Raw genomic sequence first — 64,276 nt, forward strand, 5'->3', positions numbered from 1 at the left:
GTTAGCATATAATTTTATATGTATTAAATATATTTTCAGAAGATTTATAAAATTTTATGAATGTTGTAATTTCAGAAAATAAGTATTTTAAGGGTTTTAAATGATTTTTAATCACTAGAATAGTTGTACTATACTAGAGATTAAAAATAACGAAAGTTTGATACGTAAAAACGATTTTAAAACACATTTAAGGGGTTTGGGTCGTTTTTAAAGTTGCTGTAAATTTTTGGTTCAAGGTATTTATTTCATTATTTTATTTTCTAGGCGGAGAATTTGTTTATACAAGGTACGTACATTGTCTATTTGCTATATGATTTAGAAACATGCTTTAAGTATGTTTTATTTATTAGTATCATGTATAGGACTCTGTTGTTCATATATATGATTTACTGGAATTGTTTTACATGTTATTTGCCTGTGTGCCACATGTAAACTAGAAGTATTTATGAGTATGAATGTTTGTATGGAAGTTTGATGCAAGCAGATAAGTCAAGTTTATTTATTAATTCGTGAGTGAATTAATGTAAGTTAGAGTGAATCATGTTTTGCATGAATTCTTAAGTATTGTTATTATCTTATAAGAACCGTGGATCTTATTTGGTAAGTTACAAGTTCTACCTATATAAAGGTAAAGTTTATTGTTGGCTAGGTTCAACAAGTAAGTTGGTAAAGGTTAAAAAGGAAGTAAAGGAGTCTTGGTTGATAAGTTGTGATCACTTGTTAATCCAAAGATAAAAAGGAATTCTGTTATGATTGTGTGATTATGAATTGTGTGTTATTTGCTTGTTGTGGTGTCAACACAAGTAATAAAATATATTCAACGTAAAGTGAAACGAGAATAGGTTATAGACTTTAGATTGGTGCACGTCTAGAGTTGGACATAAGGGTTGGGGTTATGGTGAGCGTGCCATAGCTTTTCTAGGAATGGGTTGATCACCATCCCTCTTTTATTTCAAAGGTTCCTCGATATCGTAGGTCACTCTGAAATGCGGAGTCGCGCCCCCATTTCATCTTAGTAGGCAAGACAACTCGTCCTAATAACTATTCCATTTAAGTGTTAAAAAGTTAGTTTATGTTTAGTTCAGTAAAAATTGTCTGCAGATTATTATTTACTTATATAATTATTTATTCCTGCAAGTTATTTTTGTAGTATCATGTTTAGGATTATTTATGTCTGATATGTAGTACTTAGCTTTGCTGATTACGTGCTTGTCTGTGTTTGTGATCATGACTTTGCCTATTGATCCTGTGGTGATCCTTCGGGGGAGCAGAGTTGAGACGACATTGACATTACAGGTTCGAAGATGCATATCATTGGGATCTGGAATGGAGAGACTCTTGTATTATTAGTTCCGTTTAAGTTGTTTTCATAGGAGTTATGTTTTCATAAAATAGTTTTAAGTTGGTGTGTTTAGTTCTGACAATTGTTTTTGGTCTCATAAGTTTTAATAAAGTTGATTTTTAATAAGTTATTTTCCGCTGCAAAATTCTGAGTAAGCCGAAACGTTATCACACGGGCGATAATGCCTGGGTAATTCGCTAAGGTTTATTATAAAAGTATTTTTTAGAAAAAGAGAATTATCGGGGTGTTACAAAGTGGTATCAGAGCTTTAGGTTAGTTTAAGACTTATAGGCGCATAACTAATTAGCTTATTATGTGACTTTAGCTTTTTAAGTTACCTAGCTTATTGGTTATTTGAAGGAAACCTTAGTATTGCTCCTACGTTTTCATTTCGAAAAGTTAGACATAAAATATTTTTGAGAACCAAAATTTTTTTATGAACCGAAAATTTTTTCGGAGATTGAGGTTCGAAATTTTTTCCGGAATATTTGAAAAGTTCGAAATTTTTTTTTTTCATTCGAAAATTTGAGGTGTCCGAAAAAAAAAAATTCCAAGTGAAATTTTTTTTTCGAGTGACCTTGGAGTCTGAAATTTTTATTCGAAAATTTATTTTTGGGCACTTAAGTAATATTATTTATAAAAGTGTCTGCATTATTTTTCATGCCTTTGAGGTTTATAGTATTGTATTGTGAGAATGGGTAGTATACGAAGGACATATAAGATAGAAACATTATATGTTTGCATTAGAAAGTTAGTTCAACATCATTATTATTTTCTTCCCTGCAAATAGGTGCATTATTATTATACTTCCCTGCTATTGAGGCATAAATATTTTTTTCTTCCCTGCTAACTATTTTTAATTCTTGCCTGCAAAGTATATATTTACATGCCTTTGTTTTTGTTTACCTCTTGTTATTTGTGGGAACACGTCAGGAAGAGTGCTAAACCTTCTGGTTTATTGTGTGTAGCTCTACGAATATGGCTGCTAATCTAGGAAACTATTTTAACCCCATCGTTCTGACTGACGTTGAAGCCGACGACCGTCATCCACCCATTGACCATAGGGAGTATGAAGAACTGCATTGGATAATGCGTTGTATTTTGAGGAAAGAATTTGCTAGGGATGATGAAGTCATCATAGAGATGGACCGTGCTAGAGGTACTACTAGGGAGGATATTTATGATGCATGTATGAGGATTGAATCCGACCCTGAAGAGGACGAAGACACCATACCCAGTGGCGGATCTTGGCCAATTACTTTACAGGGGCCGAATAGATAAATTAAAAGTTAAACTACAAAATTTTAAATAATGAACAAAAACACTAGTACCTGTAAAAAAAAAAAAAAAACACTAGTAGAAGCGCATCAAAATTTAAATATACTATTATCAATGGCTACAAATAAGTAGTAGCTAACATTGTTCTAAATCTAAATCCTTAAATTTAAAGCAGTTTTGTCAATTTATATGTTTGAACATTATCAAATCTTCAAAAAATTGAAAAAATAGCTTATATCAAGAACCAAATTGATTTTTAAAAAATTGAAGGAAGGGTTCATTAGTGACTAAATCAAGAACCAAATTGATTTATCAAAACACACAAATAGAAAATGTAAGGTATATATACTTTTTTATGATTATTAGGAATAATTCGTGAAAAAAGAGTACTTATTATAGTGGGAGAAAAAAGGAAAAAAAAGATAATAACAAAAAATGGTCAAAGATAATAGGGAGAAAAAAAAAGGTTTACCTCAAAAAAAAGAGAAAAGGTCTTCAAAATAAAGGAAGAAGAGGATTTGAGAACTACAAAACAATACTGCCAGGGAGGATCGAACACGCATGATGTTGTGCATCTACATCCAGTTGCCACCACCATGCCAAACTTAGATATCATGTGTGAATTGAGTAATATTATCTGATATAGCTAAGGGGGGCCAGGCCCCCACCGACCCTAACCATAATCCGCCACTGACCATACCTATTACAAGATCTAAACTTCAGAGGAAGTTCATCGATTACTATGAGGATGAAGAAGAGGATGAAGCTAGTGATGACACCTTCATACCTGAGCAATATAAGAAAGACAAGGATAAGGATGGCAATGAAGTGCCATAGGTTATATATATACTTATATACTTTTTTTTTACATATAGATATACATAGGGTTTTAGTTATAAGAATAATGTTGGATATGTGCCAACAAGACAAAGGTGTTTTATAGAGTTACCATTTTAGGAAAAATATAGATACTAGTGTGTTATTTTATTTCACATTTTTTTCCCTTCTATGGAAGAATAAAAATATAGTTTATTTTATTAGAGGAGTAAGAATTTATTTTTGGGCATGTAATGGGAAATATTTTTTATTATTTATTTTCATTATGTGATTATATTTTCTTGCTCAATTCATTTCATGTTGATACGAATTGATTTACGTGAATAATTATGTGTATATTAGAGAACATTTCATATTGAAACTTAGTGAAATTGTATGTTGATGCGATCTTTAATGATCAAATCAAGTATTGCCTTGCTTAGATGACTATATAAGTTTTCTGGAACCTGAGTAGAATTATATTACTTTCAGGTCCCGAAGTAGAATGGCTAACAATACTGAACTAGTTGATGCTCTTCGCCTCTTGGCGGAAAAACTGAACCAGGATAAGGTCGAACGTCCAGAGACTGCTGGAGAGATGTTCGAAAGACTGGCCAAAGTGAAACCACCTTATTTTAAGGGACAAGCTGACCCTACCTTCCTAGAAAACTGGATTAGGGAATTTGAGAAGTTATTTGAGGTAGTGAATTGCCCTGCTAATATGAGAGTAGGCCAGGCTGTTTTATACCTAAAGGATGAGGCCGATTTGTGGTGGAGAGAAAACGGGGCTAGATTGAGTGCTGCTGAGGGATTTAATTGGGAAGCCTTTGTGGTTGTGCTGAGAGGAAAGTTTTACCCCGCCTTCATGAGAAAACAGAAAGCTCAAGAGTTTATCAACCTTAGGATGGATAGTATGACCATCTCTGAATATTACAGTAAATTCATAACCTTGTCTAGGTTTGCACCTGAGGTGGTAGCTACTGAGGAACTTAAGGCTCAGAGGTTCGAGCAAGGATTGACTGATGAAATGCAGTTGGGTTTAGGGGGTGAAACCTTTACATCTTTAGATGTGGTGTATGGAAGAGCTTCTCATATCTATGGGTTGCAATTGATAAGGGATAAGAAGGCTGGAATAGTTGGTGAAAAGAGAAAAGAGGTTAGTACTGGGGGAAACCAAAGTAATTATAGGAAAAACCGGAATGGAAATGGGAATTTCCAAGGAAGAACCAACCAGGACAACCGTTAGAGGTGTAAGTGGATTGGACTGGATTGGACTTTGCCAAATCCAAATCCAGTCCAAAGTTTTTTGGACTCGAGAAATTGAGTCCAAGTCCGATCCAAATATTTTTTGAGTCCAGTCCGATAATTTTTTTTTAAGTCCGAATCCAATCCAGTCCAGTCCGATTATTATATCTTTTTTTTCCGATTTAGATTCAATGATTCACAACGTTTTTTTGAGATGCTTGAGCATTTGACATCTGATTCAATTATCAATATCCACAAATTAGATTGAAAGCTTAAATTAAAGTAAAATACTATGAATAAAAAGTTGAATTAGATGCTTACCTTGATCTAAGTTGAGAGGAAGCAAATAGAATGACAATTAATCTGAGGGAAAAATACAAAATGCAAGAGTCGAGATAGCGAGGTAGAAAGAAAATGAACAGTAAGAGGAAGTGAGTAGTAAGGACTGAGGAGTGAAGTGAGATAGAATCAGTCGGCTACTAGCCTACTACTGCAGACCTGCAGTACTGCTAGTATAATTTACTTATTTAACAAATGGAGCTAAGTGCAATAGTCTGGCGCCAAGTAAAATTGTCTGGCGCCAGTTGAAATATTTAGAGAGGGAAGGTTGAAAACTCCAAAATTTTGAAAATAAAATCAATTTTTTTTTAATATATACATTTTATATGTATTAAATACATATTATATATAAAAATATTTTTGGACTGGACTGGACTTATTGGACTCCAAAAGGATGAGTCCAAATCCAGTCCAAAAATATTTGGACTCGAAAATTTGAATCCGAGTCCAGTCCGAAAAATTTTCAGTCCAGTCCAATCCGACAAGTTTGGACTGGACTGGATTGGACTCTGGACTTTTCGTAGTCCGCTTACACCCCTAACAACCGTAGTCAGGGTAGACCTGATAGGGTTTACCATTGCAAGAAATGCAACAAAAATCATCCTGGGAGGGATTGCAAGGGAGACTTAGTGACCTGTAACTATAGCCAGAAGAAGGGACATAGCGAGTATGAGTGCTTCTCCAAGCACGGGAAAGATTTGAAGACACAGGGGAATGGTAATCAGGCTAGATCAGGGTCCAATCAGATAGGAAACCAGGGTCCTAAGCCTGTAGGTCAGAATAACCAAGGAAACCACAGTAGGCCTGCTAATGAAAATCCTACCCAGAACAAGCCTGCGGGAAAAGTGTTCGTGATGAGTCATAGCGAAGCAGAGAGATCCGCTGATGTGGTCACTGGTAATTTCTCTATTAATTCAGTTTTCGTTAAAACGTTATTTGATTCGGGGGCGACCTATTCTTTTATTTCGTCTTCTGTTCTAAAGAGTCTGGGGTTAGTAGAATATGAATCAATTGACTTGTCTATCAGTATTCCTACTGGGGAAGTCGTAAAGTGTACTAAGTTGTTCAAGAACCTGCCTTTGAAGATAGGAGGGAGTGTCTTTCCATCCGATCTAATTAAGTTTAACTTAGGAGACTTAGATGTGATTCTTAGGATGAATTGGTTGAGTCATTATAAGGCCAGGATTGATTGTGAAGTTCAAAAGATAGTATTGAGAAACCCTTCGGGAAAATTGACCTCATATAGACGATTTGGGAAACCCAAAAAGTTTGGAGTGATCTCTGCCATGCAAGTGCAAAAGTTGATGAGAAAGGGGTGTGAGCTATTTTGTAGCGTGCAAGATGTGAGTAAGGAAGCTGAATTAAAACTTGAGGATGTTCCAATAGTGAATGAGTTTATGGACGTATTTCCGAGTGAAATTTCAGGTATGCCGCCTGCAAGAGCCGTTGAGTTGACCATAGACTTAGTTCCTGGAACTGCACCTACATCTAAGGCACCTTATAGAATGGCACCTCCTGAGATGAGTGAGTTAAAGACGCAATTGCAAGAACTTTTGGATAAAGGTTATATAAGACCTAGTGCATCGCCTTGGGGAGCTCCTGTATTAGTAATTGCTTGTTGAAGCGGGTGTTAGTCGATGGGGGCAGCTCGACCAACATTATATTTAAAAGTTCCCTCGAAGGTATGGGTTTGTGTGATAAAGATATTACTAAAAAGTCTACTATTTTGGTAGGATTCGGTGGAGAGGCCCAACATACTATCGGAGAGGTCACATTACCAACGCTAGCCAAAGGCGTCAACCCAGATTCAACGTTGTGGATTGCCCGTCCGCGTAAAACATCATTCTCGGCACTCCATGGATACACAAGAAGAAGGCTGTCCCTTCAACTTACCATCAGTCGTTGAAGTTTTCGACCAAGTGGGGCGTCCAGGAAAAAAGGGCGATCAGAAATCTGCAAGAGAATGCTATAGTTCGTCGCTCAAACCCCCAAAAGCATCCATCTAGCAATTAAAGGATGTATCAGCGCCCGACGCGCCCAGCGAGAAGGACGTGGATGAAGTGATGCTCGATCCATCCGTCCCCGATCGTGTCGTTCGAATCGGAGCGACGTTGTCGCAAGAAATACGAGGTAAGTTAGTTGATTTTTTAAAAGCTAACCAAGATTGTTTTACTTGGTCCCATGAGGATATGACAGGAATCAGTCCTGACGTCATCACGCATAAGCTCAACGTCGACCCCGGTCACCAGCCCGTAAAACAGAAAAGACGCAAATTCACACCCGAAAGGAATCAAGTCATCAACAATGAGGTTCAAACGTTGATTGACACCGGAAAGATTCGTGAGGTAAAGTATCCAGATTGGTTAGCCAATGTCGTGGTGGTCAGCAAAAAGAACGGGAAGTGGAGAGTCTGCATCGACTTCACAGATTTAAACAAAGCGTGTCCCAAGGATCCATTCCCTCTCCCTCATATAGATGCAATGGTCGACGCGACGGCAGGTCACGAGCTTTTAACATTCATGGATGCATACTCCGGGTACAACCAAATATTGATGCATCCGGATGATCAGGAAAAGACCGCGTTTGTCACTGATAAAGGTATATATTGTTATAAGGTTATGCCTTTTGGTTTGAAAAATGCAGGTGCCACCTATCAGCGATTGGTCAACCAAATGTTAGAAGACCAACTGGGCGACACCATGGAAGTATATATAGACGATATGCTCGTCAAATCCAAGCGAGCAGACGATCACATCCAGCATCTGTCGGAGGCTTTTGATGTCCTGCGAAGGTATGGCATGAAATTAAATCCCACTAAGTGCACATTTGGAGTGTCTGCAGGAAAGTTCTTAGGGTACGTCATTACGCAACGAGGAATTGAAGCCAGCCCGGATCAAATAAAAGCCATCATTAACATTCAATCTCCACGAAGCGTCAAGGAGGTGCAAAAGTTGACCGGTCGTGTAGCCGCGCTGAATCGTTTCATATCCCGGTCGTCTGAAAAATGCCATCGATTTTATGACGTCCTAAGAAAGAATAAGGGCTTCGACTGGTCGCAACAACACGAAGACGCTGCAGAAACTTAAAAGCTACTTAGCGTCACCGCCATTGTTGTCGAAGCCAAATATCGGAGAGACGTTGCAGCTCTATCTCGCGGTAAGCAATGTGTCCGTCATTGTTGTCCTGACGCGGGAAGCGGAAAGCTAAGAACTACCAATCTACTATGTCAGTAAGTCTCTGCTAGACGCGGAGACCAGGTATTCTTCATTAGAGAAGCTCATTTTAGCCATAGTCGTAGCTGTTAAAAAGCTTAGGCACTATTTTGAAACACATATTGTTATCGTTATGACTAACTATCCTATCAAGTCTGTCTTGCGACACCCAGAACTGACAGGACGCATGAGAAAGTGGGCAATAGCACTCAGTGCGTACGACATCCAGTTTCATCCAAGAACAGCTATCAAGTCACAAGATTTGGCAGATCTTGTGGCAGACTTTAGCCCCGAGCTAGAAAATCTTGCGGACGACGAAGCCGCAAAGATTAATCAAGTAAACGACAACTCTTGGATACTGTTTGTTGATGGATCTTCTAACATTCGTGGTGCAGGTCTGGGCATCGTGCTAAAGTCGCCACAAGGGGGAAAGATAGTACGGGCCATTTGCTGTGAATTTACAGCGACGAATAACGAAGCCGAGTACGAGGCGCTCATAGCAGGAATGACGTTAGCAGAAGACATGGGAGCAAAAGCATTGAAAGTCTTTAGCGATTCACTGCTGATAGTCAGCCAAGTCAAGGGCGAATTCGCGGCAAAGGACTCTAAAATGGCCATGTATTTAGAAATAGATCAGCGTAAAAGTAAAGTGTTTAATTCATTTGACATTTTGCAGATACCTAGGGACCAGAATACGCAAGCGGATGCATTGGCCAATCTCAAATCTTCTTTAAGGGACGTTTCATTTACGTCCGTCCATATAGTTCATTTGACAAATCCTGCTATCGTTAGGAGCGTTGGGGACGCTGTCACGACGACGTTTGAACAGCTTCAAGACAACCATGAGGTCGTCAGTAACATCGGTAATCTCGCATCTGAGAGCGACCCTGACGCCGAGGAGGTAAGTATCAGTTGGACAAAACTGCTTTATGATTTCCTTGCTAACGAAGTACTTCCAACAGATAAGGCAGAGGCACGCAGACTTCGGTTTAAAGCGTCGCGATACATACTCATTCAAGGAGTACTGTTCAAAAAAATCCGTCGTAGGCCCCTACTTACGTTGTTTGGAAAAGGATCAGTGGGAGCAAGTCCTGAAGGACATGCATGAAGGCACTTGTGGAAATCATTCAGGAGGACGCAGCTTATCCAACAGAGTGTTGCGCATGGGATACTATTGGCCAACGATGAATAAAGACGCAATAAGGTATGTCGCCAAATGCGATAGTTGTCAACGACACGCAGGTATGACGCATAAACCTTGTGAAGTTTTGCATCCTACTCTAACACCTTGGCCTTTCATGAAATGGGGCATGGACATAGTTGGCAAATTACCTCCAGCCCCAGGCAAAAAGGTCTTTATGTTGGCACTAACTGACTACTTTTCTAAGTGGATTGAAGCAGAATCTTTTCAACAGGTACGCGATAAGGAGGTGATTTCTTTTATATATACTAACATTATTTGCAGGTTTGGTGTTCCGTCTGAGATAGTATGCGACAATGGGTCGCAGTTCATTAGCAACGAGACAAGACGTTTCTGCGACGAGTGGAGCATAACGTTGTTAACGTCAACGCCCAGGTATCCGCAAGTCAATGGACAGGCTGAGTCCAGTAATACGACGATCATTGACTCTTTGAAAAAACGACTCACAGCCTTGAAGGGTAAATGGGAGGAGGCGTTGCCTTCCATCTTATGGGATAATCGCACGACACCGCGCACTGCGACTGGACAAACACCGTTCTCACTAGTATATGGTTGCGAGGCTGTCCTGCCTTCAAAAGTGAGCGTCCCGATTGCGAGGTGTAGTTTAGTGACGGAGCAACAAAACTGTGATGAACTTCTGAACGACTGATACCATTAAAGAATTGCGCGAGACAGTGTTGGTTCGCATGGCGGCGCAGCAGCAAATAGTCGCAAGGAGTTTCAATAAAAACGTCCAAGCCAAATCCTTCGTTGAAGGTGATTGGGTCCTAAGGAAAGTATTTCAGAACACACAAGAGGCTAACGCTGGTAAGCTAGGACAGAAGTGGGAGGGACCATACCAAATTAGTAAGGTGGTAGGCAACGGAGCCTACCAATTGGTCCGACGTGATGGAAGCTCCGTGCCACGTAGCTGGAATGCCACACACCTCAAACGATACTTCTTTTAAGCTAAGTAATAAGCTTTGTTTTCCCATCGTTGCAAAAGAAAAAAAAAACAAAAAAAAGAGAGATATAGATAGATGATAATGCCATTATATCTGTGTCGCTAGCTTCTAGCGACCATAGTGTTCTCTCACTGGGTATTGTTGAATTTCAGGGAAGTTGTTCCCGTCCATCTCGTTAACGTTCCGACGATTTTTCACAAGACATCAGGCAGATTTACATTTTACTATCATATAAAATCTTTTGGTCCACTATTGCCTCAGCTGACACTATGACAGGGGGTGATGACATTTCATCTATCTCTCTGACAAACATTTGAGAATAATGAATTGGAAGATATTTGCAAAAAAACAAAAATCACTGCAGTTCATCAGAACACTTTTAACCCATTTGAGAATATTAAGTAAATTCTCACAGAACCTAGCGGTGGTGGGTCACTATTTGGAATTCGACGGGGGTGGTGGAGGTGGGGAGGGGGAATTCGACGGGGGTGGTGGGGGAAGGGTAGGGGGAGGAGGGGTGGGGGCTGCGTGGGTGGGGGAGGGGTGGTTGGATGGTTAAGGTAGGGGTGAGGTGTTAGGAGGTTAGGATTAGGGTTCAAGGGTTAGGGTTAGATGGTTAATTAGGATTAAAGGGTTAATTAGGGTTAATGACTAACGGAAACTTAACACCGTTAGTCATTAAGGGCATTTTGTGAATTTTATTGAAATCTTAGGGGTACCTGGTGCATTTTTTTAAAATTAGGGGTACCCCATGAATTTTGAAAAACCACAGGGGTACCTGGTGAAAAAACCCTTTCCTATATGTATTCTAAAGTCATTTAGTCCAAACGTTACGTCTGAACGACCCAAGATGGCTTTTACTTAGTCCAAACGTTACGTCTGAACGACCAAAGATGGCTTTTACTAAGTCCAAACATTACGTCTGAACGACCAAAGATGGCTTACTGAGCGCCTGACCATCCTCTAGAAATGTCAGAATAACGACTGAGACACATACATGAGACATAAAGCAAGGACATAAGATCAACTTTGTTAAAATCCAAAAGCATCAACGTAATGGTCACCCCTGTAGGTGACCCAGAAAGTTCAAACGATAAAAAGTTATGGTCACCCCCATGGGTGACCCAAAAGTACAGTACAAACAGCCACTCCTTCGAGTGACCTATAAAAAACAGTTTGATTAAAGTTTAAGTAAAAGGGGCATGATATAAAGTGCCTAAAAATTAAACGACAGGGGCCTCCTCAGCTTCCTTCTCCTCGGACGCTTCAGCTGGTAAGACAGTGGCTGGAGCCTCCTTCTCAGTTTTGGGGTCAGGGGGCACATCTGACGCTCTCAACCCGGCACAGGACGGGGGGTTTTCATCAACTTTTGATGAAGAGTCCGCCGTCGCAGCCAAGTCCTCTTCGTCCATCAGATCGTTCATTGATCCCATGTACCGGAGGTACAGGTCAATATCCTTTGGCGGCGTCCACGACGCCGTCTTCTTCATCAGGAACTGATACATTAATTTAGCCTGACCCTGGTTGTCACCTCAGCCTCAAGAAGGTCCAGCTCATTCTTCTGTGCGTCAATACTTGCTTGGAGATTCTTGATCTCCTGACGCGAAGAGTCTTCCAGGTTAGTCGCCCTCTGCCTAGTCTCTTCCAGCTCCTCTCCGTTTTTCTTCAAAGTCTCCCCCATGTCCTCCATAGTCTTCTTGCAAGACTCCAATTCAGCGCCTTTGGACTTCGCGTCCAATTCAGCCTTCTCCATTCTCTGCTTCATGGACAGGTGACCCTTCAGCAGAGACGAGATCTCCCTCTTAGCCATTAGGAGATGTTGAGAAGACTGCACAAGAAAATATAGGATATCTGTTATTCAAAAGTCGTAAGTCATTATAGCATAGTGTTTCAAAGGGGAGAGCAAGTGTCTATACCTGGAATATGAGCTCTAGCCCATCTGACATCATGCGGGGGAGAGTATGGTCCTTGATCCTTTCCATTGCGCTAGGAAAGAGGAACCTGTCAGCTTCAGGCCATATGGACCTCTCCAACGACATGAAGTCGTTAGGGACGGTCACAGTATAAGAAGGCCCACTCTTGTCCGGAGGGGCCAGGAAGTCAGTTTTGCGCGTCTTAGACGCAACGTCATGCTCGTCGTCCAAGTGGACGACAACTGCTGTGTCTTTCTTCGTTGACGCTGACGACAGAGACGCAGCGTCGTTAGAGGACTCCCTCTTGCGTTTGCGCAGCATCTCAGCTAACGCTTTCCCGTCCAAACTCCCCCTAGGACCCGACTGCGATGAACCTATCCAAGAGTGTCTGAGTCAATAACACGAAACCCTTCCTTGGAAAGTCCTACTCAAAAATAAAAATAAGAGAGAATAGTTTGACTAACCAGATGCCATAGATGAACAACTGTCTTGAGAAGTAAATAAAATCCTTCTGAATTTCCTGTCTTCCTCTGGCACTTTCAAGAATTTGTCACAGAGACTCTGAGATTCGTCGCGATGCGACAGTAGTTTTGGGTTGAGACCTGCAGAAGAAACGATGTAAGAGTAGTGTTAACAACATGACGCAAACGTAAAAAGTCTGAAAATAAAACACACCTTCGGTGTTCCAGCCGCTAACCAAGGACGTCCCAGCTTCCCCTAGCGACGACCTCTTCACAAACACAAACCTGTTTTTCCAACCTCTGTCATTCGACTGTATTCCCCCGACCAGAGGCTCTAACCTCGCCTTTGCATGTAAGGCTATCCTATTTTTTGCTTTGACCCTAATCTCATAGTGTAACAGTAAGTCGTGGAGGATGAAGGCTTCTTCCCACGACGCCGTCACCCTGTCGATGACACTCAGAATCCTCCAGACTTGGGGCATAATTTGCGCAGGGCTGATTTGGTAAATTTGCATCAGATCCCTTGCCAGGGGGGTGAAGGGAAGTCTAAGACCTATTTTGAAAGGATATTCGTAGAGCACCACCCATTTTTAGGGACACGACTCTGGTGGTTCGTCAGACTCAACGTTCCTAATGACAGTACACTCGGGTAAACCCCCTAAATCTAAAAATCTTACCATGTCTTCTTCCGACATCGTTGACAGTTCATCTTCGTTCTCACTCCTCTGTTCCATAACCTTGTCTTTCCCTTTCGATTTTTCTTGGTTTTTTACAAAAGTCCTAATGCTACGTCTGCTAGGTGTCATGAGAACAGTAGAAGAAGAGAAAGTAGAACGAATTAAAGGAAAAAACGAGCAAAAAAGTGCGAAATTACCTGGTGTCAACGATCGATTTTCCGGCGGAGAGAATAATGGAAGTTAAGGAAATTGCCTTACTTGAAGAGAGAGAAAGATTTAATGAAGTTGGAATAATAGTTGGGATCTTTAAACCGCCCAAGTTATTTATGCTAACAAAGAGTAATCATGACAGTCGTGCCAACGGTTATAATTAAAACGGCTATTTAAAAACATGAAACTACCTTTTGTGTTTTGAGACCATTGGGTTACCAAGTATAACTGCCTAAACGGATTTTTACCCCTAATGTTTCTTTGGGAAATTTTTCTATAAATGACACGAGCGAGATTATTCTTGTGATTTTTGATATCATGGTGATTTAGAAAGAATTTCGTTTGATTTATTGGTTTCTCTTAACAATTGTCTCATGGATTTTATGTTACCCCGATTCAACAATTGGGGGCAAACTGTTATGGCTGAATTTTTTGACAGGATGACATTGACGTAGTGACATGATGACATTGACGTAGTGACATGATGACGCGATGACGTGATGCCGTCTGACGAGATGACGAAGCAGTTATGACTTAAAGACACTGCAGAAAACGCAAGGATGGAGCTGAGCATTAAACAAGTAACGGTTTCCTAAATAAGGAAAGAGCGTAATGAGGCAATAAGATCAGCCATTAAAGAGCGTGGATTGAGACGTTGGAACATAAATGGAGAAGATCTCCCATGATAGAAGCGCCAAAGTTAATGTAATAATTAGTGAATTCATTTTTGTATTCATTGAGAAAAGGCCAAGGGAAAAAAGAAGGCATATAAAAGGGAGAGAGAGGTTATTGACAAGTTTTTTACGCAACATAATTGGAAGAGCACTAGAGGGAAAATAACATTCTTGTAACGACAGCCAGTCACTAAGAAAGATAGTGAACCATATTAGTTTGGTGGACCTCCATCCACCCGCGGTTTTTACCCACCTTCATTGGGGTTTTCCGCGTCACCATTTTTGCGTGTTCATCTCCTTTGATACCCTTTGCATTCTTTTGTCGCATTGTCTTAAACATAATCTGGTTAAATCGTCCCAAAATTTAATTTCGTCATAAGTGATAAATTTTAGCATAAATAGTCACTAAGACCTCTTCGTCCAAGAAGGGGGCATATAGGGACCTAATTTATTGCAAAATAACTAAGTCTTTGTCCAATGACGAATGATAGCCAAAATACAGGCCGAATAAGTTATTAACTTAACAGTTCTTAAACTCACAAAGTTACAACTTAGGCATCTGATAAACGTCTTGAAATATTCGGCCAATGACAACCATTGGATCAGATAAAATGTGTTAGGACGAGTTGTTTTCGTACTTGGCATAAATAATTGATCAAAAACAAGGCGTCCATTGCATAAAAGTATGAAGCATTGAAAATAGAAAAAGAGAAGTCTTTTATAGATAATTAAAAAAGAGACTTTACAAACTAGTCTAAAAAGTACAAAAAAACTACAAGTACAAGTGGCCTGCGGCCAAGATAAAGAATAGGAGAAGTTAAGCTTCTGGAGGAGTGTTGTTCTCTTCGTCCTGGGCCTCGACTTCTTCTTCCTCTTCATCTTCTGAAGACTCCTAGAAGACGGGGGGTTCCTACCCTTTGATGCCAGCTCTATGAAGGCTCTCCTGAAATTCTAGCCAGCGAGCATATCTGGGGATGTCCTCTTCTTCGACTAGCATTTCAAAGGCCTTCACGGCCCAGGATTTCGAAGTGTCAATCACTTCGTTCAGAGCTCCTTTGGCCGACTCCTCAATAGCCGTCACCTCCGCCTTCAATGCTTGGTTCTTCCCTCGGAGAAATAAATTCTCTCTGAAAAGCTCAGAGCCACCAGCATGCCCAAGTTCCTCTCGTCCTTGAGAGAGCGCTCCAGAGCAGCTCTCTCGTCCAAAAGCTCGGTCAGCCGGAGGAGGTAGGCCTTGTTCTAAGACTCCATCTCGGCCGACCGTTTTTCCCAAGCTGTCTTGGACTGCTGGTGTAACAGCTCTTGCTCGGCCATAGAAAACTGAGCGTGGCTGGCCGCTTTGGTAACGTCAGTGATGAGCTTTTTGTTCTCTTTCCTAAGCACCCTCGCCCAGTCTTCAGTAATAATGCTGCGAGTAAAGAGCTGTCAAAGGGAAGACGGAAAGTGTTAGGACGGTTGCAAAAATTGAAAAAATATATCTAAGTATAGAATTCAGGCGTTCAAGAAAAAGAAAAAGTTTACCTCAGCAGCCAGTTGAGACATGTAGCCAACATGTCCTGATGAGGCTCCCCTCAAGCCCTTGATGTAAGGTTCAGGGAAGCATTTGAAAAGCTCCAGCTTGAGCTTCTCTCTGTCAGCCGAGCTCATCCTCGAGAAAGCGGCCGAGGATTCATCATCCAAAAGAGTGGGAGAGCCGGCTGGAGCTTCTTCAGCTATTCCCTTTCCCTTATCTGAAAGAGGTGACTCGTCAGTATTTCGGACGGGTATAACGACAGTCTGACGGTTGGAGGGACTCATTGGCCGCCCGCCAACGCGCAATGTTCTAACTACATTTGAGTAATAAGACTCACCAGAAGAATGGGAGGTCGTTCTACATGCCTCCGGCATCTAGCCTACCAGCTTGGCGACTGGTCCAGTATAAGCAGACCCGTCTAAAGCCGCATCCGGTTGAGCAGGCTTAGCTTCTGACCCGTCCAATTAAGCAACCGCTTCTGGCTGCTCAGATTTAAGAGGAGGAGTCTGGTCGACGGGGCCGGCATAAGGAATCATGGCCCTCTCCTCGGTAGCCGGAGAGGCATCCTCAGCCGGGATAGAAATCATCACCTTGGGTGCAGGCCGGGAGGGCTTCTTCTTCTTGGCCGTGAAGCCATTGGATTTTTTGGGTGGTGGTGCATCATTGGTAGTGGCCGGTCTTTTCTTGGAAGCCGCCTTCTCTGCCAACGCCTTGGACGTTGGGGAATTTTTCTGAAAAAATCAAGTAAAAATGTTAGTCAAAAAAGAAGATCAGAAGAGAAAGGAAGACGTCCAAAGCTAACCCTGGACGTTTTGCTCCACAAAGAAGGAGCTCGTCCAAAGCTTCCCACGACGTTCTGTCCTTCGAAGAAGAAGGCCGTCCAAAATCAACCCTGGACGTTTTGCTCCACCAAGAAGGAGCTCGTCCAAAGCATCCCAGGACGTTCTGCTCCACAAAGACGGAGCTCGTCCAGAAGTCATTTCAGGATGTTCTGTCCTTCATAGGCGAAAGCCGTCTAGAATCAGCTTTGGAAGTTCTGCCCCATATGGAGATAACTCGTCCAGAGGCACTTCAGGACGTTTTGCAGATATAGAAGGACCCTGTCCACGCATAGATCTGGACGAGCTGCCATTCAAAGAAGGAGCTCGTCCAGCAGCAAAAAAAAAAAAAAAAAAAAAAAAAAAAAAAAAAAAGAGAAATTTCACTAAGTATACCAGTGTATCCGTCCTCTTCTCAGCGCCGGATTTGCTGTACTCCTTCCAGAGGGAGTCTGTGAATCTGGCCGAACTCATATCTCCTTTCCAAGATTTTCTGAGTTTTGCTTTGGCCGAGTCTGCATAAGAAAAAGAAAAATAATTAAAATCATGAATATGGGACGAGGGAATTTACTTAGAAAGTATTGCGAAGTATACCTCTCTCCTCGTCCCGCCGCAAGCCGGCCGCGACCAGGAAATCGTCATTGTAAAACATCTCCTTGAAAGGGATCTAAGTGGACGGACCCTTGAAGGAGACGTCGTCGATGGAATACTCCGAGATTCTGAAGTATTCCACCAACTCCTCAGCTGAAGTACTTTCCAGCTCTAGGAAGGACGCTGTTCGTCCAGCATTGGTAGCAGCCCGGCTAGAGTAGCGGTACCGTCTGGCCACCACTTCGTTAGGTGCTTGGACGAACAGAAACTCAGCTTTCCAGGCATGCATCTTGGACGTCTTGTCCCAAGACGACATGAAGTCTTGACGGTTACATACGCTGAACCAGACCCCATCTACGGATTTGGGAACCTTAGAGACATAGTGAATTTGGAAAAAGGCGGCCATGGACGAATCAACGCCCTTAAATTCGCAGACAGCTATGAAGGTTAAAATATTTTGCCATGAATTTGGGGCGAGTTGGTTAAGGCCTATGTTATAATAATAAAGGATTTGGGTTTGCAGGACGAGCGCTCTGGACTTCTCGCTCTCCATCAGCGGGAATCTGCCCAGTTGATGCCTCCATTTCTGAGCTGGAGGCCGGCAGGTTAACTCCTCGTCTGATACGAGCCGTTTGCTTGACGCGCGCCAGATTACCCTGCACACAGATAAAGACTGGGTCGTCTGACTTTGCCGTCCATGACTAAAGAAAAAGAATGCATGTTCGACCGAGATAGGTCCAACTCTAGAATATGCCGAGGAAGACAGTCCCTCTGTTCTAGGGTCAGTACCAACCCTTGAGCAGCCGGGATTGTTTGATGAAGAGGACGAATCCATTTTCTTAAAATATGCGTGAAAATACAAGGAAAATAAATGAGGAAATACCTGTAAAGAAAGTTCGGACGAATGTCAAGGGCGAATTGAAACTTCGGATGAATGGAAGAGCAGTTTGCAAGAGCTTGGACGGGAGTAATTTCTCTCTCTAAAAAAGCTCAGTAAAAATTGCGGAGTCTCTCTCTCTAGAAAATTTCTCAAGGATGTTAAAATGATTTCAGAAACGACAAAGAGGCATATTTATAGAGAAGTAAAAATGACCCTCATATCCGGTAAAAGTAACTGTTGCATCCAAATTATCTCTGATAGTTGACCTGGTATGACCGGCTAAATGGCGCCTCCTTTTTTGAAATAGAAGGGCAGTTCAGGGCGGTTAAAAGAGGAAACCAACCGTCTTGGCGCCTAAATGGTAACTTCCTCTTTTAAGGGGCAAATGTTGTAGCCTAAAAATCAAGGGCTACCAAGATGACACGTGGCTTCATCCTAGCCTTACATGTGGCGTGTGCTTATGAAGGTAAAGTACCTGGGTCAGAAGATTATGTGGGCTAAAGTACACTTTTCTAAGGAAAAAGATGTACTAGAACCACTCTTATGGCCCAAATTTGTACTTAGGCCCAGCAGAAGCAACTTATATCACTGCATAAAGGTGAGGTGTACTGACCAATCAGCCCCTTCCACGTGTCACCATTTTATTGCTTAGCCAATCAGATGCTCTCAAATTAGGGTGACATCAAGGTACATCAGTCATTTCAAACAGTATAAATAATCCTTGAAATCAGGGTATAGGTACGTTTTTCAGGGCATAGTACTATTATTCTGCCATAAATTCTCTCCCTCTCTCTCTACTTTCTCTCTCTAAAAAGTTCCTTCATATCCCTGATATCTGACTTAAGCATCGGAGGGGGAAATACCACCCAAACCTCCAGGGTGGGTCCCTTTTTTGCAGGTTGCTAGTCGGAGCTCAGTATCGGGATTCGAGTCCAATCATTGTTGCACGAGTCTCCAAATTACGAACCTGTTGTTGGGAGTTATTGTATTAAATTACTAGTTTCATACTATGTAACAACAAGTTTACGACAGCCTATCAGCAAGTGAATATTTGCATTTTTAATTAAGTTGAATAGATACAACTGAACATTTTCATATACAAAGTGAATATTTTGTTTGTTAAGTCGAATATTTGCTGAGCAAATAAAGTGTGCAACTGAATATTTGCATTTAACGTTGAACCAATATAGCTAAACATTTTCATATACAAAGTGAATATTTTGTTTGTTAAGTTGAATATTTTCATATACAATCAAATAGATGCAATTGAACATTTTCATATACAATTAAATTTAAAAATTTGTTGAAGAAGATAAAAAGAATCTCCCACATCAATACTCACTAAGAAACTAAACGAAGATTAATGCTACTGTAGGTAAGTAAAGTAGTAAGTAAACCCTAGCCTCCTTCTCTCCCCACTCTCTTCTTCCTCCTCAAAAAAAACCCTAATCTTTTTCTTCTAGTTTAGGCTGCCATCATCCTTTTGATAGTGGTAAGCTCCAATTCTTCTTTTTTCTTCTAGTTTTTGTTGTTTTTTTATTAATAATCATCCATTCTCTCTCTTTTTTAGAGTTTTCTACCCAATTTATGGGTTCTTTCTCACCTTAATTTCATGGGAGTTTGGAGTTTGGAAGTTTAAAAATTATAATGAGAAATTGTTCCTATTGGTTGAAGTTTAATACCATCAACATCGAAGTATTGGATGCGGTGCGATCGACAAAGGGTTGCTTATCAGTCAACCGAGCCTAAACTGTGATATGCTCGGCTTGTTTTCGTTTAAGTTTATTCGAGATCGAGCCGAGCTTGAAGCTTGATGAGCCAAACTTTGTTCCAACCGAGCTTTGACCAAATTTAAACGAGTCGAGCTCGAACTGTTCACAAACAAGCTTAACACTTAGCTTTTTCCCCCCTGTTTTTTACATGTTTTCTTTATTTTTCCTTTTTTAATATTTGAGATTTATAGGTATGAATTGAGTTCAGGTGAGAATGAGGTTTTACATGAGAAATGAGAAGAAATAACAACCCTTTGATCATGCTACATTTAACGGTCTTGATTAAAAATAAAAAAGGGATTACACTAAAATCCCACGCATAACTCGCTTCTCTCTCTCCTATCTCTCTTCTCTCTCCTCTTTCATCCTCTCTCTCTCCTCTCTCCCAAATCTCAAGTTTGGTTCTTTTGCAAATACTCCTCTCTGCTCAACTTCGACGGTTTCAAGTTTTTTCTGCAATTTGTTCATCGATTTTCTTCTACAATTCACCAAAATCAACTAGTTCAGCGATTTAGTTTAATTGTTGCAGACAGTATGAGAGAGAAAGGTAAGTTTTTTTTCGTTCTAGTTTACTTCTTGAATTTTTTTTCAGAATTGTGATTATGATTTTTTGACATTAATTATGCGAAAATTTTCGAGAACTTGATTTCTTCATGATTAATTTTCGAGAACTTCACATTTAGTTTAATTATGATTTCTTTGTCTAATTTTTTTCAAGAACTTGATTTTGGTGGGTTTAGTTATATAGTTTGAATTTAATTTCGTTGAATTGGATAGTGCAGTAGGAAAGTTATAATCTTGTTTAAAATCTGTTTACGTTTTTTTTTCGTTCTAGTTTACTTCTTGAATTTTTTTCAGAATTGTGATTATGATTTCTTGACATTAATTATGCGAAAATTTTCGAGCTTATAAAAATTTAATTTCGTTGATTTGGTCATTAGATCTTGGATAGTGTAGTAGGAAAGTTATTATCTTGTTTAAAATCTGTTTAAGTTTACCAATTCTAGTTTACATGCATGCTCTGATTTGGGAGAATGATTGAACTCCTCTAAAAACCATGATTGATGGGTATGTCCAAAGTGGGAATCCTCAAGAAGCAATGACACTTTTCGAGAAAATGTTGGACGAAGGAATTGAACCAAGTGATGTGTCGATCATGGAAGCTTTACATGCATGCTCTGATTTGGGAGATATTGAGGAGGGTATGGTTGTTCATAAAATGTTTGATCAACTGGGGTTTGGCTCTAATGTTTTCTATTACAAATTCCTTGATATCCATGTATTCAAAATGTAACAAAGTTGACAATGCAGTGGAATTGTTTGCCAACTTAAAAAATAAGACTAGGGTATCTTGGAATGCCATGATCATTGGTTTCGCTCAAAATGGTTGTGTGAATGAGGCTTTGAATTATTTTAGTGAGATGCAATTAAGAGGTATTAAACTGGACTCATTCACCTTGGTGAGTGTGATTCCTGCTTTAGCTGAGTTCTCCATTTTACGCCAAGCAAAATGGATCCACGGACTTGCAATTAGAACTTGCTTGGACACAAATGTATTTGTAAAGACTGCTCTTGTTGACATGTATGCAAAGTGTGGAGCAATTTCATATTTTGCAAACTAATGTTCACATACTAATTAGAGTTGTAGTAGTATTTGATAAGAGTTATATGAATTACTAATTAGAGTTGTAGGGGTATTTTGAGTAGTCATAATAGTCATAATTATAGTTATAGCATTATTTGGTATGTACGTCTTATTTAGAGTTATAGATCATAGTTAATGTTCACCTTGTTGATGTGTGCATTTTCAGGGGTTTGTGTTATGTGTTCGATGTAGAGAGAGGATGAAAGAGGTGCTCTTGTTGATGGGTGGTAGCGATAACTTTGACATAGACGTTGAATTTGTGTTTTACGCTATCTATCTAACCGGTCTACATGTAACATGGTGTTGTATTCAATATTGACATTTTTAGCATTAATTACTTCACCATTGTTTGTATAATTTTTTACCAGTTTGGTTATTTAGGATATTTTATGTTTTGAATATTCAATTCTGGTTGTATGAATTTGTAATTATTTTATGTATGTGTATGTAGATATGAACATTGTTGAGGTTGGTAATGTGAACGGTAAGCGTAGGGCAAGTCAAAGTATGGATTTGGTTGAAAAGAAAGGAGCCAAATTACTTAGAAAGAATAGTACGTCAGTTGTCTACTCAATGTAGACCGAATGAACTGGTAAAGCTTATAAAGGACTTATCTTCGCAAGATGTGAATGACATTGGTTTTGGAGGTCTTTGCAATTTACATTTGACTCAAAGTCCTACTACCATGATCCCTTTTTTAATTAAGTCTTTTAATCCTGGCAGTTGGGTGTTTAGCATCGATGCGGTGAATAAATTTGTGGTAAGTAAGTTTGATGTGCATGAGGTTTTTTTGCTTCCCATGGGCGATTATGAGGTGGAGGAGATTTCCACTGGTAGAGGATCTAAGGAATCTGATAATATCTTGAAAAGAGAGTTTCGATTTAAGTTTGATATTGTTGATGACAGACAAGGAATTTCTTTGAAGGATATAGCTGCTAAGATTCGATCGAATGAGATGCAGGCGGGTGGAGATGAATTTAAAAGTTTGTTTGTCCTTTATGCTATGGGTAGGTTTCTTGCTCCTACGTCAAACAATAAAGTGGATTTGAAACTTTTAAAATCTGTTTCTCAAGTATGTAAAATTAAAGAATTTGATTGGTGCTCATATGTGCTGGAGAAGCTTTCTAATGGATTTGTAAAATATCATGTAGATAATTTGGCTAATCTTGGAGGTTGTGTTATCATGTTAGAAACTATATACTTCCATAGGTTAGTTTTCAAATCTCAAGCGTTACCTAGAGATCCTCCCCTTGTTCAATTTTGGACGGATGAAAAATTCCAAAAACGTATTCATGATGAGTTAGGTTCTGGGAGTTTTGGGAATGGGATTTTGGATTTGGAGAGTCGTCTCTCTTCGCGTCTTCTATGTAATTCAGTACCTTCGGCTGATATTTCTCACTGCAAGAAGGTAATTAGCTTTGAGATTCCAGATAGCTTTCCTTCTGATGAGGAGATACGTAAAACTGCAACAGATGTATGTCCTCCTATAACTCTTATCATATATTTTCATTGCTTTTTCATGATACCCTAGTATGTTTTTAATCATTATTCATGATATCCTGCAGCAGATGAAATGTATTTATTGGAAAATAAATATTATAGTTTAGATATTTTCGTCCAAACTAACTAAATACAACTAGAAGTCCCCCTCAAAAAAGAAAAATACAACTATAAGTCTATAACGGAATTGTAGCACATGTTATCATCTCTAGTATGAGGGAGTCTTCTAGAAGATTTTGGGCTAGCACAAGTGTAACTCTTATTAGTAATTCATATAACTGTAATCAAATACTCTTTTAACTCTAAATTGAACGTACATAACAAGTAACTCTAATTAGTAATTCATATAACTCTAATAGAATACTCTTATAACTCTAATTAGAAGTACATAACAGGTAATGCATGTCATAACTATAAATATAACTCTTTTGATTAGTCAAATACTCCTGTAACTCTATCTAGTAATTCATATAACTCTAATCAAATACTCCTGTAACTCTAATTAGTAATTCATATAACTCTAATAAAATGCTATTATAACTCTAATTAGAAGTAAATAACAAGTAATGTCATAACTATAATAACTATAATTTATAACTCTTATGATTAGTCAAATACTATTGTAACTCTAATTAGTAAAAAATATCTACTTTTAGAATTTTAGTTGAAGTGTATACAAATATCTCGAAAGGTTCTCATATACGAATAATTTGTAAAAATACACTCCCTTTATGTTATAAAAACCTGTTAATTCTTGATGACTGAAACTTCACACACAGTTGTTGATAGTATAGATTCTTTGTAATTGTCCAAGTTCAGAAACTGTTGTCCTTCCTCCAGAGAACCTGACACGTATATGTTTAGTCATTTCAGTCACAAGTGAAAGTTAATCTAATGCAGCCTCATCAATTCCTCCCATCTGTATTAAGAAAAAAATGATCATCCACTAACTATGCTTTAGAACATATAAGTGATCTATATAGATGCAATCTAGGGAGTTTAAGTTAGACAAATCAGCCAAGACATTAATCGGAAAAAAGTACAACTATCAATATTTAATAGGTAATCCATCAACCATTACAAATTCCTAATAAGTCAACCTACCTGGTTGTAGAGGAACAAGCTGGATAAGAGACTAGCCAAGGAAAATATTTGTGTGTTGTATGTCCCCTGTAAAATATATCATGTAAATCAAATGCGTGCAAGGATGTGAACTAGACACAACTCAAAAAGTATAGATAACCAACCATTATGAATGTACACAAGTAATTCATATAACTCTAATCAAATACTCCTGTAACTCTAATTAGTAATTCATATAATCTACTCAAATACTCTTGTAACTCTAATTAGTAATGCATATAACTCTAATCATATACTCATGTAATTATAATTTCTCAATCTAGTCTATCTTATATGTATCTTCGTATATTTTAAGATTTTTTCCTTTCCTTTTCACAGGGCCTGCATGAGATTTTGTTGTTAATGAAAAGAGACCTGGACATTGTGTCTTCCCATTATATTGATCGATTGTCGAAAGCAAAGAGTATGCGCAGTAACGCAGAAAATAAAGGGAAAAATAATATACATGTTTCTGATTCTCCTACTTTGTCTCCAACTCCGGCTTTTGTTCATGAAGATGCATGGCAAGTGTATATTGATAATGTCACAGATTTTTTTTTCTGCTATGAAGAAAGCTGTTGATGATATGCCAACTTTCCAATTACTCTCTCAGTCTGAAAATGAGTTATTAATTGGTGCCAAGGGTCCGGATGTTTCTTCCCCATCCTTTGTTGACATTTCAATTATTGGAGATGAGTGTGCTAAGTCGTGTTCTCATATGGACGAAATCAACAAGGAGAGAGATGGTTGTGTTAGATCTCCAATGTCTTGGTTGCGTACATCTTCTAATAGTCATAATGTCAACAATGATGGTCTTGGTTCTACATATAATTGTGGGATTCAAAATGTCCCTGCCACTTTGGTTTCAAAATTTACGCGCCAAAATGTATCTTTATTATTATACATGCCATCCTTCCGGAAACATGTAGTTGATTATTGTATGGTAGATCACAATAAAACTTTGGCAAAGAGGTAAACATTATTACCTACATCATACTTCATTATTTTCTTTATTTTATATTATTTTTGTTAACTTTCTATATATAATTTTTACAGTCAAATTATTGCTTCTTTTGGAGAAAACCACTTTGTTACGCGAGAAGATTTTTTAAGTTTGGCAACCAATGAAATGATCACCACAACTGTTATTGAGGGTTGGAGTTTGTTGATGAACTATGTGGAGTCAGTCGAAGATTCTTCACCTCGACGCATATTTTTCGGCCTTAATCATGTGGTAATCTCTTCAATATTCTCCTTTTAAAATCCTTTTGAAATCTTATGACTAGTCAAAAAGGTATTTTAAATTGAATTTCAATAGATTATGGATGCTTGATAAGCCTAGGGACTCTAGGCATAAAATAAGTTGCTACATAGCATATAGATCACCTATATTTAATAGAGATAACAAGCATATTTTATTCATAAATGAATAAAAATAAAAAAGGCCCAAGTTCAACTAGGTGAGTGTAGTCAGAAGAAAAAAACAAAGAAATGACTCTTTAACACACTTTATTAAGCTACGCAATTTCATAAGAGCAAGAATGATAATTATAAACCTTCTGTGACTTCTTATTTTTCCCTTCATCAACTTCAGGTTAAATACCATGGCCTATAGCGCTATTCAGTAATTCATATAAATGTTATCGTTTTTTTTATACCGTGTATACATTATTTTTATTACAAGTTATATGTGATATTTTTAGGGTCCTTTGATAAATATTACGGAGAAACATGACGAAACTGAAGATGTTGCATTATTGAGTGAGCTATTTTCTTCATGGGATATTTGGATCTCATGTAACAAAGTCAAATGTGATCTTCATAATGTTGATTTGGTATGTCTTTCGTCCTTCTTTTTATAATGTTCTTTTTTATATATATTTATTTATTTAATAACTCAATTTGTTCAATTTGTGGGTCGCAGATATTCGTTCCACTCTTGTACATGGAACACTACTTTATTGTTGTGATCAACTTCATACACAAAAGAGTGGATTATCTGGATAATAGAGTCTATGGAAATTGGAATGATTCTCACTTCAAGAAGCTTGCCATTAGTATAGTAAGATTTATTATATTTATAGGTCTTCTGTTCTTATTTGTTATTAGTACGTTTAAGCTTTATTGGTTGGTTATTTTTCTCTACAGTTATTTATCTATATATTTTTTTTGCAGCGCTATAATATGAGTGATTATTTGGATAAATTTGATCATCCATTGGCTGCTGATTTAGTTTCATATGATCTCATTAATGTCAAGTTTCCATGGCAAACAAGTAAGCCAACCTTGGACTGTGGTGTTTTTGCAATGGTTCACATGTTGAACTATGATGGAGAAATATTTGAGTCTCAGCTTGACAACGCCAAGATAAGGCGCACAATGAGAGCTGAAATATGTGCAGCCCTTGTTTTGTGTGATATCAATAATATTAGGAAGGATATCATCCCAAAGATTCATGAGTTCAATGAGATAAAGGCTTCTATTCGAGACAAGTTGTGGATGATTTACAAGGAACAAGACAATATACGGAAAGAAACAGCTCGTTTGAAGGTGTAGAGTAAACATATAATTCATGAAGCTGCAGCTAAATAATTCTCACATATTTACAAGTATTTTTTTCCACTTTTGTAGAGGGATAGTGTTACACCAATGCATGTTTGGAGTTATGTCAATTCTTTTATAGAGTTATAATATATCAAAGGGCCCTCAATAGAGTTATGATAAAAAAAATTATGAATTAGAATTATAACTCTAATCAAATATTCTTATAACTCTAATCAAAGACTCTTATAACTCTGTTTAGAAGTATATTACAAGTAATGCCATAACTATAATTATAACTATTATGTCTAGTGCTATTACTCAAAAACTTTATAACTCTAATTAGTAATTGCTATAACTCTAATCAAATACTTCTATAACTCTAATTAGCATTCTTAATAAGTAATGTCATAATTAGTAATTCATATAACTCGAATAAAATACTCCTATAACTCTAATTAAATACTCTTATAACTCTAATCAAAGACCTAACTCTATTTAGAAATTAGAGTACAAAGAAGGGTAAGAATGATTTTACTTTCATATTTATAAAGTTTGCAACATCGCATTTCCTTTTTATTCTAATTATAATAACAATAATACATTAATATATAAAAAAAAAACACCAACTATCTATATTAGCTATTAGTTCTTCACCATTTTCAGCTGTGTTAGCCAGGATCATTCCCACACCGCCAGCTTGTTTAACTGCATCACCCTTGGCAACTCGAGCAGTATCTCCTCTGTCAAATATCACCATTTTTCCTGCTGCTTTTGATGAATCAAGCTCACCTGTAACACAGTAACACCCCACAATACTTGGTTTTAAGGCCTTGGAAATTCTACAGCCAAACATGATTTAGCTATAACAGTATACATATAACATGACATTGTCATCACATTAGATCTTTATTGATCTTGAATACATTAGGCTTGGCAAGACAGTTCTCTTCACATTAGGAAAGAATATATGAATAATCCGCGTGTAGCATCATTTTGTAAAAAAACTATCTATATTAGGATTCATAAAAATTTCAGATTATTTAATCAAATTACCTTAAGTTTGTTGATTTCGATAAGGACAATTCCTTGCATCATGATTGACCATTTTATTGCATAGTCGACACCTTCTTAGTGGTTTTTGTTGCTTCTCAATAGTCTTTTCTTTCACAGATTTGAGCCTCTTCCTACCCTTGTTGTTGGCTTTCTCAGGAACTTTTATAGTTACCTCGTTTGGAGCACTACATCCTATTAATTCTTGAATGACTTGGTCTTTTGTCATTGACGTATTATCCTCACCCGATTTAATGGATTTCCTGAAGCCTCTTAGATTTTCAATTAGAGCATCAATATCTTCATCCCTTTCTTTAACGAGACCAATGGTTGTATATATTTCAGTCCACAATTCACCTAATTTTATCTGCTTCATTTCTACCTTTCCACAATCTTTAGGAAAATTTTCACCAAACTCATGAATATGACTTTTGTGTGCTTCCTTCGTCCATCGAGTGAGGATGTATTTATCGGGCAACTTATTCAAATGTTTGGCCTTGTAAACCCAAAGAACATGCCTACATACCAATCCAACTCTCTCGAATAGTGAACATGAACATATGGCATCGAAATTCATTGGATCTAAAGTGACCTCATAATTCTTCTTCTTTCTATCTTCAGTGATAGTAATGTATTCCATTCCATCCCTAATTTCAGACCTTGCATGACCACATGTGAAACATGCTGCACTCACTTCTTCTTGAAATAGGTAAAAGATTACATGGGTGTATACTTTAGAGACGCTTGCTTCCATCGGCCAAGGGGTGATAAGTTGAGGGTAGGAAGTGTCGTTATCTTTGTTCAAACTGCTTTGAGCATGTCTTTGTTATTGTACAGCCGTTTGGAAACGCAACCAGAACTCAACCAATGTAGCACATGGACTATTGAAATTACCATAAAAACTATTCTGGCTCTCTGATCTTTGTGTTGTGCGGATTAAGCCAGCCATTGGTTTCTCTTTGAAATATGTTGGGATCCAAGACTCCTTTATGTTGAATATGTCATTAAGCCACTTATTTTGCTGCAGATTGAATTCTTGTATGACTTCATTCCACTTATCAACAAACTCTTGTGGCTCTAATTCTTTATCCCAAACACAAGCATTTATCTTCTTGAGGAAATCTTTTTCTTTATTTCTTCCAGCTATCCCCACCATGTCATTAGGTTCCGACTCTTCTAACCCTTCTGTATCAGTTGAGTTTGTAATCTGTATGTCTTTCCCTTTCCCCACCTTGTCAGTAAGTTTTCCCATAATATGCCACATGCAGAATTTTTGTTGTGCATCATTGAATACTTTTGGGAAAGCTTTCTTCATTGCAGGATCCTGGTCAGTGATAATAAAGTTTGGTTCCTTATTGCCCATAGCTTGTTTGAATTTTTCAAAAACCCACACAAAAGAATTGTCATTCTCTCTTGATGTCAAAGCAGCACCAAAAATCACAGACCTATGAAAAGGAAAGGAAAAAATCTTAAAATATACGACGGAGATACATAAAAGATAGACTAGACTGAGAAATTATAGTTACAGGAGTATATGATTAGAGTTATATGCATTACTAATTAGAGTTACAAGAGTATTTGATTAGAGTTATATGAATTACTAATTATAGTTACATGAGTATATGATTAGAGTTATATGCATTACTAATTAGAGTTACAGGTGTATTTGATAGAGTTATATGAATTACTAATTAGAGTTACAAGAGTATTTGATTAGAGTTACATGAGTAACTAATTGGAGTTGCAGGAGTATTTTACTAGTCATAAGAGTTATATGAATTACCTTTTATGATGGTCAATCCCTGTAAATGGGCAGAATACCAAGTTGTACATGTTTGTTCCATACGTAGCATCAAACGAGACAACATCTCCAAAAGCAAAGTAATTTCTCCTACACAAAGCATCGGCCCAAAACACTCTATGCAAACCTTCTTTCGCATTAGCTACATAGTCAAAGAAAAATCCACTATTCATCTCCTTTTGTCTACTTAAGGTGCTTATAAACATATCAGCATCATGTTCTCCAATAATGTATGCTCTAACATCCCGTGCAAAGTTTTTGAAGTCGCCAACAGTTGCTCCAACATTTTCATAACCACCAACCTTCTCCTTATACATTCGGTACGTCTTTATTGCTCCAATATTGAGTTTAGAGTTATCAATTATCATTTTTTTTTATACATCGTCAAATTTCTTTTCAACTTTTGGAATTGTCCTTCTTCAGGACTTAGTAGCTTGTGGTTATGTCCTTCATGAAAAGACCAAACTCGATACTTCCCTTTCTCATGAAGTCGGAAAACAATCTTGGCTTTGCAACCAACCCGTGTAAGTTTTCTCCTCCTCTTTTGAGTTGGGGAAATTGGCTCAACCGACTCAATATTAGTTGTGTGATTTGCTGCAGCCACTGCCTTCACTCCTTGCTTGTTACACAAAATGTATTTGAATACAATAGTGCCATCCTTTGCTCGAGTCTCGGTAGACATTCTAGTATTAAATCCACATGCTACAGCATATATATTATAAAAGTCTATTGCATCTTTAAGACTGTCGAAAATCTGCCCAACTTTAGGAATTAATTCTGCTGGAACAACTCGAGTGAACTCATGTTCTTCTCATGGGGTGATGTTCGTACTTTGCTTAGGTGGTGTAGACAGATTTAATGAGGCAATGTTTATGCTTTGCGTAGAGTTACTAGTTCCTGCCTCTGCATATTAAATAGGTAAGTCAACAATTTAGAATTAAAGTATTGCACACATAAATTCCTATAACTCTAATCAAGAGTGTCTATAACTGTAATAATCATTTCATATAACTCTAACTACTCACTAACTGTAAAGAAGTCTTGCTATGTAATTAGTAATGCCATAACTATAATTGGAACTCTTATCACTAGTCAAATACTCATGTAACTCTAATTAGTAATTCATATAACTCTAATCAAATATTCCTATAACTCTAATTAGAACGTACATAACAAGAAATGCCATAACTATAATTACATCTATTATTACATGTCAAATAATCATATAACTCTAATTAGTAATTCCTATAACTCTTATCAAATAAACTTATAACTCTAATTAAGACGTACATACCAAAATAATGATATACCTATAATTATTACTCTTATGACTACTCAAAATACCCCTATAACTCTAATTAGTAATTCGTATAACTCTTATTAAATACTACTACAACTCTAATTATAAGGTTAACATTAGTTTGCAAAATATGAATTTCCTATAACTCTAATCAAGAGTGTTTATGAGAAAACAATCGGATCCTCCACTGGTTCAGCCACTTCCTTTGCTTTCTTAGTTACAATTTCAGGAGATTCTTCAATCTCCTTTTCAACCAACCTAGTACTTCTTCTCTTTGACATGATGAGACTGAATTCCCTCTGTATTGAGCACTTGAGAATAAGAAGAGAAAAACTTGAACAGTTTGTGTTTCAAGAATTCAAGAAAGAAAGGAGTAGAAGAAGAAATTAGGGTTTGATCGAGAGAAAGTAAGCAACTAAAGAATAAAAATCAGGAAAATATGTGATCAAAGAGAATAAGAGAGAAATAAGGAAATTATGATCACATGCAAGAATATATATAAGAAGGTAAGAAAAAAAAATCAAACGGATAATATCCATTCTTCGCAAACTGCAGTTGCCTTAATTACAACCGTCACTTCATTTATTTTCCTAATTTGAAATTTGAAAAATAAACAAAATATTCAGAGAATAACCGCCTCAAGAATCTGGTTCCCAAGTGGTCTGCAACTGGTCTGTGCCAACTTACCTTTTTAAGACTTATGCTTAAGTACCCAAGTACTAAGATGATCAGTTAGCATCGCATAAGAACTTTGTACGCCCTAAAAAGCAAAAGCAAAATGTACAACAGAAAAAGAGATATATACACAAATTGACATCATTTGACTAGCCAAAGGGACAAGTCAAGACCTAAGAGCTCATTGTCTAATCTTAATCATACCCAACAAGGTACGAAGCTTGATGAACACTTCTCTGCTCAAAGGTTTTGTAAATATGTCAGCTAGTTGATCTTCTGACCTGCAAAACTCCAACTCAACATTACCTTTTTCAACATTGTCCCTTAGAAAATGATGCCTAATCTCAATATGCTTGGTTTTAGAATGCTGGACAGGATTTTTCGAAATATTGATTGCACTTGTTTATCACATAAAATAGGAACACTTCCGAAAAAGACCCCAAAATCCTTTAGTTGTGACTTTATCCACAAGAGTTGAGCACAACACAAAGCAACAGCAATGTACTCAGACTCAGCTGTGGATAATTTTGTTTCTTAGATCCCCATGAAATGAGACAAGAACCTAAGAAGTGGGCCATTCCAGAAGTACTCTTCCTGTCCACAATAAAACCAGCAAAGTCAGCATCTGTGTATCCAATGAGGCTCATGCTGCTGCCCTTTGGATACCACAAACACAAATCATCAGTACCATTGAGATATCTAAGAATCCTTTTAACAGCCTTTAGGTGAGATTCTTTAGGGTTGCTTTGAAATCTCGCACACAACCCTACTGAAAACACTATATCTGGCCTACTGGCTGTTAAGTAAAGCAATGAGCCAATCATACCTCTGTATAGCGTCCCTCAACATCCTTTCCCTTCTCATCAAGGCTCAATTTTGTAGAAGTTGGAATAGGTGTTTCATAGGACTTGCTATCTGCAGACCATACCTCTTCACAGCTCCTTGAGGTATTTCTGTTGATGGATCATGATTCCATCTTTGGTTTGCTTGATTTGAAGCCAAGGAAGAATCCAAGTTCTCCCATCATACTCATCTCAAATTCGCTCTTCATCAAATCTGCAAACTCATTACACAAATCAGGATTAGTAGCTCCAAACAAAATATCATCAACATATATTTGGACCACACAGATCAGTTCCCTTTCTTTCAAGAATAGTGTCTTGTCAACTGATCCTCTCTTATAGCCATTTTCTAAAAGAAAACTGGAAAGTCTCTCATACCAAGCTCTAGGAGCTTGTTTGAGCCCATAAAGAGCTTTGTCGAGTTTAAAAACATGATTTGGCAAGTCACTATCCTCAAAACCAGGGGGTTGCTTTACATAAACATCTTCTTTCAAATAACCATTAAGAAAGGTGTCTTAACTCCATTTGAAAGAGTTTAAAGTTCATTTGAGCAGCAAATGCAATTAATATCCTGATAGCTTCAAGCCTGGAGGTTTCATCATAATCAATTCCTTCTTGTTGATTAAACCCTTGAACCACTAGCCTAGCTTTGTTTCTGACTATAATTCCTGAATCGTCCAATTTGTTCCTGAACACCCATTTAGTTCCAATAACAGACATGTTCTCCGTCCTGGGTTCAAGATGCCATACTTGATTTCTCTCAAACTGATTGAGTTCATCTTGCATGGCTAGAACCCAATCTGGATCCGTTAAAGCAACCTTATAGTCAGTAGGTTCAACATTTGATAAGAAGGAATAGAATGCACAAAAGTTTTGCAAAGTAGAGTTCCTTGTCTGCACCCCCTTGTTAATATCACTGATGATTAGATCAGTGGGGTGAGAGGACTTGTACTTAAAAGATTTGTTCATATCAAAGTTTGCATTTGTGCCTTCTAATGTTGAACCTATTCCTGTACTGGTTCCCCCTGTCTCATTGTTGTTTTGAGCAGGTGAACCAGTTTCCATAGTGGTCTCATCTGCATCATCTTCATGTGGATGAGCATCTGAGTCACTATCTCCTTCCCTTACCTCTTGAGCTACCTGATTCTGTGTTGGACCAGACTCTTCCTCTCTATGAGAGTTGTGTGGTGAGCCTGGTTCAGCACCTTCTTCATCCTTCGCCCCTGTAAAGTTCAGCGTACCAATTTCGAACTCATCAGCATCTTCAACCAACTTTACCTATACCTTTAATCAAACCTTTGATATTGTCTCCAAAGGTGACACTTCCTCCTTCATAGGCTACGAGTGAGAGAAATTGACTTTTATCTCCTGACATGTGTATTGAGCAACCACTGTCTAAATACCAGTATGGTTTTGCTTTCACTCTAACCTGCACAAACAAATTAAGGTTTAGTTTTAGGAACCCAGATTTTCTTGGGTTCCTTGTCCTTGGAAACTGGTTTGACTCTGTCCTTTCTAACCCAGATTTGTTTTACATTGGTCTTCTTTGTTTTATCATGTTTTTCCATTTTTAGACCAATTGTGTGTGTGACCCTTCTGATAAAGAGCATTGTGAACATGAGACTGATTTCTTTTATCATGTTTTTGCTTAGTCCAACAAGTATTAATAACATGACCATTCTTACCACAGTAGGTACATACATGCATGTCCTTTGCAAACACGTACTTACCTCTCTTGAATTCAGAAATCCAAGTCTCATCTCTTCCCAACTTTGGTGGTTGTTGGGAACTGGTTCCAGAATACCCTAATCCAAACCTCTGAGGATTACCAGGTTGTGAAGTCGGAATGTTTAAAGTACTCTGAGCATCGAGCAACCTGTTCATCTGTCTCAAGCAGTCACTCAAATCCTGTTCCTTGGTTTCAAGTTACTTAAGTTGGGCTTCATTAAATTCTGCAGCAATGGAAAGATCCAACTTGCCTTATGAAGCTCATCCTTAAGTTTTGAAACCAGTTCGGATCTGGTTAGAAGTGGTCGCAATGTTCTTGCCTTTTCTTAGTTCATATAATTCGGATTGAAGATCACAGATCTTACCCTCATATTCCAAACATAAGTCTTCGCATTAACATTAGGACCACTTGTGCTAGCAAAAGAAGCTTTCAAATCCACATACTCATTGAACAATTCTTCCACGTCATCAATTCGATAGTTATGAACCAAAACTAAATCATAATGTTCTAAAGTAGAGCTTTTCTGTTTGAGTAACTCGAAATTTATACCTTCAACTTCAGCCTCCTTGAGTTTACTAAATCCTCTATCATTATTTTGATAAAAATCAGTTTTTGAAAAATCTGATTGAGGTCTTAGCATCTCAAGCTCAAGTTCTTCTGATCCAAACTTATTTCAAGCTCTGAAATTTTTTCTTTCAGTTCTGTACAAAAAGTTCAAGTTCAGCAGAACGGCTTTCACTTAGGTCTAAGTTTCGAGTTACTCTCTCAACTTCTTTTTGTTAGCTTTATAAGCAGCATTTCCTTTAACATTTTGTTCAATAGCAGAATCAATAAAATCTAGTAACTCATCTCTATCACAATATCTCATTTGTTCTTGCATATTAGAGATAGTTACCTGTTCTTCTCGGAAGAGCTGCTTCCTGCCATGAGGCACATGTGTCCTTTCTTTCCTAAACTGGTCTGCTTTTGGTCTATGTCTTCAATCAGAGCAGTCACACACATTAGGGCTTCATCTTCCTCGCTTTCACCACCTGAATCAGAATCACCCCAGGCGGCTAGCATAGCCCTCTTAGTCATTTTCTTCTCTCTCTGTCCTCCTTTATCATTCTTCCATGCTGGACAATCCTTAATCATGTGTCCAGTTTCTCCACATTTGAAGCAACCAGTGCTGAACTGGTCTTCTTCAAGTTGCCCTTGTTCTTCCAAGACTTCCCCTTGAACTGCGTTCTGAGACTCCTCTCAAACCTCTTAGCCATGAGCCAATTCATCGAGATCTTCATCATTTTCCTCACCCTTCAAAGCTAACCCACGACTTTTGGTTGTCTTTCCTCCTTTGAATCCACCAACATCTCATGAGTCATTAATGACCCAATAAGTTGTTCATGGACAAGTTCGTTAGATCCTTAGCCTCCTGAATAGCAGTCACCTTGGGAGCCATTTACCTGTCAAACTTCTCAAGATCTTTCTCACCAAATCTTCATTAGTAAAGTCTTTCCAAGAGATTTAAGTTCATTGATAATTGTCATGAAACGAGTAAACATATCTCTTATATTTTCATCTCGGTTCATATCAAAAGTTTCATATTTAGACATAAGCATATCAACTTTAGATTCCTGACTTCACTAGTGCCTTCATAGGCTAATTCTAAGGTTTCCCATATTTCCTTAGCAGTAGAGCATGCTAATATACGCTTACCTCATTCAGAATACCTTGTTGAAGTAGTGACATGGCCTTTGCATTCTTCTCGAAGGTCTTCAGATCTGTAGTAGTGTACTCACTCTCCTTCTTCTCTGTTCCATCTGAATTGTTAGCCACCTTCCTTGGTCCATTCCTGATGATCATCCAGCACTCATAGTCTGTGCCAATGATCAGATTTCTCATGCAATTCTTCCACCAAGGATAGTTGGTTCCATTGAACTTTGGTAGCCTTGATCCTCCGGGTCCACTGGTCATTTCTTGAGTAGTCATTATGTCCTCCTTCTCTAGGTGTTACCCTTTCAAGAAGTTAGGCTCTGATACCAATTGAAAGTGCAAGAGACACTCAAGAGGGGGGGTGAATTGAGTGTTTGTCCGAATGTTGTAACTTTTTCGATTATAGTAAGAACAGTAAAGAACAGTTCTCTAGCAGCGGAAATAAAAGCAATGAATAAAACACCAGGATTTAACGAGTTCGACTTCTAATAAGTCTACGTCCTCCACTCACTCACTCTTTTATTAATCAACTCAGATAACAAAAGAATTACACTCAATCACTTATGCACCTATGCACAAGATGATTCCCCAACTTCCACCTATGGAAGTTCGACTCAACCACCAACTATGATGGTTCAAATGAAGTTGATCCCTGATCAACTTCCCAGCAAACTGAACTCACATAATGCTCAAATATAATTAGTTTTTCTCTCAAAAACAAACAGCCTTACACGCTTAGAATGAGAGTAAATTAAGATCTATGTGGTATTCGGGTTTTTGCTTAGATTTGAGAGTTCAAGAGATGAAGTGCTTTTGCTTGGAGTATTCTCAAAATATGCGTGCAAAAGCTTAAGGTTTGTGTGCTAGCAAAACTTCTTAAATAAGCCTTTGGTAAGTAAATGTTACATAATATTATGAGAGTATATTTTCCTCGGAAATATGGAAATTATTCCAAGGAGAATATACTCAGTATAATATCATATAACACACTTACCACAATTAAGAAATCTTGCTCACACAACAAACCATGCATCCGTGTATTTTGAAAATCAATTTTGTGCGGAAAGAAAACTTTCCTAAAATACGAATGCATGAAGTAAAACCTTGAGGACTGGTTCAGACCTGTTCCCAGACTGTTTCAATCAACCAAGTTTTACTTGTAGTTGTGTATGACAAGTAACCGAGGTTTCTTGTCATCCACAACTAGCTCATCTCTCTAGTTTCAAACCTTTATAGTGCATCCAAACCTTTATACCACTTACATTGCATCTAAGACCTAAATGCTACAACTTGATCTTGGTCTTCATGCAATTCTTCAAGACTTGGCTTCACTAGCTTCGTCTTTCTATCCATTGAACTCGTACTTTGGCACCTACACATGTATACAGAAACATGCATGCAATATAATAGTTCAATGTGGTTTGTCATCATTCAAAACTCAAACTAGGGAACTCAACAGGAAGTCTATCATTCTGATATAGTTTGGGAAGAACATTATTGATCGAGTCAGGTTGACCGCATCCGAGATTCTAATACCTTCATGTTGAGTCTCGAACTTCAACCAATGAGAATAATTTCTCATACCTAAAAACAAAAGACCATACTCACAACTCCCATAGGGGAGAAGGAGATTTCCAAAATAGAAACTAAAAACCCCATAACAGGGTTTGAGAAAATCTCATGAAGAGAGACTAATTTATTGAACAAAACAAGAAAATGAACTAAAAACTGAAAATAAAAGGAGAAAAGGGGCTTACCATGGATGAAAACATCCATAGCAGCCCCTAATTGATGAAGAAGGGGTAAGGGTCTGAGGGAGGCTAGGGTTTAAGAGAGAGAAAAAGAGAGCAGAGGCTAGTCTACTGATTACTTATTTGGCTCGAATGTTATAAGTTATTTGTAGCTTCTCTTGGAAGCTTTAGGGGTGTATTTTGTTATACAAAGAAAAGCATTACAAAAGGTTTCGGTCATACAAATAAAAGAAGCAAAAGAGAGAGGCATAGGATTTTTCTTAAGATCAACCATTGGTTTGTTTTTCTGTGCACAACTAGTCAACTATCATAAAAAGATCCGATCGAGGGGTAATATAATCCGTCTATTCTGAAACTTTAACAACTTATTTCCGGACATCTGAGGCTTCCATCTAGAAGATTAGATTGTATTTTAGAGCTCTGGTTTGCCAAGAATTGTTGTTGGACAAAACCTGTGCATTTTTTGTGATGATCTTCACCTTTGCTTCTTTCGTTGTTAATTCTCTTATGTATGCTCTTGTTGTTTGGATATGAACCTTTTGTGAGACTAATTTGGATTTCTTTTTTACTCAATATATCATATGAGAGAAGTAAAACGTGAGCACTCCTTATAAGTCTCGTGATTTTTATCATTCACATCGAATGAGTTTATTAAGTACTCCCTATGTTTTTTTTTTATCTTTTTCATTTAGAATCTTGACACTATCCATACTTTGAGAGAATCTTCTCAATTTTGTTCAATTTATAAGAAAAAAATATAGTCATGTGGGGTCTTGTTTAATTCGTCTCAATTAATACATTATTAATATTCAATCGTTATAATTTTTACTAATATATAATAAAAGATAGTTAAGTTCAAAGAGGTACATTGGGAGACACGCACAGGAAAGTGAGAATGATAAAAAAAAATAGAGGGAGTATAAATCACTTGTGTTGCTTGTGATTTATTATTGTTCTTATAATTATATTTTCAAATTGTGTGTGGTTTAGTATTATTGTTCTTGTAGTGTTTGATTGATTGTCTTAAAGTTGATCCCAGTGGGTGTTATGATCACATGTCACCACCTCATCTTAACATATATCTTTGAGATATCAACTTTTTTGTAGTTTTTCCTTATTTGTAAATTAAGACACCCAATGGACAAAATTTTGTTTTTACAAGTATAAAAGTCAAACTATATAGATTGAAAAAATAGAGGTAGTACATAAAAAGATGTCATCTGATGAGAAAATGCTCACAACCATTAGATTAAAACTATCCAATTCTTTTTTTCTATTAAGAAAGATAATTGGTCCAAAAACTAACCGTTGCTAGACTACTAGCCTGCAGGGCATACCAAATCAGAGGTTGGGTACAAAGCTAAACAGCCAGAAGACAACAAGCCTAAATTTTCATTCCCACCACAAGGGGAATGCCCCAACTAGGGGTGATAATAAGATAGGCATGTTCACGAACAATTCTGGCACAACTTGGTCAAAACTCGATTGTGGTAGCTCGACTCATATTCGGGTTCGGCTCGAGACCTTAACGAGCCAAGCCAAACTAAGCCAACCTCGATTCGAAAAGCTCATGAACAGGCTCGATTATTATTTTATTAAAAAAAATTATAACATAAAGCACTTAAAAAAGTTATTATGGGGTATAACACTTAGAAAAAGTTATTATACGACATATCCTATTATACAATTCTTTACATTAAAGAATTCATATCTTTTCATTATATATCCTTTTAAATCTCCATCGCTATTTACCGCCCGTCTTCACTAAAAATCGCTCGTATTTTTGCCTTTATATTCTCCCCTTGCCCCTCCCACTTCACTCCACTCATGCACTCTTCCTCTCTCACTTCTCATTCACTCACTCACTTTCCTTAGCTTGTCACTTGGTCGACCACCACCCCACCACCACCATCACCCAACCACCACCACCACCAATTCCTGGGTGTACTTGAACACCACCACCACCGGAGCACCACCACCATTTTTTGGGTGTACTTGAGCTCCACCACCGGGGGCCAACTTGAGCACCACCACCGGGAGCCAACTTCACCATCATCGAAGCCACCACTACTGAGGCCAACCACCACCGTGACAATGTCGGACGAAGAACCGTCAACACCGCCATCATCATCCGGAGGTAAGTGGTTAGTTTTTGAATTATTTTTTTCCGGCCACCACGCTTGGTAACATTTCAAAATTTCATTTCCTCCACCGAGGAAACGAAAGTTTTTTGGTTTCCTCCACGGAGGAAACAAACCTTTATTTGGTTTCCTCCATGAAAACGAAACAAAATTTCGTTTCCTCCGTGGAGGAAACCAAAAAAACTCCTCGTTACCATGGTAACGGAGTCCTTTTTCGTTTCCTATTTTTCGAATACTGTGCATATTTTCGTCATTTTTATAAATTTTCGAATGTTATGTATTTATTTTGAATATTCTGTTTAATTTCGAATAATATGTGTTTATATAAAATCACGAATAATATGTTTTTATTTTTGAATATTATGTGTTTATTTTATATATTTTCGAAAAAAACATAATATTCGAAAAAAAACACCTTTTTCGAATATTATGTTTTTTTGTTAATTGTAATGTTTATTGATTTTAACATGGAAATTAGTATCATTAGTAATTATTATCAATTAATGTAATATGTTAAAAGTGAGTGTTTCTGATTATTTTTGTGAAAATACATTAATGTTGTACAATTATAAGTTGAAATTCATGTTTTCGTAGTATTGGAATTAATTATAATCGTCGTGCAAAAATTTAGTTAATGATCATTATATATTTAAATGTTATAGGTTTATTTGCCGGATTTTGGGGGTGATTATGTAGATTATAATCACATGTTTTATAATGAAACAATTTGGGGTGAGAAAAAGGAAGTACAATCTTGGGTGAAATCTAGGGCACTTGAAATTGGGTTTGTGATGGTTGTTTCGTGAAATCATAAACTCGGATTCAATGGGAATGAGTATGTGTATATGAGATGTAACCGGGGTGAAAGATATCGGGGTGAAGGTAGGGATCTTAGCGTAGCAGAACATGTAGCTACAAAAACAAAAGCATGTGGGTGTAGAGCGAAAATTAAGCTTATGTTTTTTTCTTACCCTGATCGAATGGAATGGGTGATCAAAGCAGATCCAGGGCTAAGTGGCATGCATAATCACAAGTTTATTCATTACCGTCAGGGCCACCAACCCGTTAGCGGTCTTAGTCCTGCTGCGAAGGTTTTCGCTCGCGATAACATGAAGTCGCATGTTAGGCCTGCAAGTATCATGAAAGTCGTTAATGAGAAATTTCCCGACGATCATCCTAATATGAGACACTTGTACAACCTGAAAGAAAAGGATATAAGGGAAGCAATGGATGGTAGAGATGTGATGCAGCAATTCCTACACATTGCTCGAGAGCGCAACTACATTTTTTGGATACAGCAAGACGATCAGACAAATGTGATGACACAGGCGTTCATGGTACACCCTCGATCAACAGATATCCTCCGTACTTATCCGCATGTTGTTGGTATGGATGCAACGTACAAAACCAACAAACATAACATGCCTTTTTTGGAGCTCATTGGGATGACACCTTGTAACAAGAACTTTATTGTTGGTTATGCTCTGATGCCTAATGAAACAGCAGATAGTTACAATTGGATGTTAGATAAATTTAAGTCGCATATCGTGGAGAATATTGTCCCTGTTACACTCATAACCAACCGTGATTTGAGACTTATGAAAGTGGTATGGGAAGTGTTCCCTAACTCTGCACATTTGTTATGTAGATGGCATTTTTGCAAAGATGTGCAGAGTAGAGTGAATGTCATTATGGGAAACCCCGATGCTGACCCGAGATTCTTAAAGAGAAGTTGGTATCCGATAATCAACTCAACCTCCGATATGGGTTATTTAGCGGCCGTTGAAAACATGAGAGATAGATGTGTACAAACAGTGGACTAGAATCATAGAATATGTTGAAAATACTTGGCTTGTGTACAAAGAGAAGTTCGTTCGGGCATGGACGGACAATGTTTTTCATCTTGGGAATACGTGGACTAGCCGAGTCGAAAGTGCACACTCAGCTCTGAAATCTTGGGTTTTCAGTAGTACAGCTGCATTGGACACCATATTTTCTATTGCTCATAGCGAAATAGAAAATCAGGTCAAAAAAAGTTAAGAATGACATGAAGGAGAGTCGGCGTCGGCATGGGATCTTGTACAGGAATGCGGCTTTGCATATGTTAAATGGTCGAGTTTCGCATTACTGTTTAGAGCTTTTACGACATGAGGAAACACGTATACGAGAGTGCTACACGGGTTTTAGAGGATCATCTACGTAATCCAGGTTGTTCAGCTTTTGAGCCTGATGTCGTTGAGAACCCCAAAGGAAGACCACGAAAGAACCATCCAAGTACGAAGCGCAACAAGAGTGATTTTGAGTACACATCTCATGGGTCGTCAACGAGAGGTAGCAGATCAGTAGGTTCAATTATGAGCATGTCAACTTCTACAGGTAATATGTTTATTTATTATATGTATTTATTATTATAATATTGATCTTTATGTAATTATAATATTAATAACATAATTTGATTGTTGTAGGTAAGCAAAGCGTGGATTATGATGACGGGTCTAGCGCATTTCCATTTCACAAGTCCATTCCGGGGATTATTAGTCAGTACATCGTTAGATGGATGAATGTCAAGGCAGATGGCAACTGCGGATTTAAATCTGTTGCAGATGCTTTCTTGAGTGGGGAAAAACATTGGAGTTTTGTTTGCACAAGTATGGCAAATGAGATTGTTCCTCATCCGGAAGTTTATAGAGGTGTATACTACGATCAGATCAAAGCAACAATCAAGCGCATTACCTGGAAAGGAGGAGCGTGTATAGACGCACATTGGATGGTTTGTGCGCAAGATTTGTTCCCTATTGCTCATATCTTCAGCGCCGTAGTCATTTTAGTTAGATTGGGGGCAGAGGGAAGCCTTTATCCGTGTATCATTGTACTTCCATGGGAATCTCGATCAGCTGCAAATAGTAACATACTTCATCTAATTAATATAATTATCCATTATTAACATACTATATTTAATTAATATAATTATAAAATTATTAACATATTACATTTAATTAATATAATTATAGAATTATTAACATATTACATTTATTTAATACATCTTAATTTATTAACACATTATATTAACATATATAAAATTTAACTAATTATAAAATTATTACCATACTAATAATTTAACTAATTACATTTAATATACTACATCTAATTATTATTATATTAAAATTCTGACATAGTAATTAACATGTTAATATTACTAAATATTCAAAATTTAAAAATACATGTAACAAAATATTACAAAAAAACACATAATAATTACTAAATATTCGAAATTAAATAAAACATGTAACAACAAAAAAAAATTAAAAACAGCAAGCATGCAACAAACGAGGAAAAAAAAATCGAAATTCAAAAGCTTGGAAACGACCCACTTTTTCTGTTCCTCCACCGAGGAAACGAAATGTTTTTTCATTTCCTCCATGGAGGAAACAAAGACCTCGGTGGAGGAAACAAAAAAGTGTTTCGTTTCCATGGAAACGAGACTCTTTTTTGTTTCCTCCACCGAGGAAACGAAGATCTACTTCGTTTCCTCCATGGAGGAAACAAAAAAACGTTTCGTTCCCTTGGCGGCAGCCAATCAATGGCCGGTGGTGGTCGCCTCAATTTCCGGCGAAATTACAAAAACAATAATGGGAAAGATTCATTACCTGGCTTGAGGATTCTCCAACTTCTTTCTCCTTCTTTCTTGGACCCATGCTCCTCGCTAGCGTCCTGCCGGTGGTGGTGGTTGAGGTGGGGTTCATTCTTAACCGGATCTCCTTGCAATGGTGGTGGAGGTGGTGGTGTTCCAGCAATTTTGTTGGCGGTGGTGGCGGTGGTGCGGTGGTGCAGTGGTGTGGTGGTTGTGATTGGTGGTGGTTGGTTGGGAGGTTGGAGTAAGGTGAGAGAGAATAATGAGTGTGAGTGAGAGTGGAAGTGAAGAGTGAAGAGTGAAGAGTGAAGGGTGAATGGGGTATAAGTGAGTGTAGTTTAGGAATGTAGTGAGTAAAATACGGGCGATTTTTAGTATTATATGGGGAGTAAATAGTAACCCCCTTTTAAATCTAGTTTGGCGCTTTTTTATGTACATTTGGTTAGCGTGTAAATATGAAATAAAATATGTTTATTCATGTTAGTTTTTGAATTTAGTCTATAATTTTACTAGATATATCAACATTTTTTTAAATGTCGAATATGAATTTACGATAAACAGGACGAGCAGAACCGAGTACGGTTTGGGTTCAACTCGTGCGATAATTACCCCTAGCCCCAACATATTGTTGGGATGAGGATTCGAAACCTAGACAATACCCTGAAATCCAAGATAGTACTCCACATGAGCTACCACTTCTTCCTTATTAGAATTATCGAATAATGAATAGTGTATGATTTTATCTTTTAAAAAAGAACGCATTAGTAGTAAATTGACAGGAACAGTCCTAACTATGGGCATTTCGTCATTTTCAGTCCCAATTTTTTTATTATTTCTCAGTGGTCCCAACTTTGGTGTATGTTTTATGAAAATGGTCTCAGTAGGTCAATAACCTTCTACAACAGGTAAACTCTCTAAAACCACCATCAAAGCTGTCACCCCCTTCGACAACCCCCTCCCCTACCCCAAACCTACCACCCCTCCCCTGCCGCCTCGAAACCCTCAAACCACGCACCTCTTTCTCTCTCCTCCCTGATGTGCCAGCACCCCTATCCACCAAAAATTCCGACCCACCATCAACCAACCCAAACCTCCCCCTTCAAAACACCGTTTTCTCACCCAATTCTGTACGGCAGTACCCTATCACTGGAATCCACCCAAATGACCACCAACCTTTCTCTTCTTCCTTGCTCTCTAAAAAATGTTTAACTTCTACCAAGTTTGAATCAAAGTTGTTAGAGCAAAATCGCATAGATCCATCATTCAAGTTTGGGGTAGGGGAGGTGATGTGTTTTAAAATATACCGCAAGTGCACGGTGTTTGTTTAGTAGAAACTGGCAAATACGGGTCGATCCATAGGGAGAGGAGTTCTATAGATTTATGATCAATTATTCAACTACTTCAAGAGAGAAAATCGATTGAAGAATTAATAACTAAACTAGAGTAAACTAGAACACAAAATGATATAAGTTTATCAAATAATTAAAAACCTAGGGCACCATGCTTATACCAATCTAATCACTACAATATAGTTCAATAATACTTGGATTAGGTTCGAATAACTAGAGTATTTCGTTAATCCTTGGTCATGCATTAACAACTCTTAGATTAACATATGCCAGTACGGTCGCTCAACATAATCAAACCTGCCTATTGTAACAAGCCTCTAATGAATACGATCTTTCGATTCTAATTCTTATTAGCTAGACATAACTCATGATATTGCGCAATTACATGAATTAAACAAACATAACAAATCAACAAGAATTATTCTATTTCAATCCAATTATCGAAGAACATCAAACCATAACAAAAAGGTATAAACATGGCTTCCCTCTCTAAGCCCTAGAAATATACTACTCACTCATGATAATAATAAAGATGATCAAAGTAAAAGAATCCATTAAATTAAAGAAAGTAAAGAGGAATACCGAATGATTGAAGAACAATGAAAAGGAAATCAACGAACTCTATAATCTTCAAATGTAAAAGTTCATACAAAACTAGAGAGAGAAAAACTAAGTGTTTAGCCCTAAAAACGTAGAAAGTACGATAGTCTAATCGAAAATACTAAAAACATATTTATACTTTTTACAAAACCGGCTAAAAAAAGGCGAAAAAAACCCGTCCCGAGAAACCGCCCGGTCGACCGGGCAACGGTGATCTGAGAGTTAGGACAGAAAAGCTAAATCCGCCGGGTCGGGCACGTAAGTGATTTTGGCTCCTTTCTCGCCCGGTTGACCGGGCTAACATGCCTTGTATCCTGGTGAAATTTTAATTTCGCCCGGTCGGGCGAAACTGCCCGGTCGACCGGGCGAGAAAACTGCGATTTTGCGTCAACTTGCTAAGGTTGTATCTCTCAAACCAGAAGTCGGATTGGGGCGTGTGACCTGTCATTGGAAATCCCTTGAACTCTAGTTTCCAACCCAACTTGAATTTCTTGATAAAAAATTGTATATCAAAAGTTATGGCCAAAATAGTGAACAAGTGTCAGTTTTGACACTTCGTTCACTAACTCTTTGCTTCATTCTAACTCGAAATTGTCCCGAATGGATGCATTTTGGTCCTTGTGCAAGATATCTTCATATTCAATGATTAATAGGCTTGATCTTAGGTAATCATAATCAATTTGCATCAAAGTAACCTGAAAATGATCAAAACACGAAAACGGGGAGTAGTAGAGCACAACTTACGTAATTCATTTCATTATGCACCTAAATGCTCTAAAAGGAGTTCTAAATGCAATCAAAATGCATCTAAAAGCTATATATAAATGTGACATATCAGGAGGGGGTTGTCAAAGGGGGTGACAGCTTTGACTTCTTGAATACCTAATATGGTCGAGTATTCGTGTGGTATTTTCTCAGATTTTGCACGTGTGATACATGTTCCTTCTATTTCTCCAAGCAACGCTCTTCGCATCGCAATGCCTATTGTATCACCTTGACCTTTCATAAGTGGAGAGAGAATAAAGCGCCCATAATAAAGGCATTTACTATCTGTTCTTGATTCAACACACTTGCAAAATCTGAGAAAATACCACACGAATACTCGACCATATTAGGTATTCAAGAATCAGTACACGAAATTTTAATGAATTTGAAAGAAATAGTATTGAGAAGTAATCTATATGGAACTTGTGAGGCGGCTATTTACGTTAGGGGCCCCAGGTGTGTAACTACTCAAGATATCATCTTACCACCTTATGTTGAAATAGTTGACAAATAGCTTGACGAAACCAATTGATTTGTGTATTGGATTACAATTTGAGAGAAATCGCAGATATCATATAAAAGCACCAAATAACTTTCAAGACGGAAGTTATCCTATAGATGTTTATTCATGCCTGTTCGAAACGTGAATCATATTATTCATTCTTATGGAAATGAGAATGAAAAACAAGAGATACTTTTTTCTCGAAATATGGACAAATGGCAGTTTAACTCCGAAAGAAGCACTTTATGAAGCCTCCCGAAATTTAATTGATTTATTTATTCCTTTTCTACATGCAGAAGAAGAAAACTTACATTTAGAGGACAATCAACACAAAGATTCTTTATCCCTTTTTACCTTCACAAGAAATTGGCTAAACTAAGGAAAAACAAAAAAAAAAAAAAATTGCATTGAAATATATTTTTATTGACCAATTAGAATTTCCACCAAGGATCTACAATTGCCTCAAAAAATCCAATATACACACATTATTGAACCTTTTGAATAACATATAGTAAATGCTGATTTTGATCTACTAGCTTGATTCAAACATGTTTAACTTCTACCATGTTTGTGTTTTGATCTACTATCTTGATGTTTGTTGTATTTTTCAAATAAAATCATTCAAGTTATCAAATGTTTTTTTGTGTGAGGCAGTGAGCACATAAAGATTTCTTATTATATTTTTCAAGCAAAGGAATCACAATGTACTTAATCCATAACATGATGTGAATTTTTGGTAGTGGAGGGCAAGGAGGACGGGGTGGCTAGGAAGAGGAGGAGAGTGGCAGGGGAGGGGCTTAGGGGAGAAGAATGGTGGCAAGGGGAGGTAAAGGGGTGACAGGGGAGAGACTAGAGAGGAGAGAGGAGAGAGGAGAGAGAAAAGGAGGAAGAATGAAAACCGATTAAAAAAATCAACTTATTAAATAGGTTATCAATCAATTGAGACCATTTTTATAAAACATACACCAAAGCTGGGACCACTGAAAAATAATCAAAAATTGGGATTGAGAATGATAGAACACCCATGATTGGAACGATTTCCTCCGTTACTTTTTAAATGTTACACTTTTGAAATTACGAACTCCTAGACAATTTTTGGAGAGGAGAGAGAGAAAGAAAACAAAAAGGTCCCATGTGATAGGAGAGAGATAAAGAGAAATTATTACCCAAAATGAAAGTGTAACATCTAATTTGAAACTTCTTAAAATAGAAAATGTAACATCTAATTTGGAACGGAGGAAGTATATATATTCGTGCGTCAAGTTTGGTGTTTAATGTGACAAAACTTTTACCCGCTTCGAATTCGAACTTGTCAAACAATATACACAATAAAGATCTTACATGAATATGTCAGTCCATCACAATAGCCCAAGATGTGCGGAAGTATTGACGAAGATTTACATCACTTATATTAAACAAAACATGAAAAAGAACACGAAAAAGAGGGCTAAGGCTAATACGGTAAACAACTACAATATGACATTTTGACCATCGCATTACACACTATAAGGACCAAGACACTCAATGGAATCTAAATACTACACTTCAAGCTCAAAAAATGGTATGACACTAAAACGACATGTGATTGTAAGGATTTCCTAAATGGTTAGTCAATGATTGAGATTTGAGAGAAGTGTTTGGATCCTCTATGCCTGAGTCAATTCAACAAAACTAGGTTTGGTAAGTACTCTTTCAAAAAACGCACGAATCTCAGGTACAATACGTTGAATTAGGCGAGGATACCTGTGATATGAACAAGCACACAGATTAGAGCATAAAGAAACAAGCACATAAATAGAAGTGTGAGGTTACATAATGTACTAACTCATATCACGAAATGAGTCAGCAGCACTCACACTCTGTACTAGGCATTGGCCATAATTACTTTACATAAAGGCATTGACCATTCACTTTCCTCTCAAGACCAATTCATTTTTCCATACTAAAAATTATGCATATATAGACATTCAATTGAAGAGGTATTTGCCATGTGGTGAACAAAACATTGCCAAATTCAAAAAATTTAATAAGACAAGATGCAACGCTAACACAGAAGCAAACATTTATGGAGCCTGCAAACACTTTATATCAGTGATGTTATCATGTTAACCTTGTAAGTAAGATTGACATTGTGATCATGTTGCAATATGTTTGCAGCAATATAGGGAGTTCTTTTAACGGTGAAAAAGTTGTATAATAGACTTCAACAGTGAAAAAGTTGTATAATAGACTCTGCAGTAATAAGTTCTACAATATTATAAGTTCACAGAGCTCTTAGCTCAAGGCAGCAGAGTGGAGAAAATGAGCTACATTTTCTGATGTGTTAGCAAAATCTTACCAGGGCTTGGAACTTAATCCATCAAACTGCTCCAAGATATACAAGATGCAAGAATGCCTTAAAGATGTGGCATTGTATGCCTCTGACAAGTCATACATGAGCATGACGTTCTCCACAGAGATATCCTGAAAGAGTGAAAGTTTTAAAAAAAAATCGAAGAACATGGATGTTGCTTAAATCTAGATATCCAACATAAGAAGATAACATGGTTGTTACCTGGGCAATGGCATACTCACAAAGCCGTTTAAGGCCGTCTAAAAGATATTGGTCAGCAGCTCTAAGCAAGTCCTGTGCAATATCCAAATTGACATTCACAGAGCCTGTATATATATATCTGCAAAACCACGACACTAGATTTATCAACCGCCCTCAGGCAAAGTTTCAAATTCCAAGAACAATTGAAGAGAAAAAGATCCACCTCATCATCAACTCAAAGACATTCCATCTAATATTTGGAATCTCAATATCTTTAGCATCCTTCTCCTGCAATCAGAGACATGGAAAAAAACAGGATATTACATACAGTAAGTGTGAATTTGATATTAAAATAAATCAGTTGATAAATAACAAGTAAACTGCAGTAATGGTCATAATACATACTTTTAACCTGAATTCCAATTACAACCATATAACTAGTAAAAGATTGTTTAAACTATGGTGCACTTACCCTATATCCACCATCAAACATTGCACGAAATGCATCAGAAGATGCAAGTAGACATATGCGGTGAGCATAAAATCTCCTACCTGAAAGCAACCAGAGGTGTAGATACTATAAGTAAACATCTAAAGAGATTATCTGGAACAAAAGCATCTAGGTAGACCTGACAAAAATTGACCTCACTCAAAATCCAACTCGAGAAAACTGGGATTCAACACAAACTCATGACATTGAAATCCGAAAATAATCAGACCCAAAAAACTAACCATGAGCACGCCAAATACAACCCAATAGGCCAATACGATTTGACCCATGACCAAAACTTATTGAAAAATTCCCAAATAAAACTTACCAATAAATCATTCATGCGTATTTATTCTTCCTTAGTGCCCCTACCTTTCCCCCAATTTCAATAAATCATAGTTAGTGGCACGCCATCATGCTAAATTTCCTCATTGATTAATAAGTTTAAATGGACTAGGCTAGATTTTACTTTGTTGCCATCATTAACCCACAGTTTGACAATTTGAATATTTTGGTATTCATGAACTATATTGTTATGAAAACTTATTTTAGTTGTTCATATCATTTATGCATTAGTAGAGTACTCGTATATATTTATTTTGAAAAAATACATAGAATAAATGGACAATATAACTTCTGCCAAAAACTGAAATAACGTAAACAACTTGACACATTGGTTCAACCCAAAGTAAACATTCTAAATCATAGTCAAGGGTTGTCAACTCAATACTAACCATGAGCACGCCAAATACAACCCAATAGGCCAATACGATTTGACCCATGACCAAAACTTATTGAAAAATTCCCAAATAAAACTTACCAATAAATCATTCATGCATATTTATTCTTCCTTAGTGCCCCTACCTTTCCCCCAATTTCAATAAATCATAGTTAGTGGCACGCCATCATGCATTTAAATTTCCTCATTGATTAATAAGTTTAAATGGACTAGGCTAGATTTTACTTTGTTGCCATCATTAACCCACAGTTTGACAATTTGAATATTTTGGTATTCATGAACTATATTGTTATGAAAACTTATTTTAGTTGTTCATATCATTTATGCATTAGTAGAGTACTCGTATATATTTATTTTGAAAAAATACATAGAATAAATGGACAATATAACTTCTGCCAAAAACTGAAATAACGTAAACAACTTGACACATTGGTTCAACCCAAAGTAAACATTCTAAATCATAGTCAAGGGTTGTCAACTCAATACCCAATATAACCCGGCCCAAAAATCACCCAAACCCATAATTAACGGCCCAAAATCCATCTGACCGACTATTTTGCCAGGTCTACATATAGGTTACAGACATTTTACCTTCTACAAGGAAGGTAACATCCGACAACGTCGAATTATTTACATATTGCTCGCCCAAATAAACCTGCCAAACAAATGAAAGAATTCTAATTACTAGGCATCCTTAACACTGAAAGAAAGAATAATTTCATAGAGCAATTGATCCATCACAGAAAGAACTGTATACATATCGTAGAGATGGTACAGTAGAAAGAAGCAGAGTTCCAGTGGAGATACAGCACTTTAACTCCACCCGTAGCAAATAAGCCCAATGGCACACACCTGTGGAGTCGGTGACGGGGGAGCTGCATCAGCTGGTGAAAGTAATGTTGTTTTGCTAGCCATCTTGTACAAAGCCATAGAACCATCTTGCTGTTGCTTAATACAAGAAGATTCGAGAAGCTCCAAGAGCAGCTCCAAACCTAAAGAAAAAGTAGCCAAAATATTGAAAAATTATTTTCTATGGGGAAAAAAGTCTGTACCAGTGTAATAGATAAGCAATCAAATACTAGGTGCCCCAATCGAGATGTAACAAAGACCTGATAAGAAGCAATATCAAATCCTGGGTATGATCTTACGAAATATTTACCATTATTGTCAATGAAGATCCTCCTCTGATGCTCAGGTGAACAAAGATGAGCAAGAGCTAAAGCAATTCGTCTTTGAACAACTTTATCAGCAACCCGCAATAGATATAGCAGATGGTTTAGTACCTGTGAACAGATTTACAAGAAACACCGTTAGACTAGAACAAAACCAAAAAAAGAACTGCACTGCTGTAGATAGTTAAATCAGGTTACTGAATAACATGCTGAGATCTTACTCGTCCTTGGATCTTTTCCTCCAACCTCTTCAGCGTTTTCCCCACACAATCCTTAGTTGGCTGCAGAAAAGACAACCAAATGTACTACAAGTAAGCTAAGTATACAAAAATCAATTAGAAAATAAAAAAACCTGCACAAATTAATGTAAATATATGTGTGAACTCTGAAACAATATTCACTTCTACAGATTGCGCATAAACCAGCATAAAAGTGATGTAAATCGAGAAATGAAAGAGCGGTTCCAAACAGATGTTCAAGACCAACAGAGTTCATCATCATTATTATTATTATGTCGTAATTTAGCTATGGAGTATAAGTTAATTCCTTATCTAGTATGTAACACATGATATTTGATTTCATGATTTATATTCCATAAACTAGAATTAGCTACCTGATGAATCTTATATAGGGGTGTTTTGGACAGCTTGCCCTCTAATTTGGTCTATTTGACCTTAGCATGATTGGGAGGAATTACACATATAAAGAGTTCCTTAATGATTTAGATGTTAGATAAGGTTCCTTAATGATTTGTCAACTATGTGTTTGTAAAAAATGTTAGATAAGGTTCCTTTGACTTATTAAGATTCTAATTTGGTCTATTTGACCTTAGCAAAAAATGTCTAATTTTATTAGTTTTTTAGGAGCAATTTTTTCCAAGTTACTTTTGGGCTTTACTTGGACTGCAATAAAATTTGAGCTTAGTTATTTGGGCAGCAAGTAGAGTGTTTCTTAATTTTTTCCCAAATCCAACTTTATAAAGGGTGGCCGTGCATATCCTTGGTGCCTAACAAAAGAGTTTCCTTCACTCTTTTAGTTTACTTTTGTTAGTAAGCTGGTCTCAGGGAAGTATAAATCAATTTCTAATTTGCTTCTCAGAATCCTACTAAGTAGTTGTTAGCATTTGTTTCCTCAATAACTTAGACCTACTCCTACTATAAGCAAAGCTATGGGGCTGTACGCAGGAAATGTCTGAGTTTGTGATTAACGACATTAAGCTTTGTGCTAATAGTTCGGTTTGCTGACCAAAGAAACACTACTTGCAATTTGTGTATATCTTGAGACTTTAATCTTGAGACACTCTCTTGCGAGGTAGAAGTATCATTCCATAAGCTCAAGCATCAAAATACTGTTACTAGCTAGAGGAATAAGAATTCAGATGATAGAAGCTTCTAAAAAACTTGAAAAGTAAGTCCAAAAAGGCTTAAGAGCTTGAATACAAAGCATATAGATATGATGACCCAACAAAAGAATGATTCCACTAGTGCTGCTGTTTCTACAACTCTGATTCAGCAGAGCATAAACTGCATGATGTATCTGTTACTGCAGTAGGGAAAGAACATGGCAAGTGAGTTCTTGCAATAGAAGACATTCAAGTTATGTGCATTGATCTCGAATCTCACAATGAAGGCAGAGGAAGAGATGGTAAAAGGCGATCAAGACCTGCAAACCTATAACCTAATCCATCACATGTAAAGTTGCACCTCCGATTCATCTTTCATCTATAGGCTTATATATAGGTAAAATAATATGTTACCTTATTAGTTTACAAAATACATCTAGCCGTAGAAATAAGGAGGGTTATGATCAAATTTTCTAAACCCTCAAAAAGCACTTTAACTATAAAAATAACTTATGCTTACGCCAAAGTGCTTGACTACCTATAACAGATTATATGAAAAAAATTGATATTAAAAATTTGGCATGACAAGGTGTTCCCTTCGAAACTTCATCCTGTACATCCAATGCTGAACTAATTGGTTCTTCTACCTCTATTATGGTTATTGAACCCAACAGTTTGTCAGATTTTTATAAGTCCAAGAATAACATAATCAATTGGTTTGTCGTTGGAAATCTAAATATTTGTATAATGTTGTTACTTTGTTAGCTTCATAATGTTATCGATGTCTTTAGAGCTACTTTATTAATGTAGAGTATTTTTAAAAGAGAGCTTATTAAATATCATTACAAGTAGTACTTTTAAGTATGTTACTTCGGACAATACATAGCTTTTTCTCCAAATACTTTTCAGGCCATACACCATGGCATATAGATGCAACTCTAAAACCATCTTCAAAGTCACATTAATAATTAAACAATGAGAAACACAAAGAAAAAACCGAGACAGCAACCCAGAACCAAAGGACCCAATTCATTCAAGTACAAGTATTATGAGATCATACCTGAACTATGAAATCCCCTTCTTGGAGTTTTTCGACACCACCAATTTTAATAAGATCTGCAACATTATCCTATCACAGACACCTGATGAGCTAAGTTGGTTAAGAAAAAAAAGTATCGAAACAGTACAAGCCTGCAAAGCAGGCAATCTTCTAGCATTTTCCTACTCTACCTCATTGTCTGCAAGGCCATATAACGCAAATGCAGCATTATGCTGTAGAGGACCATTCTTTGATTCAAGAAGTGTTAACAATGGTGTGATACCACCACATTGGACGATACCAGCTTGATTATGTGAATCCTTCAAAAAAAAAAAACAAGGAAAAGGTTCAAGTCCACAATATGAACGCCTAAACTTTAGACCAACACAATAATGATGTGATACTCATAGAACTAGCAAATATTGAAAAAAAAAAAAACATACAGGAACACCACTGGTAAAGAATTCTAGTAATACACAGAGAACCAGTGTTCAAATACAAGGAATGAAGGAAACAAGAAGCACACCTGAGCCAACCTTCCAAGAGCAAAAGCTGACATTTCTCTAAGCTGTGCATCTGGCAACTGAAGCATCTCTATCAAAGGTGGGACAGCACCTCTCTGGACAATGTGTACCTGCATGTAAATCATTATTAAAGGCACCATGTATATTCTTCTGAAATGCAGGAATAAGAAGCAATCACACTACTTTAAATCTGCCTAAGGTAACCACTCCATTTGCAATTAGAGTTGCCAACAAACCTTGCTATCTGAATCAGCAGACGCAAACTGTCCAAGGAGTAAAGCTGCTTCCCTTTGGCTCTCAGAGCAGCAGGAGCTGCAGCAATAGCAAGTAGACAAAATTAAGCAACTAAAAATATGTTTAGGAAGACTATAGGGAATTATGGACAAAGAAATGCATCAACACACCTAAGCAGCCCAATAACAGGTTGCACAGCACCAGCTAGGAGAACTTCTTTCTTAATGTTAGGAGATGAGTGGACCAAATTTCCAATCACACCAACCTGCAAAGATTGACACATCACCCAAATGAACAACTGATAGCAATTAATAATAGCATCAGCCATATAGTTTTGCAACGTATTCCAGTGAGCAGTAAAAACACTGACTGCTTCATAGTGAATAGCTGGATCCTCAGAACGAAGCATTAAGATTAGGGTAGGCAGGGCATTGCATTCCACTATCTGCAGAGGCAAAATACAGGAACAAAACAAGTTCAGATATCACATGCCCTTTCAGAAAAAAGTTCTACATGAAGCAAAGTAAGCATATGAACCTGATTTTTGTTCTCATCATTTTTGAAAGCAAGAGTTCTTAGTGCACCTGCTGCTGCTCTCTGGACTTTAACATCTGTAGATTCTAGAAGTTCAACAAGTGGTGGGATGCCACCTTCAACCCTGTGTAGATTTTAAAATGTCAATAGAGACCAAATATGTCTCTTTAATCAACGGTATAATTGCTGGAGACATGCATAATACTACAGACCTGACAAGAGATTTTATGCTACTATTTTCATGAGCAAGGTTAGTAATTGCATCGGCTGCTCTTCTTACAACACCATGGACTGATCGAGATATATCTCCACTTCTATGCCTTTTCAAAAGAGCCACAAGATGAGGCAAAGCACCAGCATCAACTATAAGCTGCTGATGCTCTGGCTGTCAAGGTAAGAAAGATCAAAATAAGTAATAAATCACCAAATAAAATTCCAAAAATGTATTCTTTTTATTCAAAGTACCAGTATATTAACTGTACAAGCACATAAACCCAACTCCCGACAAATTAGCTGATAAAGTATGCATAACAGCTCAGGATTGTTGGCTACACTTGTAGACATAAATACTTTTGCAGCCCATTTGGTAAGCAATCATAATTGGTTGTAATAGTAATGCAATGTTAGTGTTAGTGTGTAAGTAAAGACTCATGGAAATGTTACTTCATACTGAAACAGCTCTATTCTTCTTATAATTCGTTACGATCCATTATCACATAAACATGTGGTCTGAGTGAGAATGATATATCTGAAGAAAATCACATATTTGGAGATGGAATTCCGTTACCATTGTAACAAGTTGGGGATTTTCCTTCCAAATTATAAACTTCATAATTTCAATACCAATACGATCATTTAGTAATGCCTACTAAACGCGCAATAAGACCAAGATTAAAATTAGCTTAGAAGTTGTAGTCAGACATAGAATAGACATACAGTGAGCAATCACCACGACATGAAAGACCACTCAAAGAAATTAATCTCTAAACCAAAAGAAATGGACATGTCACCGGCTGAACATTTCTAAACAAGGTATTCATTTATACTAAATCAGCTTATCTTGAAAAAGATAACAGCCAATTATCCAAACAGGCTGTGATCACACTCTTAATTGCCATAAACTGTGATTTCTCTACATAAAAAAATTGCAAGAAATGAGCTTATATAACGAAATTAAATATATTAGTCACCTTAACAGCAAGAAGTCCAAGCGCAAATGCACTTCCTTTCTCAACTTCATGCTCAAGAGGTTTCGAAACGCCGCCATCCTCCGATGGCGGTGACTGAAGTTGCATCACCAAAGCTGGTACTGCTCCACATTCAACAATCAAATTCACCATTTCCTCTGAAACAACGAAAAAAATATCAAAATCACAAAAGAAAACCTATATCCAATCAATCAAGAAAAACACAAAAGCTGAAAAAACAAGAGCGAACCGTTTTTGGCGAGTTCGGAGAGGAAATGAGAGGCACGTTTGGAATCGATGCGATCAGAATCGCACCAAGAGAAACAACGAAAGAGAATTTGAACATAGGAATTGATCTCCGATAACAGATCTTGATGATTATGGTGATGATGCCGATTTTGAGGAAGATCGAGCTTGATCTTGTGATTTCCATGGAAGTCTTCTTCTAGCTTGCGCTTCAAGCTTCTTCGAGCGGTACCACCTGATCTTCGCTCGCCGAGATCCATGGCGGACGGGGTAAGCAGCTGCAGCGGGAGGAGAGAGGAAATCTGGATAGACGGAGAAAAGGGTAGTTTCGGGAAAAAAGTGTGAGTGAGAGTGGAAGGAATTTTTGTAATTTTTTTAACTTTTTTTTTTCTTGTTGTTGTTGTCAAAAGTTTCGTGGGTTTATGATGTGAAAATGTGATTTTGTTGGTTTATATATATACTTGAGTTTTGAATGAGGTCAGCGAAATTTGTAAAACGCGGGGTATTCAAATTTTTCGGGAAACTTTGCGCTCCCGCTTCATATTTTTCACTTTTTCATGACTCGTTTCTCCTTCTAGATTTGTAGTTTTATTTTGTTAGTGTCAAGTAGAGGTGATCATGGGCGGGCGGGGTTGGTTTGGATCGCGTCAAAAAAAATGTCCATTGGTCGAGTCGTGTCGGGGTGGGGCGGGGACAAAAGCTGACCAAAATTTTGTGTCCAGAATTCGCTATTTCAGGCTAAAATTGGGTGGGCCAAAAAAAATAGACTCAAAAGTCATTTTTGGCTTTTCCAAAGCACGCCCAAAACAAAAACAAAAACAAAAATCGTGGCCAAAAAATTCTTCCCAAAGCCCGCCCAAAAAGCGGACCGGACTGGGCCGGGCCAAAATGATCAACTCTAGTGTCAACTGTCAAGTTGTACAAAAAAAAAATTCACTTTGATATTTGAATATATGAGGTCTTGTAAAATTAAGCCTTGTTCTTTTGCAACGAGAGAAAATGAAATGAATTGAGAGAAATTAAACTGAACTAAACTAAAATTAATTTAACATAATTGAACTGAACTAAAGATAAGTTCAAAAAAGCAGGGCCTTAATTGAGTTTGGGTACTGTTACGTAGTGCTTAACTAGTAAATATACTGCTATTCTGCAACAGGTTTTTCAATGGAGACTTGTGCAACAATATCCAGGTCAAAGGATCCCGAATCCGAGCTATGTTCCCGAACCTGCAAAAAAGGACCCACCCAGGAGGTTTGGGTGGTGGCTCCCCCTCCGAAGCTTAAGTCATATATCAGGAGTAATAATGAAAGTTTAGAGAGAAAAAGTAGAGAGAGAGAGAATTGTGACAGAGTAATAGTACACTACTCTGGAAAAATGTACTTTTCTCCTGATTTCAAGGACTATTTATAGTGTTTGGAGTGATTTTTGTACCCTAATATCACTATAATCTATGGGCACCTGATTGGCTAAGCAATAGGAGCATGCCACGTGACAAGCAATGATTGGGAAGTACACATCATCCAATCATATGCCAAGGCTCTTTGATATGCTGGGCCTGCATGTGTACCAAACAAAGGAGTTGGGCTAGTACTTTTCCTGAATAAGGATTTGTATTTCAATTACTCTACTTTTGGCCTGGTACTTTTTATTTGCAGGTAGGAGACACGTGGGCGTCTCAAATGAGTCCACGTGTCCAGTGGAGAGCCGTTGATTTCCATGTTACAACATTTACCCCTAAAAGAGGTTTTTTACTGTTTGGCGCCAAGGCGGTTAGAAATCCCTTTTATCTTAATAGAACTACCTTATTGTTTTTCAAAAATTGGTAAATGGCGCCATTTTGCCCGTTTTAACCGGTCGATTATCAATGGTCCTTGAATACAACGATTATATTTTACTAGAAGAGCAAGTTGTTTTTACCCCGCTATAAATATGGACTTTTGTCCTTTCTTAGACCATTTCACACCTCGAGAGAATTTTCTTACAGAGAGAGACTCTGCCTTTTTTCTGAATTTCTAGTGAGAGTCCGTTCGCCTAGAATCCGTTAACTTCACCGATCGTCCGAGTAGCTCGTCAGGTATCCCCCTTCTTCTTCTTTGTTCTCAATTTCTCTACTTTTCTTTGAAATTCAAAAAATGAATTCCATTCTTCTTCGAATAACCCCAGCCGCATAAGAGTTGGTCTTGACACTAGAACAGATAGCCTTCCTTTTCTGCATATTCTAGAGTTGGGCCTATTCTGGCAGGTTATGCATTTTATTTTTATGGAAATGGACGGCAAAATCAAACGACCCAGTCTTTACTAGTGCAGAATAATCTGGCGCGCGTCAAGCAGACCGCCCGTCTTAGACGCGGAGTAAACCTCCCAGCCTCCAGTTCTGAGATGGAGGCGTCAACTGGTAGAATCCTCGATGACAGGGAGCGCGAAATCCAAAGTGCTCGCTACCACATGAGCATTCTTCTCCTAGAAGCGCCCAGGAGGATAGACCTATTCAAGTGGCTTATGAGGCCAGTTCATCCGGAAGAGACATAGAGGTGGAAGAGGTTAATGAAGTAGGAAGTGAATCTGGAACTTCCAACGATTCGAACGACCCATCCACAACTTCTTCTGAAATTAGAAGACGATTAGGTCCTCTTTTTTACCCCAGATTCATTTTAGCCAACGATGGCTGGTTAGGATGGGTAGGTACTGACCCTATGCACTTTTCCTTGGTCATTCCCATGCCGGACTTTTCTTTCGTCTTGCCAAGTAAAGACGATACCATTCTTAGTGCTCCTTCCGACCACTTTGTCGTCTATCGGTTGGCTTTAGACGCGAGACTAAGATTTCCCCTTGACCCTTTGGTTGGACAGATGCTACATTATTGTAGCATCGACCATAATCAATTAGCCCTTAACTCTTAGCAAAATATTTTCAGTTTCCTGGTCGTTTGTGAGTTAAAGGGTGTCCCTCCTTCTTTGTCGGCCTTCACCCAGATACATTATGTATCTAAGGTTCCTAAAACAGTAGAAGGAGCCTGGATTTGTATTTGTAACCGTCATGGGTTCCTTACATCTTGGGATAAGACATCCAAGATGCATGCTTGGAAAGCTAAGTTTATGTTCATCCAAGCACCTAACGAGGCAGTGGCCAGGAGATATCACTATTTTAGCCGATCGCCCACCAACACTAGACGAACATCGTCTTTTATAGAGCTGGAGAGCAAATCTGATGAAGAACTGGTAGAATACTTCAAAATAGCGGAGTATTCTACCCCAAACAACTTCTTCTTTAAGGGCTCGTCCAACTGGATACCTTTTAAGGAAATGTTTTATAGTGATAACATCCTTGGCGCTGTTGGCTTGCGTTCGGTCGAAGATAGAGGTATAATTTTTAATTCTCAAGTAAAACTCTTCGTATGAGGACTTACCCCTACTAATGATATGCTTTATCTTATTGCTCTTGCCAAAGCTGCTTTGAAGAAGTATGGGATGAGAGACATCAACATGTCTAAGTTTACTAACTCTCTCTGGAAGGAGTACAACAAGACCGCATCTGAAAAGAGGAGGGATACTTTGGTTAGTTTTTTTTTTGAACGGTCAGAACAGGATGATTTCCCTCGGCCTAAACCCTTCGTCTAGAGTATATGACCTGGTTTTTGGAAGGAGTACCTTCAAAAGAGATAGGTGGCCACTAGGGATGGGCAAGGGTCGGGTCCAGCTGGACCCTAGACCCGGACCCTAATTTTTTTGCAGACCCAAACCCGGACCCTAAGGGTCTGAAAAATTTGGACCCTGACCCGGACCCTTAGGGTCTGGAGGGTCCAGGCCTAAATTCTTAATTTTTGCATAATTTTCAGCATTATTAATATCCATAATCATCTGATATTCGCATGAAACAAACATAAGAATTCGTATGAAACAAACACAAACAAATAAATTGAAAAAAAGAAAACAAACACAGACTTATAAACTGAAAAAAAAAACTAACACAATTCACAAACATATAAACTGAAAAAAACGAAACAAAAACACAAACATACAAACTGAAAAAGAGAAACAAATACAACTTACATAAGAGTTCAGAATGGGTGTTTTGGTGTTTTACTTTAGGTTTTAGTCTTTTAGAAAATCAGTTTGTTTTTTTTTAAAAAAAAGATAAAATGTATATAGTAAATAAGTTTCGGGTCTGGATAGGGTCTGGGTCCAAAATTTTAAGATCCGGATCCAGACACTAAAAAATTCACTTGGACCCAGACCCAGACCCGGACCCTTAGGGTCTGAAAAAGTTGGACCCAAACCCTTAAATTAGGGTCGGGTCCAACAGGGTCCGGGTAGGGTCTTGGACCCATGCCCATCCCTGTCGTCCTTACCTTTGAAGCCTTTGTCCAGTTTTAGGACGAGGTTCTTTCCCAAAGGGAAGGCGGTCAGCGGTCGTTTGGTCGACTTCCTTCTTCAGGTGGCCTTCGTCTGGAGACTGAGGCTCTTGTTCAGTTTTAGGACGAGGTTCCTTCCCAAAGGGAAAGCGGCCAACGGTCTTTTGGCCGACTTCCTTCTTTGAATGGCCTTCGTCTGGAGACTAAGGCCCTTGTCTAGTTTTAGGACGAGGATCTCCTCTTTTAAGGACGGTCAGACCTTTTTGACCTTTACTTTCTGACTTCTTCAGGTCGGCTTCCTTCTTTAGGTGGCCTTCGTCTGGAGAGAAAGTCAAAGCTAACTATGCATTTTCGTTTTCCTTGTTTCTTTCTCCAGATGGTCGATTTTCTAACTTGTGTTTTTTCTTCTTTCAGAAAAATGCCCCAACGACTAAGGCGTTGGCAGAGAAGGCGACCATTAAGAAGAGGCCGACCACAACGGGGGACACTCCTCCTCCTAAGAAATCTAAAGGCTTCACGGTTAAGAAGAAAGTCGAGCGCACATCCCTTCTGAAGGTTGAGAAACCTCCAAAGGCGGAAGATGCAACAGCCATCGTTCCCTTTGTCGGGGACGGAGCCCCGGAATCAACTTCAAAATTTACGGCTCGACCCTGAGCCTTAACTTCACGGATCTTCTCCAATTTAGGATCATTCCTCTGCTTCCCCCTCAATTCTTGGAACAAAACAGGTTCAACACTCATAGCACAGAGAGTTTATACCGAACCCTGAGGTACGACCTCGATTTTGAGCTTCCGAAATTCATCACACAAGCCCCTCGCCGGGGTTCTAACCGCATTAAGAGAATGCTTCGACTTATGACTGAGAGCATCCGCAACCACATTAGCTTTACCCTCATGGTAATCAAGCTGCAGATCGTAATTCTTGATCAATTCTAACCATCTTCTCTGTCTCAGATTCAAATCACGCTGAGTGAAGATATACTAAGACTTTTGTGATCGATAAACACTCTACATGAGACTCCATACAAATAGTGTCGCCAAATTTCAAGAGCAAACACCACAATAGCCAGCTCTAGGTCATGAGTAGGGTAATTCCTTTCATGCACCTTCAACTGTCTAGAGGCTTAGGCCACCACCTTTCCTTGTTGCATAAGGACACAACCCAAACCGTGCTTCGATGTGTCACTATAAACTTCAAACCCAACCCCTTCAGTAGGCAAGGTCAGAACTGGAGCAGTAGTGAGGCACTTCTTCAGTTCTTGGAATGCCCTTTCGCACTCTTCGGACCACAGAAACTTGCTCTCCTCTCTCATCAATTTGGTCAACGGCTGAGCTATTTTTTAGAAATCCTTAACAAACCTCCGATAATAACCAGCAAGACCTAGGAAACTTCGGATCTCCGAAACATTCTTAGGACATTCCCAATCCACCACAGCTCTAATCTTGGAAGGATCTACCATAACTCCATCCTTGCTGATGACATGGCCTAGAAATGACACTTCCTTAAGCCAGAACTCACATTTGGAGAACATCACAAACCACTTCTGTTGCCTCAAAATACCCAAGATCAACCCGGGATGCTTCTCATGCTCTTCTTCATTCTTAGAGTACACCAGGATATCGTCAATGAAGACAACCACACACGTATCCAAGAACTCATGGAAGGAGCGATTCATTTGGTCCATGAATACAGCAGGAGCATTTGTAAGACCAAAGGGCATAACAACGAACTCATAATGCCAATATCTTGTACGGAAAGCGGTCTTAGGAATATCCTCCTTCTTCACCGGAATCTGGTGATAACCCGACCTCAAATCTATCTTGGAGAAAACTCCAGCACCCTTTAGCTGGTCGAACAGATCCTCAATGCGGGGAAATGGATACCTATTCTTGATAGTCACCTTGTTCAATTCACGGTAATCAATGCAAAGCCGCATACTCCCATCCTTCTTCCTGACAAACAGAACAGGAGCACCCCACGGTGAAACACTCGGCCTAATGAATCCCTTATCAATCAGTTCTTGCAACTGAGTCTTCAACTCTTGCAACTCAGCAGGCGCCATTCTATACGGAGCCTTAGATAGAGGAGCAGTACCAGGAGTGAGGTCAATGCTAAACTCGACCTCTCTTTCAGGAGGAATACCTGGTAACTCATCAAAGAAGACGTTCGGAATCTCACGAACAACGGGGATGTCCTCAAACTTCACCTCTTGAGTCAAATCTTTAACCATACAAAGAAACACTTGCTCCCCTTTCTGACGAAGCTTTTGCATTTTGAGAGCGGACACGATCTTTACCCCTTTCTTCAACACCACTCCACTATAGGAGATGCGCTTGCCACACGGACTACGAAGAGTCACTTTTTGATCACGGTAATGAATATGGGGACAATACTTAGACAACCAGTCCATACCCAGAATGACATTGAACTCCGACATGGAAAATTCCTTAAGATCAGCAGGGAGATTAGTACCCAGCAAGGAAATAGTCACATTGCGGTACTCGGCAAGACAAGGGTAGTTCTCACCAGACGGAATAGATATAAGAGTTCGAAGAGGAGAACTCGAAGACAGGTTAACTTTCTTAACAAATGAGTTAGACACACACGACACTGTAGCACCATAATCAAACAACACGAAAGCAGGGACAGAATTAACAATAAAGGTACCAATGATGACGTCGGGATGAACATCGGCGTCAGAATGAGTCATGCTGTAAACTCGATTCTTCGGGGCAGAAAGACTAGGAGGAGCAGAAGGTTTAGCTGTAGCTCTCGGATTCTTAGGACACTCATAGCTCTTGTGACCTGCCTCCCTACAGTAGAAGCACACAATGCTAGATCCATCACAGTCCTTCCCCGGATGATTAGCCTTCTCACACCTCCGACACTTGGACGGATCAAAACTCGGCCTAGAACATGGACCTTGATATCCACCACGGAAATTCGGTTCAAACCTCGGCTTCTTAGCCGGACCAGGAGCAAAAGAAGGGACAAGCTTCCTCACAGATGTAGCCTTAGCAGTTTCTTTATCCTAACTGACGCATGGACACTCAGGGCCATTTCATAAGCAGCCTGGAAAGTAATAACACCCGAACACAGAACAAGGGTCCTTACCCTAGGATCCATCTTCTTTATGTATCTCTTAACCCTCTCAGCTTCGGTGGGAATGACAATACCAGCAAACTTAGACAGCTCGGTAAAGCGGTCAGTGTACTTTTGGATATCCATATTCCCCTGAGTCAGAGATAGAAACTCTTCTTGCTTCTGCCAGCGTAACTCATCAGGGTAGAACCTCTCCTTCAGCTTGGCGGAGAACTGAGTCCACCCAAATCCAGCACTAGCCATACACGCAGCCTTTAC

General features: G+C 38.1%; 3 protein-coding genes and 1 pseudogene across 3 annotated transcripts; 1 reads left to right on the plus strand and 3 right to left on the minus strand.

Annotated features, from left to right (window-relative positions):
• Positions 1-27,298: 27,298 nt before the first annotated feature.
• Positions 27,299-28,501, minus strand: LOC125491825 (protein FAR1-RELATED SEQUENCE 2-like). The gene is made up of 2 exons (XM_048633901.1): positions 27,822-28,501; positions 27,299-27,536 (listed from the first exon to the last, which is right to left on the minus strand). The coding sequence occupies exons 1-2, from the start codon at positions 28,499-28,501 to the stop codon at positions 27,299-27,301; spliced, it is 918 nt and encodes a 305-aa protein (XP_048489858.1).
• A 72-nt stretch (positions 28,502-28,573) lies between these two features.
• On the minus strand, positions 28,574-29,916 carry LOC125491824 (protein FAR-RED IMPAIRED RESPONSE 1-like). Its single transcript, XM_048633900.1, has 2 exons — positions 29,531-29,916; positions 28,574-29,192 (listed from the first exon to the last, which is right to left on the minus strand). Exons 1-2 carry the CDS (start codon positions 29,914-29,916, stop codon positions 28,574-28,576), a joined length of 1,005 nt encoding a protein of 334 aa, XP_048489857.1.
• Positions 29,917-41,825: 11,909 nt separating this feature from the next.
• LOC130589476 (DNA-directed RNA polymerase subunit alpha-like) lies at positions 41,826-47,037 on the plus strand (annotated as a pseudogene).
• Positions 47,038-47,825: 788 nt separating this feature from the next.
• Positions 47,826-56,996, minus strand: LOC104898851 (ARM REPEAT PROTEIN INTERACTING WITH ABF2). Its single transcript, XM_010685964.3, has 19 exons — positions 56,570-56,996; positions 56,323-56,477; positions 55,345-55,517; positions 55,136-55,256; positions 54,969-55,043; positions 54,769-54,863; positions 54,601-54,676; positions 54,367-54,474; positions 54,032-54,160; positions 53,862-53,930; positions 51,681-51,740; positions 51,447-51,570; positions 51,140-51,279; positions 50,879-50,942; positions 49,531-49,610; positions 49,282-49,346; positions 49,080-49,197; positions 48,864-48,988; positions 47,826-48,268 (listed from the first exon to the last, which is right to left on the minus strand). The coding sequence occupies exons 1-19, from the start codon at positions 56,823-56,825 to the stop codon at positions 48,172-48,174; spliced, it is 2,130 nt and encodes a 709-aa protein (XP_010684266.2). The 5' UTR covers positions 56,826-56,996; the 3' UTR covers positions 47,826-48,171.
• Between the last annotated feature and the right edge of the window lie 7,280 nt (positions 56,997-64,276).

This window comes from Beta vulgaris, chromosome 7, assembly GCF_026745355.1.
Source record: "Beta vulgaris subsp. vulgaris cultivar EL10 chromosome 7, EL10.2, whole genome shotgun sequence".
In the NCBI taxonomy this organism is placed as follows: domain Eukaryota; kingdom Viridiplantae; phylum Streptophyta; class Magnoliopsida; order Caryophyllales; family Amaranthaceae; genus Beta; species Beta vulgaris.

Bases quoted from the DNA above. Each gene is read 5' to 3' on its own strand.
- LOC125491825 (XM_048633901.1), bottom strand. From the start codon at position 28,501: ATGGAAGCAAGCGTCTCTAAAGTATACACCCATGTAATCTTTTACCTA. The intron at 27,537-27,821 runs GTGTCGACTATG...GTTTGGCTGTAG, and splicing joins CAACAAAAACCACTAAGAAG to AATTTCCAAGGCCTTAAAAC.
- LOC125491824 (XM_048633900.1), bottom strand. From the start codon at position 29,916: ATGATAATTGATAACTCTAAACTCAATATTGGAGCAATAAAGACGTAC. The intron at 29,193-29,530 runs GTAATTCATATA...TCCTTTTCATAG, and splicing joins GGGATTGACCATCATAAAAG to GTCTGTGATTTTTGGTGCTG.
- LOC104898851 (XM_010685964.3), bottom strand. From the start codon at position 56,825: ATGGATCTCGGCGAGCGAAGATCAGGTGGTACCGCTCGAAGAAGCTTG. The intron at 51,571-51,680 runs GTAAGATCTCAG...ATCTGTTCACAG, and splicing joins AGGAAAAGATCCAAGGACGA to GTACTAAACCATCTGCTATA. The intron at 50,943-51,139 runs GTGTGTGCCATT...TTTGTTTGGCAG, and splicing joins CCCCGTCACCGACTCCACAG to GTTTATTTGGGCGAGCAATA.